A 72,089-nucleotide genomic window follows, 5' to 3' on the forward strand; every position below is an offset into this window, starting at 1 on the left:
AAGGTCGACAAAATCTTCCGCTTGCACAACTATGAAGAGGAGAAGAAGATTGCGATGGCATCCCTTGAGTTCCAAGACTGTGTCCTCATTTGGTGGGAACAAGTCATTGAGCGTCGAGAGGCAAAAGGTGAACCACCCATCACTACTTGGGCGCAAATGAACCATGTCCTGAGAGCACGTTTCATGCCTACCTACTACAACCGTGACCTCTTCAAGCAACTCCAACTACTCAAGCAAGGACCCAAGAGCATTGAAGAGTACTACAAGGAAATGGAGATTGCAATGATACGAGCCAATGTCACGGAAGATGATGAGCAAACTATGGCATGTTTCTTTAATGGACTCAATCATCCCATCAAGAAGATCGCCGACTTCCAACCATACTCGAACCTCATCGAGCTAGTGCATCAAGCTACCAAAACGGAACTTCAAGTGCAAGATGACTTCAAGTATGCCAAGTTCTCATCCAAGTACTATGGTTTCTCCAACACCCAAACTTCAACGACTCCAACACCTTCTACATCAACCAAGTCTTCTACAGGCAACGTCGATAAGTCGAGTAACAAGAAAGCTTCGACAACCTCAAGTCACCCTCCTACAATGAGCAACTTCAAGCCGAGAGCTTCATCATCATCTACCCCAACCGATGAGACCGTCAAGACAGGTTCCTTGAAATGCTTCACATGCGGAGGGCGAGGCCACAAGTCCTTTGAGTGTACCAACAAGCGGACCATGATCCATGAGTGAAGGACAAACGGAAGAGCTTGAGCAAGTCGCCATGCACGGGCAAGTGAACGATGAAGAGGAACAAGTCTTCTGTGACGAAGATTCAAGTCCTGCTCTCGTTGTCTCCAAGGTCTTGACTCTTCATCATCAACAAGAAGAAGACCTACGATGCCATATCTTTCATACCAAGGCCGACAACAATGGAAGGTCCGTAAAGGTCATCATAGATGGAGGGAGTTTTCATAACTTAGAAAGTGAAGAACTTTTCTCCAAGCACCAATTGCCCAAGACGAAGCACCCACATCCCTACAAAATTCAATGGCTAAGCAACTCCGTCACCATTCAAGTCGAGCATAGAGTGCAAGTTTCCTTCAAAATCAGAGCTTACGAAGACACTTTGGAGTGTGATGTCATTCCAATGACCATTTGCCACCTTCTTCTCGGACGACCATGGCAATTTGATAGAGGTGTCATCCACAACGGCCGAATGAACCACTACATCTTCAAGATGCAAGGAAATGAGTACGTACTTCGCCCTATGTCCCCAAGCCAAGTGATCACCGACAAGCAAGTCACCCATCGTGGAGAGAATAGTGAGAGAGGGAACCACCAAAAAGAGAGTGAGCGCCACAAGCCCAAATTGAGCGCCTCCACGATGAGCGAAAAGAAGAACCTAGTTCTATTTGCCACCAAACGTGAGATAAGAGAAGTGTGTGAGAATCCATCTAGTGTGATACACTATATCCTTTTGTGCAAGGATGAGGCACCAAAAGCTAACACCTCTCACACTCTACCTCTAGTGTTGTCTTCTATTTTGCTAGAATTCCAAGATGTTTTCCCCGACGAGCTACCTCCGGGACTACCTCCACTACGAGGGATCGAGCACCACATCGACCTTATCCCCGGAGCACCACTTCCAAACAAAGCTCCCTACCGCGTCAACGCCGAAGAAACCAAAGAAATACAAAGGCAAGTAAAACACCTCATAGACCATGGACATGTGTGCGGAAGTTTGAGTCCTTGTGCCGTCCCGGTTATTCCTGTGCCAAAAAGAGATGGTAGCTTTCGCATGTGTTCCGATTGTAGACCCATCAATGCTATCACCATTCGCTATAGGTATCCCATTACACTCCTTGATGATATGCTTGATGGACTTAGTGGTGCCACTATTTTCCAAAATTGATCTTAAAAGTGGTTACTATCAAATCCGCATACAAGAGGGTGATGAATGGGAAACCGCTTTCAAAACAAAATTTGGTTTGTATGAGTGGTTAGTCATGCCTATGGGTTTATCAGAAGCACCGGGTACTTTCATGTGTCTTATTAATTATGTGTTTTGCCCTTACATTGGTGTGTTTGTTGTGGTCTACTTCAACGATATCCTTGTTTATAGCAAATCTCTCAAAGATCGTCTCTATGCTAACATGGATAAGCTCGTTTTCTTGGGTTTTGTTCTGTCCACTAAGGGTGTTCATGTTGATGACTCTAAGATCAATGCTATTAAAACTTGGCCACAACCAACCAACTTGCAACAAGTTCGTAGCTTCCTTGGTTTAGCCGGGTGCTACCATAGATTTGTGAAGGACTTTGGCACCATTGCTTCACCTTTGCATGCTTTGAGCAAGAATAATGCGCCTTTTCTTTGGGGACCATCCTAAGATACCGCATTCAATGAGCTTAAGAATTTGCTTACTCATGCTCCCGTGCTTGCATTACCCAACTTTGACAAACCCTTTGAGATTCATTGCGATGCTAGTGGTAATGGCATAGGAGGTGTGTTAACGCAAGAGAAGCGCCCCATAGCTTACTTTAGTGAGAAACTTTCCGGAGCGCAACTCAATTACCCCATCCATGACAAAGAGTTATATGCTTTATTGCGAGTTTTGCATGAATGGGAACATTATCTTCGCCCTCATGAATTTATCTTTCATACTGATCATGAAACGCTTAAATACCTTAAGGGTCAAACCAAGTTGAACAAGCATGATGCTAAATGGAGTGAATTCATTGAGTCTTTTCCTTATGTCATCAAGTACATCAAAGGTTAGGAAAATGTTGTGGCGGACGCTCTTTCTCGCATATGCATGCTTGTTACTCAACTTCAATTGGATGTCATTGGCTTTGAGCACATAAAAGACTTGTATGTGGATGATCCTACTTTTGCTATTCCTTATGCGAAGTGTTCGACGCATACCTCTTGGGATCGTTATTACATCAAATATGGATATCTTATGAGAGCTAACAAACTTTGCATCCCCGAGTCTTCTCTTCGTTTGTTGCTTTTGCAGGAATCTCATGGAGGAGGACTAATGTGACATTTTGGATGTGACAAGACATTCGCTACACTCTTAAAGAACTATTATTGGCCCAAGATGTTTCGCGACATCAACCGCTTCACCAACGATGCTCTACATGTCGCAAAGCTAAGTCTAAAGCTCAATCCCATGGCCTTTACATGCCTCTCCCAATTCCTTATAAACCATGGGAAGATATTAGCATGGATTTTGTACTTGGATTGCCTAGAACTAGAAACGGAATGGATTCGGTATTTGTTGTTGTGGACCGATTCTCTAAGAAGGCACATGTTATTCCTTGTAACAAGATAGACGATGCTTCACATGTTGCCAATCTCTTTTGTAGGGAAACACTTCATCTACCTGGAGTGCCAAAGACGACAGTCTCGGACCGCGATGTCAAGTTCCTAAGCTACTTTTGGAAGACCCTATGCGCCAAGCTCGGAATCAAGCTACTATTCTCCACGGCGTACCATCCACAAACCGACGGCCAAACAGAGGTGACGAACCGCACACTCTCCGCTCTACTTTGCGTGCTAATCAAGAAGAACATGAAGGAGTGGGAGGAGTGTCTACCTATCACCGAGTTCACCTACAACCGCGCAAGACACTCAACTACCGGCAAGTCCCCCTTCGAGGTCGTCTACGGATTCAACCCATTGTCCCCTTTGGACATTCTCCCTCTACCACTACAAGAGCACATTAATATGGACGCAAGTGCACGTGTCAACCATCTCAAGAAGGTGCATGAGGATACAAGCCTCACCATCGAGCGCCAAGTACAACGACTTGCGACCAAGCTAGACATCAACAAGCACCCCATGGTGTTCAACATTGGAGATCTTGTGTGGCTACACCTTCGCAAGGACCGCTTCCCCCACGAACGCAAGTCCAAACTTCGACCATGAGCGGATGGACCCTTCAAGGTGCTTTAACGCTACAACAACAACGCCTACAAGATCGACATTCCACGCGACAAGTACTCCGTGAGCGACATCTTCAACGTCAAAGGTCTCTCACCCTACCATGGTGATGAGGATTTCGATCCGAGGTCGGATCTTCCCCAAGGGAGGGGAGATGATGCGGAGCATCCTACGGTCATCCCCATGGACCTACCATCGTCTCACAAAGTGCCAAGAGGACCTATGACTCGAGCTAGAGCTAGAGCTCTCGAGACCGAGGTGACTTCTATCCTTAGTGATATTACATATGATCCTCTCGAGACATGGCTTCTACCTAAGTCCGAGATGTTGTGCATGATTAGGTACCAAGAGGACCCTCCCAAAGATGCACGTGAAGACGGACAAGCCGCCAAGTCCACAGATGAAGAGGAACGCCGAAAGGAGAAGAAGGCAGCTCCAGGGCCTGGACATCCGGCTCCAGCCCTGGACATCCGGCCGCTGGAGACATCCACTACAGCAACGGTCCAGCAGCCGAAGCTATATGACCCAGACATCCGGCCCTGCTCTAGCCCGGACATCCGGCCACTACCCGGAAATCCGGCATCCGTCACAGAACATACCCGAAGCTGAACCACCCCAGCTCGGACATCCGGCTCCTCGTGAAAGCCCGGACATCCGGCCCGACGCCCGGACGTCCAGCCTCCCTTGTCTCCGCATAGTGTAAGGGCCTGAGGCCCGTGTACCCCTTCACCCACCTTGACTATATACTCTTCTCCTACCTACATTTTAGGGTTAGCAAAGTAGTAGCTCATTAGAGATAGAGCTTTGCTCATCCATTACAGATCTACTCCATGAGAGAGACCGCGGCCACTCTTCGGAGAAGATCCCATTGGATTCAAGACCCCCTTTTGGGTGGCCCCATCAAGACCTCCTTTGGAGAAGAACCAGTTACCGTGGATCATCCCTTGTTGATCGAGGATCATGTATCTCCTTTTGCGTTCATGGATCTAGCACATGTGTGATCATACTTGTTAGTTTGAGTGTTTCTCTTGTGTTCCCCTTTGTGATTTCCCATCATGTTTCCCCTCGTGTTCTTCGCGGGTCCACTCCTTTCGTGAAAGATCGGCCATCTAGGGTTCCACCCTACATCAACTTGGATGAGAACTTGGCATACTTGAAGTCATCTTGCACTTGACGTTCTGCTTTGGTAGCTTGATGCACTAGCTCGATGAGGTTCGAGTATGGTTGGAAGTCGGAGATCTTCTTGATAGGGTGATTGAGACCATTCAAGAAATGTGCCATAGTTTGCTCATCATCTTCCGTGACATTGGCTCGTATCATTGCAATCTCCATTTCTTTGTAGTATTCTTTAATGCTCTTGGTTCCTTGCTTGAGGAGTTGGAGTTTATTGAAGAGGTCGCGGTTGTAGTAGGTTGGCACGAAGCATACTCTCATGACATCCTTCATTTGCACCCAAGTAGTGATGGGTGGTTCACCTTTTTCCTCTCGACGCTCAATAACTTGTTCCCACCAAATGAGGACATAGTCTTGGAACTCAAGGGATGGCATCGCGATCTTCTTTTCTTCTTCATAGTTGTGCAAACGGAAGATTTTGTCGACCTTCAATGCCCATGAAAGGAACTCTTCGTGATCATTGCTTCCATTGAACTTGGGCATTGTGAACTTTAGCTTGCCGTATCATTGCTCTTCATTGTGTTTGGGATAGGGATGATGATGTCCTTGATGAGGAGGATCGACTCTCACAACTTGCTCTTGTCTTGGAGGATTTCCAATGTCTTGTTGCTCTTGTTGAACTTGGTGTTCTTGGCGAGCTTGTGGAGGAATTTGTTGAGCTTGACGTTGCACGTGAGCTTGATATATTCATTTGTGGACTTCATCACGAAGCGCATCTTGATGCACACGAGCTTGCCGGCCTCGTTTGGCTACGGCTCGACTTGATTCTCGGAGGGCTTGTTGTTCCTCAAGTGCTTGAGCTTCTTGCAATTGTTGTTCTTGACGTTGTGCTTCGGCCTCTTGTGCTTCTAGGTGTAGTCGTGCTCACTCTTCCTCTTCGTGTTGGCGTTGGCATTGCCATTCTCGTGCTTGCGCAAAGGTAGCTTGGTTTTGACGATGTCGTTGTTCTTGAGGGATGTTGTCATGTAGCGGGTTGCAGTTTTCTTGACGATCTTGGCACGCGACACGTCGAAGAGTATTGTATGTCGGTGTACTTGAGCCGGAGATGGTGTAGTCAGAGTGTCGACTTGAGTGGCTCCGTCTTCATGAGGACGAAGTGGAAGAAGAGCGGTTGAGCAACAAAGCATGAATCTCGTCCACCCTTGTGTCATTCTCTTGCTTCTGGTTGTTGAGCTTGTGGTCAAATTAGTCTCTTGTACGTTGCTCGAAGAGTCGCAAGTCGGTGGTGAGGTTGACGATGTGTTCGCTCATTCCTTGTTGCTGTTGATGCAAAGCAAGTTGTCCACCAAAGAGGTGGCTCGTTGTGACGTACGAGATCATGTCGTCATCTTGCCCAATGAAGAGTGGGTTGGTAGAAGTACTTGGTCTATCCATCATTCCCAGGGAAATATGTGAGTGGGAGAAAGAGAAAAATGTATACCAAATGCACCTTGACCGATGTTGAAGATGGATCAATGATCACTCAATGTGGAACAAGGAAATAGCACAATTGGTATCAATTCTTGTCGGTTTCTCACACCTGCACAAGTAAAAGCTTATGGTGGAGCTCGGTTAGGATGCTGGCACAAAATTTGATGCAATTGTTAGTGAGCTTCAATAATGTTGGAAAAGATTTGCAAGTTTGCAATGCGACAAGTAGACCAAGCAAAATATGGTACACAGAAACACACACGCAAAGAGATAAATGGGGTCGTGGAACCAAGGATGAGCCAAAATGTGGGATCCATGAAAATGCTCTTGTTGCACAACGCTAGAGAGATGCTAGCACGATTGCACAATAGGCAGATACGAAGACTTGTGCACAACCTACTAAGCAAAAATGCAACGACTTCTATCCCAAGTAAGCTCTATGTATGGTATGCCGATGATATGATCCAAGATGATCTAGTATGACAATCTTAATGTTGTATGATGCTACGATTCTTGCTCAAAAGCTCTTTGCTTATCTTTCCCTTTTGCTTAAAAGCTTGTTTAGCTCTTTGTGTTTAAGCTCTTTTCTCATGCAATGCTTCACGAACCAAGATAGCAATTGTGTATGCGATGACAACCTTGTGACATAAGAGATGATATGCACCAATGATATGTATGGATGCTATGGGAAGTATGATCACAAATGTGCACAAGTCACGTTGCCGGCAATACTCAAAGGCTAGTCTCGATGGGTAAGTGACGCAAAAGAGTAAGGCAAGGATGGCTATCAATGTAATGTCAAGAATGATGTATCACGATACCAAGATGAGGTTACCGTTCTTGCTTATGGTATGGTGTCAAAATGGTGTATAGGTTGTTGTTGATGACACGTCCATGGAGAAGATGAGCGGTGGTGATGTTGATGGCGAACCGTACCTAAATAGCCGAAAACAATAGGACACGAAACCGCAACTCAAATTCTCAAACCACAATGTGGCAAAGGCGTATCGGAGTGCGAAATGAGTAAGCAATGGTGGTTGCAAAAAGTGGTGGTCGTATGGGGATGTGTATGCGGAAGTGGGGCGGTGGATGAAATTTTCGGGGGGGGGGGGATTTAGTTTCATGAGGGTTTTATGGACGTCCGGGGGTTTACGGTCGTCCAATCGTCGGACGTCCGGTGCGTGGCGAATTTCGGGCACGGGCAGAACAGCTAGGGTTCGTGGTGGAGAGGTCAAAATCCGTCGAATTCAGGCGATTTTGTGGACGAAAAAGGTGGAGCGAAGGGGAAAAGCTAAATCCACTAAAGGCAAAGCAAATCCACGGATCAAATCCAACAAAATTTCATCACACCAACAAATCACAAAAAAAATTGGGGTTGTTTTTGAGAGGAATTTTCGAATTAGGGACAAAATCAACAAAACAAGGCTAGAAAACACAATGGGGAGTGATACGTCTCCGTCGTATCTACTTTTCCAAACACTTTTGCCCTTGCTTTGGACTCTACCTTGCATGATTTGAATGGAACTAACCCGGACTGACGTTGTTTTCAGCAGAATTACCATGGTGTTATTTATGTGCAGAAACAAAAGTTCTCGAAATGACCTGAAACTCCACGGAGCGTATTTTTGGAAATAATAAAAAATACTGGCAAAAGATCAAGGCCAGGGGGCCACACCCTAGCCACGAGGGTGGGGGGCGCGCCCCCTACCTCGTGGGCCCCCAGGAGCTCCTCCGACCTCAACTCCAACTCTATATATTCACTTTCGGGGAGAAAAAAATCAGAGAGAAGGATTCATCGCGTTTTACGATACGGAGCCGCCGCCAAGCCCTAAAACCTCTCGGGAGGACTGATCTAGAGTCCGTTCAGGGCTCCGGAGAGGGGAAGCCGTCGCCATCGTCATCATCAACCATCCTCCATCACCAATTTCATGATGCTCACCGCCGTGCGTGAGTAATTCCATCGTAGGCTTGCTGGACGGTGATGGGTTGGATGAGATCTATCATGCAATCAAGTTAGTTTTGTTAGGGTTTGATCCCTAGTATCCACTATGTTCTAAGATTGATGTTGCTATGACTTTGCTATGCTTAATGCTTGTCACTAGGGCCCGAGTGCCATGATTTCAGATCTGAACCTATTATGTTTTCGTCAATATATGAGTGTTCTTGATCCTATCTTGCAAGTCTATAGTCACCTACTATGTGTTATGATCCGGCAACCCCGAAGTGACAATAGTCGGGACCACTCCCGGTGATGACCGTAGTTTGAGGAGTTCATGTATTCACTTTGTGTTAATGCTTTGGTCCCGTACTCTATTAAAAGGAGGCCTTAATATCCCTTAGTTTCCTCTAGGACCCTGCTGCCACGGGAGGGTAGGACAAAAGATGTCATGCAAGTTCTTTTCCATAAGCACGTATGACTATATTCGGAATACATGCCTACATTACATTGATGAATTGGAGCTAGTTCTGTGTCACCCTAGGTTATGACTGTTACATGATGAACCGCATCTAGCATAATTCTCTATCACCGATCTATTGCCTATGAGCTTTCCATATATTGTTCTTCGCCTATTTACTTCTCCGTTGTTATTGTTACAATCACTACAAAATAGCAAAAACATTACTTTTGTTATCATTACCTTTTGCTACCGTTACTACTACTATCATATTACTTTGCTACTAAATACTTTGCTACAGAAATTAAGTTATCCAGGTGTGGTTGAATTGACAACTCAGCTGCTAATACTTGAGAATATTCTTTGGCTCCCCTTGTGGTGAATCAACAAATTTGGGTTAAATACTCTACCCTTGAAAACTGTTGCGATCCCCTATACTTGTGGGTTATCAAGACTATTTTCTGGCGTTGTTGCCGGGGAGCATAGCTCTATTCTTTGAGTCACTTGGGATTTATATCTGCTTATCATTATGAAGAACTTGAGAGATCCAAAAACCAAGATTTACACCTCAACTACGAGGGGAGGTAAGGAACTTCCATCTAGCTCTGCACTTGATTCACCTTCTATTTTGAGTAAGCTTGCGACACCTAAACCTGCTTCTGCTATTGATTCTGATATGTCGCATGTTATTGATGATGCCACTTCTGCTATGCATGATACTTATGATGAAACTACTTCTATGCTTGATACTACTATGCCACTTGGTGAATTTCTTGATGAACAACTTGCTAGGGCTAGAGAGAATGAAATCATTGAAACTGATAATATTGATGATAGTGATGATGAAGACTCTTCCCCTAATAAATATGAATTGCCTGTTGTGCCTGAGGGTTATGTTCTGGATGAAGAATCTGCTAGAGCTATTCTTGCTTGCAATGATAGATATGATCTAAAGAGGTTATTAGCTAAATGGAAGCAGCAATCTCTTAATGCTCGAATGAAACCTGACCCTACTTTTGCTACTTCACCTATCTGTGTTACTGATAAGGATTATGAATTCTCTGTTGATCCTGATATAATTACTTTGGTTGAATCTGATCCTTTTTTATGGCTATGAATCTGAAACTATTGTGGCACATCTTACTAAATTAAATGATATAGCCACCCTGTTCACTAATGATGAGATAACTCGCTACTTTTATATCCTTAAAATATTTCCGTTCTCATTAAAAGGTGATGCTAAGATATGGTTTAATTCTCTTGATCCTGGTTGTGTGCGTAGTCCCCAGAATATGATTTATTACTTCTCTGCTAAATATTTCCCTGCTCATAAGAAACAAGCTGCCTTGAGGGATATATATAATTTTGTGCAAATTGAAGAAGAGAGTCTCCCACAAGCTTGGGGGAGGCTTCTCCAATTACTTAATGCTTTGCCTGATCATCCTCTTAAGAAAAATGAAATACTTGATATCTTTTATAATGGACTAACCGATGCTTCCAGAGCTTACCTGGATAGTTGTGCTGGTTCTGTTTTCAGGGAAAGAACACCGGATGAAGCTGAAATTCTATTGAATAATATGTTGACTAATGAAAATAATTGTACACTTCCTGAGCCAGCTCCTGAGCCTATTCCTAAACCAACTCCGAAGAAAAGAGGTGTTCTATTTCTCAGTCCTGAAGATATGCAAGAGGCAAAGAAATCCATGAAAGAAAAGGGTATGAAAGCTGAAGATGTTAAGAATTTACCTCCTATTGAGGAAATTGATGGTCTTAATTTACCGTCTGTCGAAGAAATGCATAATTTTAATCCATCTCCTATTGAAGAAATACATGGTCTTTATAACCCGACACAGGTAGTAAAGGTAAATTCTCTCTATAGATATGATAAAGCTGAAATCCCATTTACTAAGTTTGCTAGCCCATGCTTAGATGAATTTGATAAATTTATGGTTAAGTAAGAAGACTTCAACGCTTATTTTGGTAGAGAATTGAAACGCAGTGCTGATATGCTTGAACACTTGGGTGATTATATGGCTAATGTCAAAGGTGAACTTAAACTTATTAGTAAACATGCTTCTATGGTTACCACTCAAGTAGAACAGGTACTTAAAGCTCAAAATGATTTGCTCAATGAATTGAATAGTAACAATAATGATTTTGCTGTTAGAGTGGCTACTAGAACTGGTAAGATGACTCAGGAACCTTTGTATCCTGAAGGCCACCCTAAGAGAATTGAGGAAGATTCTCAGAGAAATAATATAGATGCACCTAGTCCTTCTAAGAGGAAGAAAAAGAAAAATGACAGGACTTTGCATGTTTCTAGTGAACCTATTGCTGAAACACCTGAGAATCCAAATGATATTTCTATTTCTGATGCTGAAACACAATCTGGTTATGAACCTGAAACTAGTGATAATGTTAATGATAATGTTCATGTTGATTCTCACCCTAGCAATGATAATGATATAGAAATTGAACCTGCTGTTGATCTTGATAACCCACGATCAAAGAATCAACGTTATGATAAGAGAGACTTTGTTGCTAGGAAGCATGGTAAAGAAAGAGAACCATGGGTTTAGAAACCCATGCCTTTTTCCTCCCAAACCAACCAAGAAAAAGGATGATGAGGATTTTGAGCTCTTTGCTGAAATGATTAGACCTATCTTTTTGTGTATGCGATTAACTGATATGCTCAAAATTAATCCTTATGCTAAGTATATGAAAGAAATTGTTACTATTAAAAGAAAGATACTGAAAGCTGAAATTTCCACCATGCTTGCTAATTATACTTTTAAGGGTGGAATACCAAAGAAACTTGGAGATCCAGGAGTACCCACTATACCATGCTCCATTAAAAGAAACTATGTTAAAACTGCTTTATGTGATCTTGGAGCCAGTGTTAATGTTATGCCTCTCTCTTTATATCGTAGACTTGATTTGAATATGTTGACATCTACTGAAATATCTTTGCAAATGGCTGATAAATCAACTGCTATACCTGTCGGTATTTGTGAGGAAGTGCCTGTTGTGGTTGTAAATGTTACTATTTTAACGGACTTTGTTATTCTTGATATTCCCGAGGACGATAGTATGTCTATTATTCTTGGAACACCCTTTTTGAATACTGCAGGGGCTGTTATTGATTGCAACAAAGGCCATGTCACTTTTCATGTTAATGGTAATGAGCATACGGTACACTTTCCGAGGAAACAACCTCAAGTCCACAGTATCAATTCTATTGGAAAAATTCCATCAATTATTTTTGGAGGTTTTGAATTTCCTCTACCGGCTGTCAAGAAGAAATATGATATTCTTATTATTGGAGATGTGCATATCCCTGTTGAGGTAACCTAGTGTTATTCAAAAATTCTCCGGTTCCATGTTATTCGGAATGAGTTTGTTAACAAGACTTGATCAACCTTGTCAATGGATTCCTTTTGATGATCATGAGATGGATGAAGTTAGAAAGCACAACTCTCTATACCCTCCTTCTACTTTCTGTTATTCATATTAAATAAAGTAAAAATAATATTTTCTGTCTGTTATCTGAATTATCCATGCAATATAAAAATACCCTGAAAATAAAAGTTCTCCAAATGCCCTGAAATTTAAATATGATTTTTTCTGGAATATTTGAGAATATTTGGCACTGAGAACACAGCACGATGGGCATCCACCTGTCCACGAGGGTGGAGGGCGCGCCCTACCCCCCTCGGCGCGCCCCTTGCCTCGTGGGCCCATGGTGGCCCTCCTGCACTTATTCCTGCACCCACACACTCCTTCTTCCTCCCACAAACACCATTATCCAGCTCAAGCACGAGTTCTAACTCATTTTGCTACGATTTTCGATCTCCTTGCTCAAAGCACCTCTCACAAAACTGCTTTGGGGGATTGTTCCTTGGTATGTGACTCCTCCATTGGTCCAATTAGTTTTTGTTCTAGTGCTTTATTCATTGCATATTTTTGCTGCTTAGGTGACCCTGTTCTTGAGCTTGCATGTCAAATTTATGTGGTTCCAAGTAGTTTTGATGCATGATATAGGCTCTAGGCACTTGTAGGAGTAGTTGCTATCAATTTTGTTGAGTTTGGTTCACTTTTATTTGAAGTTACTAAAAATTTCAGAAATTTTTCAGAGGGAGAAATATGCTTAGGAAAATGTACCAAGGTGGTTCTTCAAGGAAACAAGGACCCAGGCTTGCAATGCGTGATGCTGATGATGAGCCACCAAGGGACGCTCCAGTGCGGCCTTGTGAATGGCCTTCAGAGGACTTCATGGATCGAGCGGGGATTAAGGAAGAATTTAACGCATATTTGTGTAACGCTGATCTTGTGAGCTTCGAGGAAGAAAAATGCCGTTAGTACCACTATCTCACTAGTTCCTTTGTGAGGAGGTTTGAATTTTCATCTTCACGTAATTCTCAAACTGTCCTGTTTGATCTTTATGAAAATTCTTACACTATGGACTTAGAGGACTTTACCACTGCTTGCAAACTTCCACAATGGGGTAGTACTAGTGAACCTCGCAAATCTGAATTTAGAGATTTTCTTGGTAGTATAACTGTGGGGGAATCTAGAGATATAGCACAAGCTACCATAGGGAGCATTCACTTTCCTGCTATACATTATTTTTCTCTCTTCATAGGTAGATGCATTAACGGTAAAGATGAAGCATGTCACATGTGTGTCCCTGACCTCAGTATTCTTAGGAGTGCTACGTTAGGAGATAAATCTTATAATTTGGGAGCCATTGTTGCACGTCGGTTGCATCTTAACAGATTTAATGGAGATTTCTTTGGTGGAATTTATGCAACCCACATAGCTATGGTATAACCATACGTGAGGATGATATTGAGTTGCCCCTGCTTATTTGGATTATGAGGCTATGGTTCATCATCAGTTTGTTGAGAGGAACGATCAGTTCCTCCAGTACCGACTAATCTTTGACAGACGACGCACCTATCACGTCGCTCTCCCTGTTTCTACTTTCTTTGATTTTCAGGCAAAGGGGAGATATTCTATAACCAGAGAGGAGGCAGAAGAATATAAGAGGAGGGCTGAGATAGCTCGCCTCCAAGCTGCAGCCCACGGTGCAATGACTGCTGCATCTCAGTACGACCCCAACTACAACTTTGGATATCTGCCAGGCCATCCGTGGCATTAGACCAACTTAGGCCAAAAGCCTAAGCTTGGGGGAGTACGTATTTCTCACTGACATTATATTCATGTTCACACACTCATTGCTAGATGTCGGTGCTCATACATTTTCATTGTAATATCCATGCTAGTTTATTTTCCTTTTTATGCTTTCTTCTTGTGTGTTTAATAAACCTTAAGAAAAAACAAAAAAAATTAGTTGTAGCTTTTAGCTAGTTTTAATTTCCATGCTTGTAGTAGTAATTAAAAAAGGAAAACCCAAAAAGATTTCATGTTCTTCTTTTGCTTGTTGGGAGCTTTCCCGTGTAAATAGTTTTACTTCTTTTATTTTCTTTGGGGGTCGATAGGAGAAGACCATAATTAAATTGTTGAAGTGGCTCTTATATGCATTATTGTTGATCTGACAGAAGAGCCCATCTTGCCTTGTCTTCTCCTGTTTATTGAATGCTTGCAGATTCTAGCTTAGTCCAATGCACGTACACTATTATTATTATTATCCACATCGTTCGGTCATGCAAGGGAATGGCAATAATGATGGTTATATGATGAACTTATTGAGATGAGAAAAGCTGGTACGAACTCGATCTCTCTTGTTTTTGTAAATATGATTAGTTTATCATGCCTAATTCAGCATATTATGAATAAACATGTTTGCAATGACAATTAGAGATCATAGTTCCTTATGCCATGCTTAATTAGCTAGGAGCTTGCAATGGTTTACCTTACGTGCCAACATGCTATTAAAATGATTGTGATGTGGTATGATATGGTGGTATCCTCTTTTGAACAATTCAAGTGGCTTGACTTGGCACATGTTCACGCATGTAGTTCAAACAAAATCAACATAGCCTCTACGATATTTATGTTCATGGTGCATTGTATCCTGCTCATGCTTGCATTCGGTGTTGATTAATTTTAATGCATGTTCATGACTGTTGTCGCTCTCTAGCTGGTCGTTTCCCAGTCTTTTTCTAGCCTTCATCTGTACTAAGCGGGAATACTGCTTGTGCATCCAATCCCATAAGCCCCAAAGTTATTCCATATGAGTCCACCATACCTACCTATATACGGTATCTACCTGTCGTTCCAAGTAAATTTGTATGTGCCAAACTCTAAACCTTCAAATAAAGTTTCTGTTTTGTATGCTCGAATAGCTCATGTATCAACTAGGGTTGTCCGTATCTTCCATGTTAGGCGGTTTATTCTCAAGAGGAGTATACTCCGCTCCTCACTCACGAGAAAATGGCTGGTCACCGGGATGCCCAGTCCCATGCTTTATGCAAACTAAATCAAAATAATTGCATACAAAACTCCCCCTGGGATTCTTGTTAGTTGGAGGCACTCGTTGTTTCGAGCAAGCCATGGATTGATGCTTGTTGGTGGAGAGGGAGTATAAACTTTACCATTCTGTTTGGGAACCGCCTATAATGTGTGTAACATGGAAGATATCACCATATCTTGGTTGTTATGTTGACAATGAAAGTATACCGTTCAAAATATTATTCATCTCTAATCTAAAACCGAGCTCTGGCACCTCTACAAATCTCTGCTCCCCTTTGCGAAGGGCCTATCTATTTACTTTCATGTTGAGTCATCATCCTCTTATTAAAAAGCACCAGTTGGAGAGCACCTCTATCATTTGCATTCATTACTGTTAGTTTACATTGAGTATGACTTGACTGGATCTCTTTTACCATGAATTACAATGTCTAGTCAGTCCTTGATCTTTAAAGGTGCTCTGCATTTATGTTTTGCGGTCTCAGAAAGGGCTAGTGAGATACCATCTTGTTATATCATATTATGATTGTTTTCAGAAAGTGTTGTCATCCGAGATTTATTATTATTGCTCGCTAGTTGATTATGCCATTGATATGAGTAAACATGAGACCTAAGAGTTATTGTGAATATGCTTATTTTATAATCTTTGCTGAAAACCTGAATGCTGGCTTTACATATTTACAACAAGAGCAAACAGAGTTTGTATTTTTTTATCACTTTTAGTTTGTCAACTGAATTGCTTGAGGACAAGCAAAGGTTTAAGCTTGGGGGAGTTGATATGTCCCCATCATATCTACTTTTCCAAACACTTTTTCCCTTGTTTTGGACTCTAACTTGCATGATTTGAATGGAACTAACCCAGACTGACGTTGTTTTCAGCAGAATTGCCATGGTGTTATTTATGTGCAGAAACAAAAGTTTTCGGAATGACCTGAAACTCCACGGAGCGTATTTTTGGAAATAATAAAAAATACTGGCAAAAGATCAAGGCCAGGGGGCCCACACCCAAGCCAAGGGTGGGCGGCGCGCCTGCCCCCCTGGGCGCGCCCCCTACCTCGTGGGCCCCCTGGAGCTCCTCTGACCTCAACTCCAACTCTACATAGTCATTTTCGGGGAGAAAAAATTAGAGGGAAGGATTCATCACGTTTTACGATACGGAGCCACCGCCAAGCCCTAAAACCTCTCGGGAGGGCTGATCTAGAGTCCGTTCGGGGCTCCGGAGAGGGGAATCCGTCGCCATCGTCATCATCAACCATCCTCCATCACCAATTTCATGATGCTCACTGCCGTGCGTGAGTAATTCCATCGTAGGCTTGCTGGACGGTGATGGGTTGGATGAGATCTATCATGTAATCGAGTTAGTTTTGTTAGGGTTTGATCCCTAGTATCCACTATGTTCTAAGATTGATGTTGCTATGACTTTGCTATGCTTAATGCTTTTTAGTAGGGCCCGAGTGACATGATTTTAGATCTGAACCTATTATGTTTTCATCAATATATGAGTGTTCTTGATCCTATCTTGCAAGTCTATAGTCACCTACTATGTGTTATGATCTGGCAACCCTGAAGTGACAATAGTCGGGACCACTCCCGGTGATGACCGTAGTTTGAGGAGTTCATGTATTCAATATGTGTTAATGCTTTGGTCCGGTACTCTATTAAAAGGAGGCCTTAATATCCCTTAGTTTCTGCTAGGACCCCGCTGCCACGGGAGGGTAGGACAAAAGATGTCATGCAAGTTCTTTTCCGTAAGCATGTATGACTATATTCAGAATACATGCTTACATTGCATTGATGAATTGGAGCTGGTTCTGTGTCACCTTAGGTTATGATTGTTACATGATGAACCGCATCCGGCATAATTCTCTATCATCGATCTATTGCCTACGAGCTTTCCATATATTGTTCTTTGCTTATTTACTTTTCCGTTGCTATTGTTTTAATCACTATAAAATACCAAAAACATTAATTTTGTTATCATTACCTTTTTCTACCGTTACCACTACTATCATATTACTTTGCTACTAAATACTTCGCTGCAGATATTAAGTTATCCAGGTGTGGTTGAATTGACAACTCAGCTGCTAATACTCGAGAATATTCTTTGGCTCCCCTTGTGTCGAATCAATAAATTTGGGTTGAATACTCTACCCTTGAAAACTATTGCGATCCCCTATACTTGTCGGTTATCAGGGAAGCTCCGAAATCATGATCAACCTGGCTCTAATACCAAGAAGATGTAGGGTGGAACCCTAGATGGCCGATCTTTGATGAAAGGAGCGGATCCCGCGAGGAACACGAGGAACACGAGGGGAAACACGAGGAGAAATCACAAAAGGGGAACACAAGAGAAACACTCAAACCAACAAGTATGATCACACATGTGCTAGATCCATGAACACAAAAGGAAATACACGATCCATGATCAACAAGGGACGATACACAGTAACCAGTTCTTCTCCAAAGGAGGTTTTGATGGGGCCACCCAAAAGGTGTTCTTAAACCCAAGGGGATCTTCTCCGTAGAGGGGCCGCGGTCTCTCTCGTGGAGTAGATCCGATGTGGATGAGCGAGGTTCTATCTCTAATATGAGCTATCACAACACTAACCCTAACTAGGATGAGGAGGAGGTCTATTTATAGTCTTAGTGCAGATGGGGGGAGAAGTGAAGGGGTACATGGGCCTCAGCCCGCAACTGGACACAGCCAGTGGTCGGACGTCCGGTCGGCATCGGACGTCCGGAGGCTCAGGACGGTTCGGACGTCCATAGATCTTCGGACTTCCGTATATTAGGTTCTGTCATCGTGGCATCGGACGTCTGGTCTTCCTTGGATTTCCGCTGTTTCCGCTCGGGTGGTGTGGTGACGGTCGTCCGGAGAGGCTCGGTCGTCCGGGGCCTGGGAGGTGTCGGTCGTCCGGACCCGGTGGGATGTCCGGCCGATGTAGCCTTCGATGGCCTGGATTCGTTGGACTGATGTGGCCTTCAGGAGCCGGACGTCCGGGCTGGGCCGGTCATCCGGTGGATGTAGCTTCCGTGGCAGCTCTTCTTCTTGCCCTTCGCGCTCGGTGTCCTCATCGTCTTGTCCATAGGATGTAAATGTTCCGTGGCTTTCCTCCAAGTACCTGAGCACACATAGTGTTTCTGTTTGAGGTAGTAGCCATGTCTCATGTGCCGAAGGTGGTAGTTCGGAAAGGAGCGAGTTCACCTTATCTTCGATAGCCTTTGCTCGTGCTCTTGTCATTGGTCCAAGTGGTGTCATGGGAGACATAAGTAGGTCCATGGGGATGATCTTGGGATGCTCCGCATCAAAACGTGCTCTCATGACGTCCTTCATTTGTGCCCAAGTAGTGATGGGTGGTTCACCTCTTGCCTCTTGATGCTCAATGACTTGTTCCCACCAAATGAGGACATAATCTTGGAACTCAAGGGATGCCATCACGATCTTCTTCTCTTCCTCATAGTTGTGCAAGCGGAAGAGTTGGTCAACCTTCAATGCCCACGAAAGGTACTCTTCGGGATAATTGCTTCAATTGAATTTGGGTATGGTGAACTTTAGCTTGCTGTAGCGTTGCTACTCATTGTGATGGGGGCGGGGATGATGATGTCCTTGACTAGGAGGATTGTATCCCTCAACTTGCTCTTGTCTTGGAGGATCTCCATTGTCTTCTTGCTCTTGGTGAACTTGAGGTGCTTGTCAAGCTTGTGGATGAGCTTGAGGAACTTGACAATGCACTCTTGATTGATAAATCCTCTCTTGAACTTCTTCGCGTAGCGCTTCTTGATGCTCATGATTTTTCCGGTTGCGTGTGGCTACGGCTCGACTTGAATCTCAAAGGGCACGTTGTGCCTCAAGTGCTTGAGCTTCTCGCAATTGTTGTTGTTCATGTTGTGCCTCGGCATCTTGTGCATCTTGGTGTAGTCACGCTTGTTCTTCCTCTTCTTGTTGGCATTGGTGTTTCCGTTCTCGTGCTTGTGCAAAAGTATCTTGGTTTTGACGATGTCGTTGTTCCTGAGAGTCGTTGTCATATAGAGGATTGCGGTTTGCTTGATGATCTTGCCGCACGGCATGTCGAAGAGTGTTTTATGTCGGTGTACTTGAGCCAGATATTGTGTCATCGGAGTGACGACTCGAGTGGCTCCGTCTTGTGTAGGACGAAGTGGAAGAAGAGCGGTTGAGCAACAAAGCACGAATCTCATCCATTCTTGCGTCATTCTCTTGTTTGTGGTCATCGAGCTTGTGGTCGAAGTAGTCTCTTGTACGTTGCTCGGAGAGTCGCAAGTCGGTGGCGAGGTTGTCGATGCGTTCGTTCATTGCTTGTTGCTCTTGATGCAAAGCTCGTTGTGCACCAAAGAGGTGGCTCTTTGTGACGTAGGATGACATGTCATCATCTTGCTCGGCGAAGAGTGGGTTGGTAAAAGTACTTGGCCTATCCATCATTCAAGTAAATATGTGAGTGTGAGAAACAGAAGAACTTATACCAAATGTACCTTGACTGATGTTGAAGATGGATCAATGATCACTCAAATGTGGAACAAGGAAATAGCACAATTGGTACCAATTCTTGTCAGTTTCTCATACCTACACAAGTAAAAGCTTATGGTGGAGCTCGGTTAGGATGGTGGCACAAAATTTGATGCAATTGTTAGTGAGCTTCAATAATGTTGGAAAAGATTCACAAATTTGCAAATGCAACAAGTAGACCAATAGCAAAATGTGGTACACGGAAACTCACACGCAAATAGATAAGTGGGGTCGTGCAACCAAGGAATGAGCCAAAATGTGGAATCCATGAAAGTGCTCTTGTTGCACAACACTAGAGAGACGCTAGCATGATTGCACAATAGGCGGATACGAAGACTTATGCACAACCTACTAAGGAAAATGCAACGACTTCTATCCCAAGTATGCTATATGTATGGTATTCAGATGATATGATCCAAAATGATTGAGTATGACAATCTTAATGTAGTATGATGCTATGGTTCTTTCTTAAAAGCTCTTTGCTTATCTTTTCCTTTTGCTTAAAAGCTTGTTTGCCTCTTTCTCTTTTGAGCTCTTTTCTCATGCAATTCTTCACGAACCAAGATAGCAATTGTGTATGCAATGACAACTTTGTGACACAAAAGACGATACCAAGATATATACCAAGATGATATGTTAAGTATGCAATGTGAAGTATGAACACTAATTTGCACAAGTGACATTGTCGGCAATACTCAAAGGCTAGTTTCGATGGGTAAGATATGCAAAATTGGGCTATGGTGGTTATCAATGTAATGGCAGGAATGTATAATGATGAGATATCACGATACCAAGATGGGGTTACCGATTCTTGCTTACAGTATGGTGTCAAAATGGTGAAGTGGTTGTTGTCGATGACGCGTCCCTGGCTAAGATGAGCTGCAGTGATGTCGATGTCGAACCTTACTGATGTTGGGTGGAACCCTAGATGGCCGATCTTTCATGAAAGGAGCGGATCCCGCAAAGAACACGAGGAGAAACACAAGAGAATCACTCAAACCAACAAGAATGATCACACATATGCTAGATCCTCGAAACACAAAGAGAGATACAAGATCCATGATCAACAAAGGACGATACAAAGGGAACCGGTTCTTCTCCGTGAGGAGGTCTTGAGGGGTCTTACCATAAGGGGTCTTGAATCCAAGGTGGATCTTCTCCGAAGAGGTAATGGTCCCTCGCAATGGAGTAGATCCGGACGGATGAGCGAAGCTCTATCTCACATATGAGCTAACACAACGCTAACCCTAGAAAGAGGGAGGAAGAGGAGTATATATAGTCTAGGTGGGTGAAGGGGTACATGGGCTTTGGCCCTTTAGTGTGCAAAGACAGGCAGAGCCGGATGTCCGGGCGTCGGGCCGGATGTCCGGGCCTTCGTGAGGAGCCGGATGTCCGGGCTTGTGGGCCGGATGTCTGGGCTGGCGGGGCTGGTCTCGATGCTCTCTGGATAGCCTGCACCAGATTTCCGGGAAGGTGCCGGATGTCCGGCCCTTGGAGGGGCGCCGGATGTCTGGGGGTTGGCTGGACGTCCGGCCGCCTGGAGTTGCCTAGCGTCCTCTCTCTCTGGTCTTCCTCTGGTTGGTGGCGCCGGATGTCCGGGCTGCTGCCGGATGTCCGGCCGCTGTAGCTCCGCGGCGAATCTACTTGAGGCGCTTCTTGATCCGCTTCCGTGTGGACTTGTCCTATGCTTCGAGCATCTCCATGATTGTCTCCTCGGTTCCTGAGCACACGTAGTGTCTTTGCATTAGGTAGCAACCATGTCTCACATGAGTGGAAGGGGAATCATTTAGGAATGGGTTCACCTTATGTCCAATGGCGTATGTTTGAGGTCTCGTCCTATGTCCACTTGGGGCTTGGGGAGTAGTCGTAGTGTACACGGGGATGATCGTAGGATGCTCCCCATAAATTTTGAGTATTTGTGGGTCCGAAACGGACTCCGAATGACAAAGTTATGACCGTTTTAGTGAACGTCGGTCCATTATATGGCAGTCCTTGAAAGAATTTCACTTTCCCGTGACGCTTTTCGCCGAACCACCCCGAAATTTTGTGTCCTCGATGCTGGAGATACTGTTTGCACGTATATATTGACTGATGGAAGGAATGCCCTTTGGTTCTTGGCTGTCACATACATAAGTTATAGCATGCCACACGGCGAAAATAAGGAGTATAAGGCTTGTAGCCGCTGGATTTTCTTGAATTTACGAACAAATAGGAATTTCTAGATCATAAATCATGTGCACAAAGCTACGTTTGTCCTTGTCAGGGGAACTAATGTCTACAATCAACATAATGTCTCAAATTTCCTTCAAAAGGAAAGGCCAATGGGTTCAGAAACTTGTCCGAAAAGAAGTGGCGAATGATGTAATTTGACTTTCAGGGCCAAAAACTCCTCCTTAAGGCCAAATTTAAAGGCACCCTGGGCCTCCTAGCGCAGGAGAGCAGTATTTTCTGGATTCGCGCGCTTGCCGCGAACGTTCTGAGTATTTGTGGGTCCGAAACGGACTTCGAATGACAAAGTTATGACCGTTTTAGTGAACACCGGTCCATTATATGGCAGTCCTTGAAAGAATTTCACTTTCCCGTGACGCTTTTCACCGAATTGCCCCGAAATTTTGTGTCCTTGATGCTGGAGATATTGTATCCACGTATATATTCACCGATGCCAGGAATGCCCTTTGGTTCTTAGCTTTCACACACATAAATTACAGCATGCCACAGGGCGAAAACAAGGAGTATAAGGCTTGTAGCCGCTGGATTTTCTTGAATTTACGAAGAAATAGGAATTCCCGGACCATAAATCATGTGCACAAAGCTACGTTTGTCTGTGCCAGGGGGACTAATGTCTACAATCAACATACGTGAAATTTAAGGAGCGGCAAATGATGTTATTTGCCTTTCAGGGCCAAAAAGTCCTCCTTAAGGCTGAATTTAAGGCACCACAGGCCTCCTGGCGCAAGATGGAGTATTTTCTAGATTCGCACGCTCGCCGCGAGCATTTTGTGTATTTGTGGGTCCGAAACGGACTCCCGATGACAAATTTATGACCGTTTTAGTGAACACCGGTCCATTATATGGCAGTCCTTGAAAGAATTTCAGTTTCCTGTGACGCTTTTCGTTGAACCGTCCCGAAATTTTGTGTCCTCATGTTGAGGACATCAATACCATTGTTACACCCACAGCCCCTACTGCTATAAATACTGGACCAATTACTAGAGCTCGCGCACGCCAATTGAATTATCAGGTACCTTCGTTTCTTGGTAACGATTCTAATGTTCATGAGAATATGATGCTGCCTAAATTGGATACATTTGTTTTGCTTACAAATGAAGGGTCTAACTTGGACAAGAAAGATGAACCTTGGAGCAAGTTCAAGCATGGAGATGATGGCATGCGCAAGGGGAACAAGAACGGAGTTACAAGTGATGATTCCAGGACTTTGAAGCCACCATAATGAGTGCATGAAGCCTTGGAAGAAATATACAAGATGCCACTTCATAAATTTCGTCCGGAGGCTATTCTAGGTGCTGTGTCACCTTATTTTTGGGCCAGGCCCATGTAATTTCAAAATACTTGATTATAGACAGTTTTTAGAGTCCGTATGTGTGGGGAAAGAAGAGTTAGGGTTGGTTTTGGACCCCCTCCTCCAAGGGCCACGAAATTCCCCCTCTCTCCTCCATATATATAGTCCTTAGGGAATCGTTTAGACTTTGGGTTTTGTTTAGATTAAAAGTTCGCCATAGCTACAACTTCGCGTACTTCGTTTGTGTTCAACGACCAGACCAAGACGTCACAGGACCCCACCTTGATCAATAAAGTTTTCCTCTCATATTCACAATATCCAGATTGCAATCTTAGTTTCTTGCTTGTTCTTTGTTTGCCTGCAGGAAACAGACCTTCGTGCTCAGGTTGATCATGCTCCGGCGTGGTCAATAACCTCTCGGAGTTGGTTTAGCGATTGGTAAGGCGCGACGTCCTCGCACGTTCATAGTCGGATCATCAAAGTCGACTTCCTCCAAAACGATAGCCATCATCTCATCGAAAGACGGGACACCTTTGCCTCTATCAACTGGTATCAGATTTCTAGGTTGCTCGATGAGATTTTACAGTTTTTCGTAGTTTAGATCGAGTTTGTTCTTCATACCTATAGTCCACGAAAAAGCCAAAATAAATTTGGGTTAGTTCATCATATTCGAACCAGTCCGAGCCTTTGCATAGTCGTGTCTAGTTGCTGGTCTTAGAGTCTAGTATTTTAGAGTTTCGAGTTCTGGTCATAAGTTGTCACGCCGCCGCCATACCATCATAATCGCCCCTGCCATCTACCACCACCGCTTATCCGCCACCGATCCGTCTCCATATACCATCACCATCTGTGTCCATATACCACCACCTATCCGTATCCATATACCACCACCACTCCGTATCCATACACTACACCACAACATCGATGCAAGGATAGAAAAACTGCCGGGAATGATTTTCTGGTCACAAGTCACTTTCAAGTGTGTTGAGTTCTGTTCACAAGTCACTTACAAGGGCAGTCAAACTGTCGGGAATGATTTTCTCCCGACAGATAGAACTGCCACAAGAACGGCTGCTGGGGATTACAATTCCCGGCAGATGGAGATGTGCTCGGCAAACATTTTCTGCTAGCAATCAACAACTTTCCTGGCAGATGATCTGCCGGTGGTGCCAAGTAACCCAATTAATAAGGCTATTTATACTATAGTATTGCATTCACTTCACATTTACATACACACTGACGAATCACATGATGCTGCATCCATTCAAATAAAGCAAGAGGATTCTACATATGCACTTCACATATATATTATAAAATCTCATCATCAAATATTTTACAATGTATACAATTAATTGAGTACACCTGAAGACTTCCTCATAATTTAGCATTCGCAGTTCCTAGACATCCGAGCAGTACAAAATGTAACAAACACAAAGAGTAAAGCTTGTCAGGTCTTCTGTGTGAGCTCAACACATATGGTTACAGCAAGGTGTCTTAACCAGTCTTGCAGGAACATTTTCAACCTAGACAGGAAGTGACCAAATAACAAGTACATGTATTAGAAAACATAATCTCCATTACATTTATTATGATACTCAAAGAATTTACAGAGGGCTCCACCTCCATTTTTTATAAGAAAAACATCTACATAATCAAGAGATTTTCTCAACAAATTTCCTTTCAAGGCATCAAATGAACATTCGATTTAATAAGAAACTAACAAATGTCAATAGTTTCAAGTTTGGGTGCACGAATTAAGCACATCAAGTTACACTTCCTGGAAAGCATGACAACAGTTTCAGGTCTGGACAGATAATGAAACCCATATGGCATGGTGTGATTACCTCTGGTATTAAGTTTACTTTCCAGAAAGTGAAGAATCACCAAATTTGTCTGTACATAGGACAAAATAGGGACAACGTTCAAGAAAAAGGAAGTGACATCCACAACCTATATGAATTTTTTACATCACAGGATCTTATCTTTTTGTATAAGCACACAAAGGCAAGTAGGCTTAACTCAAAAGAACATATAGAACTTCTTCAGAAGCATATATAATGATATTCAGGTGTGATCCTCTGAGAGGAAATACAAGAACATTTTCGAATAATGCTACTATATATAGAGGGAAAAAAGACATGTAGGATATAAATGAATCGTGCAAAATACCTCTTTCACCACTCATATCACAAATTAGTACCCTGATTCTTGAAGAACACTAACCAACATGCAAATTAGATTTCAAGTAAAGATGAACCTGTAACCATTGCAATGAAAGATATAGAAAATTAATCAAGACATTCGAAGTTTACTATATACAACTCTACTTCAAATTAGAACTTTACTTTTCAAATAATATTACATGTGTGGACTGAAGTGTAGTATCTTGAACCTTCAACCTTACAACACTGTAAGTGCTCATACAAGAAGAATTAAGAGCGGCATGAACCAAAATGAGTAGAATATCAACACATACATTTTAACTAGTACAGAATGAGCAAATATCTCAATTCCCTTCCATGCACAAGACTTCAAGTTGTAGTGAACTCGGTTCATAAAGCTTTTTATAGAAATATACATGGGATGGGATGAGATAATATCAAGAAATAACTATTCCAAAGCAAGTAGTCAGATATACTAGAACACCTATTTCTACTAGCATAATTTTCAACTTTTAGTGTGAATCTACAGCAAGACCAACAACTTTTTACACACGGAAATATGTACTGGACTATGCATAGGAATACATGAGAAGGCAACTCCTATGATCTTCATAAATGGTTCTATGGCAGGCAGACCAACAACTCTGTTTCAATTACTGCCCAATAAAAAAAGACTAAGCTTCAGAATACACAGGGCATGCAAAAGCTAGTTCTAGTACATGTAAAAGCTTCCGGTAACTGTATGCATACAAAGGCAAAGCACATTCAGGACATGCATACACAGGGCAAGCAAAACCTCAGTTTGTATGTTTACTTTAGTTTCATTTGCATGAAGCATATAAGAAATGAAATGCTAAATAAGATCATCGCACATGAGATAATTGAAGTGAAATATATTCATCGCACATGCTTTACAATTAATGCTTTTTAAGGAAGGTATTTCTTAGACAGAGATCTCCTGTTAAGCAATTGGTCATGTCCAACATTGTAATGCTTACCAGATCATCAATATGCAAACAACATACAATATATCATATCAGCTCCGAATTTTGGACACTTCTTGGGGCCAAGGACATAGATGAGGCACTACCTGGGGGGAGATGGCGTAGTCGACGCTGCTTGGTGGAGAGGACAAAGAAGATCCACGCTGCTCATAGGACAAACAAACTGAAAATTTTATTTCAGTGAAAGCACCAAGTGAAAATTAGAGAACTGTTTGTCAGGATTACATATAGAACAAAAGAGCACAATACTCAGCTAGCCTCATGACCCATTTTTCCAAAAAAACAATCCTACCTAGGAGCATAGCTCCAATTTCCATTACTAAAAACTAATAGAACACAACCACATGTCTCAGGTTAGTCCCCCTTTAGGGGTACCCTCTAAACATCAGAAACTAAGCCACAGAGACCAGCACTACCACCAAACCTGTATGTAGAAAATAAACAACGAGCATCCAAAACGTTATAATTATCAGCAACAAAACAACAGCCTTATTGTAGAGCAAAATTATTGCACCTGTATATTCCAAAATGTAACTAAACTACAGGGGAAAAGTAAAACAGCGTGACTAGAATTTTGCACATTATATATTGCATCCAAGCTAATATGACACATTTTGACATAGCCCTACAGATGAAAGTACAATTTTTTTGGCGAACTGGCCCAATCCAGCCCTGCTTTTTTATTAATTCAAGATACAAGAATCTTGGAATACCAGTTTTTGCAGATCCATAAGCAAAAGATAAACCATACGACTAAGTACAAAGTACTCCCCAATAAGTAAATGTACAGATAGACTGCCAATAGATAGAAGAAACCATCAGCTCCTCATATATTCACTGCAAGCATGAACGTAACAATTTGGTGGAGGACTGGTTCGTAGGGGAGGCTCCTAGAGGAGGAGGTGCTGCTGACGGGAGGAGCTCCTGGATGAGTCGGCGCCGCTTGAGGAAGCGAGCAAGTAGACGATGGCGGGGGAGCTGGTCGTGGTGCTGCCCGGAGAGAAAGTTTCGGGAGGCAGCATTGAGGCGCGGCGGAGGTTGTCTGGGAGCGGCGACTTGGGTCGGGGAAGGAAGCCGACGCTTGATGTGGCAGAGGTCAAGGAGGAAGCGGCGAAGGGTGCTCGCCGGTGGATGAGGAGGTTGCTAGGGCACTCCGGTGAGGTGGCTGGGCGGCGACAGCGCCGGTGAAGGGGAAGGGGGCCTCGGGGTGAGATTCGATTTGCTTAGGGTTTGCTTTGGGGAGCAATTTGGAAGGGTCAAGACGAGCAGTAGTGGGGATTCTTGTTTTTTTGTTCAGCGTGCCAATATTTTCCATCGCCCGTGGGCCGTTTAGGCCCAATATGTTCTACTTTTTGGCTCGCACCACGTACCGGCAGTTTATGGGCCGGAACTTAGTTCTCCCAGCAGAAAACATGTCATTAATCATTCACGGCAGTCCGTATGCCCCAGTACCTTAACTTCTCCCAGCAGTTTCTCTGCCCATACCTACTTGTGCCGGCAGAAATGTAATCCCCGGCAGATTTTTTGCCCTTGATAAGGTATTTCTCCCGGCAGTTAACTGCCCCTAATTAAGTGTTATGGTGTAGTGATATACCACCACCGCTGCCATATCCTACCATTATATATCCACCACCAATCTGAGTTCCTTTCATATTAGGTTTGTTTTCGAGATCCGTCTAATTTCTGATTCATGTTTCCTTGCCTGAGTAGGTTTCGAAAAAAGAAGTCTGGAGACCCCCGAGCAGTTTTTAGGCCAAAATTTTCGCAGGCAAAAATATTTTTTCCTATCCTATTTTTAGGCTTTTCCAAGTCTTTTGAGCCAGGTGCCATCATAGTGATTTTTTGTCGCACTTTTTCATCGTCCCTGCCCTGATTTCTGAAAAGAGTCAAAAAAATTTATGCCCATCATGTCAGTTTGACCTGGGAAGAGTTTTGAGACACTCGTCATTATAGTGATTTTTCGCAAAAAAAAAGAGGAGCGCAAAAGAAAAGAGGAGTGGCAAAAAAACAAAGCGAAAAAATTCCAGAGTGTGCATTTCCCTTGTTTACGTGCAGCGCCGTGATTTTGTTAGTGTTCTAGGTTCGCGTCTCTAGCACAGTCTAGCCTAGGACCAGCACAGTACCGTCATTGAGCGGTTATTCAACTTTGCATCTCTGAATTAATTATTGCTAATCTTTTTGCTACCATATTATAAGCCTTCCTAGCTCCACATAAATCTACGTCGCGCTTTTGACTCTCCCTGGTAATCGCTCTATCCAAGCTTTGAGAGTTTTGACTACATCGGTTGCCGATCACCGCCTGCTGCTGGGTAAGAACTGGTAAGAATTTGAGATTTGCTTGACGGATTTGTGACACCCACCACCACCACTTGTTCGTAGTCTGTAGGATCATATTTTTGTGTGTTCTATTGCTGCTAACCATGGCAGGATCACAAGTCGACGAGATTGACTGGGAGAACTTGACGAACAAGGAACTTCATGATAAGTTTCAGCAAATGATGAGTGGACATGTGCAAGATGTGATAAACAGATTTGAAGACGCCATGGAGAAGATAGATGGCATGGAGAAGATGTTCGAAACAAAGATCGATAACAAGTTTACTGAATTGCTTTCGCATTTTCCACCACCACCGCCGGCTGCACCTGTCGCACCTCTACCACAACAACAACAACGTCGCCTTCCAAATCAAGTGGGACGAGCATAGCGCATTCCCATTGAGCTTGGGCAAAATTCTGGTGCGCTGTTGATGCTTCTATAGTTCCTGCTGCTACTGCAGAGGTGGAGGACCATTACGAGGATGAGGTTGATCAAAATCAAAACTACATGCAACCACCAGCACCACCACCACCAGGTCATCCTCAGGTATATCATCGCAACGGTAGGGCTGCACCACCACCTGAGGTACGAGATCATGACCTTTTTCCTAAACTGAAATTGAATATTCCACCATCTGAGGGTATATATGTTCCTGATATATATCTTACTTGGGAGTTAGAAACTGAACAACATTTTACATGTTTACAATATCCCGAGGAGAGACGTGTTCCTGCTGCTGTTTGTGCTTTCACTAGTTTTGCATGTGTTTGGTGGTCTGAACATTGTAGATTATATCCTATTCCAACTACTTGGACTGCTTTGAAAACTGCAATGCATACTCATTGGGTTCCACCATATTATCAACATGAATTACTTCAAAAATTGCAACGCTTAAGACAAGGAAAAAAAATTATGTAGAAGAATATTATCAGGAATTACAAACCGGCATGATTAGATGTGGTATTGTTGAGGAGAATGAAGCTATGTTTGCACATTTTATGGGTGGATTAAATAGGGAGATTCATACCATTCTAGAGTATAAGGAGTATAATAATATCACTCGTTTATTCCATCTTGCTTGTAAAGCTGAACGTGAAGTGCAGGATCGACAGGCATTGGCGCGGACTAACTTTTCTGCAGGTCGACCTTCATCATGGACACCGCGTGCATCCTCTACTTCCACACATTCTAATGCACCGACACCTCCATCAGCTGTTACCTCCAGCCGTGATACAAGGAAGCAGGCACAACCACCATTATCTGCCAAGAGCACACCTATGGGGCCTGCACAGCATTCTTCTTCTTCCATGGCATCAACAGGGCACACAAGTGATATTATTTGTCGTTGTTGTAACAGAAGAGGAAATTTGGCGAGAGAATGCAAATCTCAGTGTGTGATGATTGCTACTAAGGATGGTGGGTATGAGTCCATTAGTGACTATGATGAGGAGACTTTGGCTCTTATTACATGTGAAGAACACGGTGGAGATGATTCTGATCATGAGACACAATACATGGCTCCTGAAGATGCTGACAGGTATGAATGTTCAGTTGCTCAACGTGTTTTGAGTGTGCAGGTCACACAAGCTGAGCAAAATCAGAGGCATAATTTGTTCCATACAAAGGGAGTTGTGAAGGAACGTTTTGTTCGCGTCATCATAGATGGAGGGAGTTGCAACAAGTTGGCTAGCATGGAGATGGTGGAGAAGCTATCTCTGACCACAAGACCACATCCTCTTTGCCCCCTACTGTCACTAACATTTTGCAGGAGTTCGCTGACGTATTCCCACAAGACGTGTCACCGGGATTACCATCTATTCGAGGGATTGAGCATCAAATTGACTTAATTCCCGGTGCATCGCTACCCAACCGTGCACCATACCGTACCAATCAAGAGGAGACGAAAGAGATTATGCGTCAAGTACAGGAGCTGCTTGACAAATGTTACATACGCGAATCTCTTAGTCGTTGTGTTGTTCCTATTATACTAGTGCCTAAAAAGGATGGTACGTCGCGTATGTGTGTTGATTGTAGAGGCATTAATAATATTACTATTCGTTATCGTCATCCTATTCTTAGGCTAGATGATATGCTTTATGAATTGAGTGGCTCTATGATTTTCTCCAAAGTTGATTTGTTTAGTGGATACCTTCAAATTCGCGTGAAATTGGGAGATGAATGGAAAACAACATTTAAAACTAAGTTTTGTTTATATGAGTGGTTAGTCATTCCTTTTGGGTTAACTAATGCACCTAGTACTTTCATGAGACTAATGAACGAAGTCTTACGTGGTTTCACTGGACGATTTGTGGTAGTCTATGTTGATGATATACTAATTTATAGCAGATATTTGGAGGTACACTTGTAACATTTACGTGCTGTTTTTATTGCTCTACGTGATGCACGTTTGTTTGGTAACCTTGGGAAGTGCACCTTCTACACCGAATGAGTATCTTTTCTTGACTATGTTGTTACTCCACAGGGAATTGAAGTTGATAAAGCCAAGACTGAAGCTATTGAGAGTTGGACACAGCCCAAAACGGTCACACAAGTGAGGAGTTTCCTTGGCCTCGCTGGATTCTATAGGCGTTTTGTGAGAGATTTCAGCACCATTGCTGCACCTCTCAATGAGCTTACAAAGAAGGATGCACCTTTTGTTTTGGGTACCGCATAGGAAGAAGCCTTCACGGTATTGAAAGATAAGTTGACACAGGCTCCTTTACTCTAACTTCCTGATTTTAATAAGACTTTTGAGCTTGAATGTGATGCTAGTGAAATTGGATTAGGAGGTGTGTTATTACAAGATGGCAAACCTGTTGCATATTTTTCTGAAAAATTGAGTGGGCCTAATCTGAATTATTCTACTTATGATAAAAAATTATATGCTCTTGTTCAGACTTTAGAAACATGGCAACATTATTTATGGCGCAAAGAATTTGTTATACATTACGATCGTGAATTTTGAAACATATTAAAAGTCAAGCTAAACTGAATCATAGACATGCTAAATGGGTTGAATTCATTGAGAATTTCCCTTATGTCATTAAACACAAGAAGGGTAAAGAAAATGTTATTGCTGATGCATTGTCTCGTCGCTATACTATGATTTCACAACTTGACTTCGAAATATTTGATTTGGATACCATCAAAGATCAATATGTGCATGATGCTGATTTTAAAGATGTAATGCAGAATTGTAAAGAAGGAAGAACGTGGAACAAGTTCATCATTAATGATGGATTTGTGTTTCGTGCTAACAAGCTATGCATTCCAACTAGCTCCGTTCGTCTTATGCTGTTGCAGGAGGCGCATGGAGGAGGATTAATGGGACACTTTGGCGTGAAGAAGACATAGGATATACTTGCTACACATTTCTTTTGGCCAAAGATGAGACGCGATGTTGAGCATTTTGTTGCTCGCTGCACTACATGTCAAAAAACTAAGTCACGACTAAATCCTCATGGTTTATATATGACTTTGCCTGTACCTAGTGTTCCTTGGGAGGATATATCTATGGACTTTGTTTTAGGTTTACCTCGAACAAAGAAGGGGAGGGATAGCATATTTGTTGTTGTGAATAGGTTCTCTAAAATGGCACACTTTATACCATGTCATAAAAGCGATGATGCTGTTAATGTTGCTGATTTGTTCTTTCATGAAATTATTCGCTTGCATGGTGTGCCAAATACTATTGTTTCAGATCATGATACTAAATTTCTTAGCCACTTTTGGAGATGTTTATGGGCTAAGTTGGGGATTAAACTGCTTTTTAGTACTACTTGTCACCCCCAAACTGATGGACAAACTGAAGTAGTCAATAGAACATTGTCTACTATGCTTAGGGCTGTTTTGAAGAATAATAAGAAAATGTGGGAAGAATGCTTGCCTCACATTGAATTTTCTTATAACCGTTCGTTGCATTCTACTACTAAGATGTCCCCTTTTGAAATTGTGTATGGTTTCCAACCTCGTGCACCTATTGATTTATTGCCTCTTCCATCTTGGGAGAAGGTTATTTTGATGCTAAAGAACGTGCTGAATTGATTTTTAAAATGCATGAGTTAACTAAGGAAAACATTGACCGTATGAATGCTAAATATAAACTTGCTGGAGATAAGGGTAGAAAACATGTTGTGTTTGCACCTAGAGATCTTATTTGGTTACATTTGCGTAAGGATAGATTTCCTAATTTGCGCAAATCAAAGCTAAAGCCATGTGCTGATGGTCCTTTTAAAGTGTTAGATAAAATAAATGATAATCCATATAAACTTGAGCTGCCTGCGGATTTTGGGGTTAGTCCCACTTTTAACATTGCATATTTGAAGCCTTATTTGGCCGAGGAAGATGAACTTTCGTCGAGGACGACTTCATTTCAAGAAGGGGAGGATGATGAGGACATCAATACCATTTTTACACCCACATCCCCTGCTGCTATACACACTGGACCAATTACTAGAGCTCGCACACGCCAATTGAATTATCAGGTACTTTTGTTTCTTGGTAACAATTCTAATGTTCATGAGAATATGATGCTGCCTAAATTGGATACATTTGTTTTGCTTACAAATGAAGGGCCTAGCTTGGACAAGAAATATAAACCTTGGAGCAAGTTCAAGCATGGAGATGATGGCATACACAAGGGGAACAGGAACAGAGTTACAAGTGATGATTCCAGGACTTTGAAGCCACCATAATGAGTGCATGAAGCCTTGGACGAAATATACAAGATGCAACTTCATAAAGTTCGTCCAAAGGCTATTCTAGGTGCTGCGTCACCTTATTTTTGGGCCAGGCCCATGTAATTTCGAAATACTTGATTATAGACAGTTTTTAGAGTCTGTATGTGTGCCGAAACAAGAGTTAGGGTTGGTTTCGGACCCCTCCTCCAAGGGCCATGAAATTCCCCCTCTCTCCTCCATATATACAGCCCGTAGGGCATCGTTTAGACTTTGGTTTTGTTCAGATTAAAAGTTCGCCATAGCTACAACTTCGCGTACTTCGTTTGTGTTCAACGACCAGACTAAGACGTCACAGAACCCCACCTTGATCAATAAAGTTTTCCTCTTATATTCGCAATATCCATATTGCAATCTTAGTTTCTTGCTTGGTCAAGTTGATCGTGCTCCGGCGTGGTCAATAACCTCTCGGAGTTGGTTTAGCAATTGCTAAGGCGCTACGTCCTCGCACGTTCGTAGTCGGATCGTCAAAGTCGACTTCCTCCAAAACGATAGCCACCATCTCATCGAAAGACGGGACACCTTTGCCTCTATCACCTTGATGCTGGAGATATTGTTTCCACGTATATATTGACCGATGCCAGGAATGCCCTTTGGTTCTTGACTGTCACACACGTAAGTTACAACATGCCACACGGAGAAAACAAGGAGTTATAAGGCTTGTAGCCGCAGGATTATCTTGAATTTACGAAGAAATAGGAATTCCCGGATCATAAATCATGTGCACAAAGCTACGTTTGTCCTTGCCAGGGGGACTAATGTCTACAATCAACGTAATCTCTTGAATTTCCTTCAGAAGGAAGGGCCAATGGATTCAGAAACATATCCGAAAAGGAGCGGCGAATGATGTTATTTGACTTTCAGGGCCAAAAAGTCATCCTTAAGGCCGAATTTGAAGGCACCTCGGGCCTCCTGGTGCAAGCGAGGAGAATTTTCTGTATTTGCATGTTCACCGCAAGCATTTTGAGTATTTGTGGGTCCGAAACGGACTCCGAATGACAAAGTTATGACCGTTTTAGTGAACACCGGTCCATTATATGGCACTCCTTGAAAGAATTTCACTTTCCCGTGACGCTTTTCGCGAAACCTCCCCAAAATTGTGTGTCCTCGATGCTGGAGATATTGTTTCCACGTATATATTGACCGATGCCAGGAATACCCTTTGGTTCTTTGTTGTCACACACGTAAGTTACAGCATGCCACACGGTGAAAACAAGGAGTATAAGGCTTGTAGCCACTGGATTTTCTTGAATTTACGAAGAAATAGGAATTTCTGGATCATAAATCATGTGCACAAAGCTATGTTTGTCCTTGTTAGGGGGACTAATTTCAATAATCAACGTAATCTCTCGAATTTCATTCAAAAGGAAGGGCCAATGGGTTCAGAAACTTGTCTGGAAAGAAGCGGTGAATGATGTTATTTGAATTTCAGGGCCAAAAAGTCCTCCTTAAGGCTAAATTTGAAGGCACCCTAGGCTTCCTGGCGCAAGCGGGGAGTATTTTCTGGATTTTCACGCTCGCCACGAGCATTTTGAGTACTTGTGGGTTAAAACGAACTCCAAATGACAAAGTTATGACCGTTTTAGTGAACACCGGTCCATTATATGGCAGTCCTCGAAAGAATTTTACTTTCCCGTGACGCTTTTTGCTGAACCGCCCTGAATTTTTGTGTCCTCGATGTTGGAGATATTGCTTCCACGTATATATTGACCGATGCCAGGAATGCCCTTTGGTTCTTTGCTATCACACACGTAAGTTACAGCATGCCACACGGCGAAACACGAGGAGTATAAGGCTTGTAGCCGCTGGATTTTGTTGAATTTACGGAGAAATAGAAATTCCCGGATCATAAATCATGTGCACAAAGCTACGTTTGTCCTTGCCAGGGGACTAATGTCTACCATCAAACTAATCTCTCGAATTTCCTTCAAAAGAAAGGGCCAATGGGTTCAAAAACTTGTCCGAAAAGGAGCGGCGAATGATGTTATTTGACTTTCAGGGCCAAAAAGGTCACCCTAAGGCCGAATTTGATGGCACCCTGGGCCTCCTAGTGGAAGCGGGGAGCATTTTCTGGATTCGCACGCTCGCCGCGAGCATTTTGAGTACTTGTGGGTCCGAAACGGACTCCGAATGACAAAGTTATGCCCGTTTTAGTGAACACCGGTCCATTATATGGCAGTGCTTGAAAGAATTTCACTTTCCCGTGATGCTTTTCGCTGAACCGCCATGAAATTTTGTGTCCTCGATGCTGGAGATATTGTTTCCACATATATATTGACCGATGCCAGGAATGCCCTTTCATTCTTGGCTGTCACACACGTAAGTTACATCATGCCACACGGCGAAAACAAGGAGTATATGATGCGGAGCATCCCACGTTCATCCCGATGTACACTCCTACTACTCTCCAAGCCCCAAGGATACATAATATGAGACCTCGGCTATACACCATTGGACACAAGGTGAACTCGCTCCTCTTCGAACCATCACTTTTCATATGTGAGACATGTCTACTACCTCAAATATATGTGCTATGCATGACCAGGAACAAAGAGGAGGACGACAAGACGGCGAGGACACCAAGTACAAGGAGCTGCCAAAGAAGCTCCAGCGAGCGGACATCCGGCCTCCACCGGACGACCGGCGCCTGAAGCACAATCAACACCAGCTACAGCACCTCCCAGCGAGCGGACGCCCGGACCCCACTCGGACGACCGGTAATATTAACGGAAGTCCAAAGACACCGCACGTCCGGTGCCTCTTCATAGAATGTCTTCAGCGGATGTCCGGCGACTGGCGGATGACCGGTCCCTCTTGAGCCACCGGATGACCGCTACCTACCTGTGCGTAGCCGGGCCTTTGGCCTTGTATCCCTCTCCCACTTACCCCTTTGTGGCTCTAGACTATATATACTCCTCTACCCCCGCCATTTGAGGGTTAGAGTTATGATAGCTCATATTAGAGATAGAGCCTTGCTCATGCACCTCAAATCTACTCCACGAGAGAGACCACGGCCCCTCGACGGAGAAGATCCCCTTGGATTCAAGACCCCTGATGCGGAGCATCCCAAGATCATCCCCACGGACCTACCGACATCTCCCACGACACCACTTGGACTAATGACAAGGGCACGAGCAAAGGCTATCGAAGATAAGGTGAACTCGCTCCTCTCTGAACTACCATTTCCTATACATGAGACATGGCTACTACCTCAAGCGGAAACACTATGTGTTATCAGGTACTTGGAGGAGAGCCACAGAGCGACTACACCCAATGGACAAGACAGCAAGAACACCAACCATGAAGGACAAGAAAGAGAGCTGTGGAAGAAGCCCCAGCCACTGGACGACCGATCGGGACCGGATGTCCGGCGCGTGAAGTCCCAGCCGAGCTACAGCGAGTGGACGTACGGCCCGGACCAGATGACCGGCGACCCCGCACCCAAGCCAAACGAGTGGAAGTCCGACACCACCGGACGTCCAGCGACCGGACGACCCGCCACTTCCGGAAATCCGCTACTTCAGCATCTGAGCCAGAACGAGCGGACGACCGGCGACTACCGGATGCCCGGCCGCCCATGAGCCACCGGACGACCGGTCCCTAGCAGACGTCCGGTACCTATCTACGCATAGGATTCGGGCCCGAGGCCCATGTACCCCCTCAGTTCCTCCGCATTTGCACTAAGACTATGAATAGACCTCCTACTCCTCTTAGTTAAGGTTAGCAAAGTAGTAGCTCATATAGAGATAGAGCTTTGCTCATCCATTACGGATCTACTCCACGAGAGAGACCGCGTCTCTCTGTAAGGCCATAATTATCCCTAAGGTGTTTTGGTGATTGATGACAATGCTTTTGCGGACTAATCGTGTGCCTTGAGTATTTCAGACATTTAATTACTAGGCACAAGTCGGTTTGGTGCCCCTCGAAGATGATTGAAGACGGCGTTTTTCTACGTTGTTTTTTGGTGGTTTTGAGTCGTAGGAAAGCCGTACTATTAAGAGGGGGTCCGCATTGGAAAGGTTTGGGTGGAATCATCACGTACACGTTTACTCCTTTTTGCACCGCCTTTCCCTTAGCACTATGGAGCATCCTCTGTTTCTTTGTTTTTATGCAAAAAGAAGGATTCCTAGTGTTGTTGTTCTGGGGCATGCGGTAGTACTGCTCGTCGGAGCAGTAGTACCACAGGCCCCTGCGGTAGTACCGCAGGTGGTCACGGTAGTACTGCTCCTTGGGAGCCGTAGTACCATGAGTCCTGGCCCGGCACAACACCATAAGCGGAAGTAGGGGCGGATGTAATTTTTTACATCCGCTCCCTGCGCGGTAGTACAACATGCCTTGTGTGGTAGTACCGTGTCAGATTTTTGCACTGTTTGAAAGTCAGCGGAAGTTTCCACGGACGTTTTTTTATTTGTCCGCGCCCTTCCCAGGCTAGTCCAATCCTGCCTTGTGGTAGTACCGCAAGGGGCTGCGGTAGTACCGCACGAACGGCAGTACCACCCCCAACTTCTTTGCTATAGGCCTGGGCTAGCTCTTGTCGTGGCCACGGTAGTACCGCGGCTCGCTGCGGTAGTACCGTGAGCCCTTGCGGTAGTACCGTTGGTTTGGTGCGGTAGTACCGTAGGTCACGGGCTGGTTAAGTGGATAACGGTTGGATTTGTCTCCCCACTATATAGGGGTGTCTTCTTCTCTGATTTGACCACCTCTTCCAACCCTAAGCTCTATTTTTGCTCCAACCTCCATTTTCGCCTGATCTCACTCCCTGGCCAATCAAACTTGTTGATTTTGTAGGGATTGGTTGAGAAGACCTCGATCTACACTTCCACCCTGAGAAATTTGATTCCCCCCACTAATACCTTACAGATCTTGTTACTCTTGGGTGTTTGAGCACCCTAGATAGTTGAGCTCACCGCGGAGCCATATTCCATTGTGGTGAAGCTTTGTGTGTTGTTGGGAGCCTCCAATTAAGTTGTGGAGATTGCCCCAACCTTGTTTGTAAAGGTCCGATCGCTGCCACCAAGGGCACCAATAGTGGAATCACGACATCTCACATTGTGTGAGGGCGTGAGGAGAATACAGTGGCCCTAGTGGCTTCTTGGGGAGCATTGTGCCTCCACATGGCTCCAACGGAGACGTATTTCCCCTCAAAAGGAAGGAACTTTGGTAACACATCCTCGTCTTCACCAGCTCCACTCTTGATTATCTCGTACCTTTACTTGTGCAAGCTTATTTGTGTTATTTCCCTTGCTTGCTTGTGTGCTTGTTGTTGTTGCATCATATAGGTTGCTCACCTAGTTGCATATCTAGACAACCTACTTTGATGCAAATTTTATTTGGTAAAGAAAAGCTAAAACTTGTTAGTTGCCTATTCACCCCCCTCTAGTCCACTATATCGATCCTTTCAATTGGTATCAGAGCCTCGTCTATTTACTATGACTTTGCCGTCCGAAGAGTATGATTGACACCATAGACGGTGTGCAGGAGCACTCCGGTGTGAATCCGATCTCGTCTACGGGCGATGGGGGAACCGCGGTCTCTCGTGAGGAATTCAATGTGGCTTTGGACACATTGAAAACCTCCATGACGACCAAGGTTGAAAGCATGTTTAATAAATTCCTAGAAGGGCTTAAACTATCCACCTTACCGTTGAAAGTGGGTGATCCCACTAACAAGGTGACGAATGCTAACTCCAACAAGGGGGAAGCTACTAGTGAAAAGGCTCCTTCTTCTAGTGGTAAAAATGGCACCGGCATCTTTGCCCATGTGGAACCTCCACTTGTTTATGGTGGACCGATTCCTTCCACTCATTTGAATCATGCCGGTCCTCCCCCTAAGATTGTGAAAAATGAGGACTTTGATTCTTGGGTCTATCGTTTTAAGCGTCATTTAAATCATGTGAATACTAATCTTTGGAGAATCATTGAAGAAGGTTTCTATCCACATGACTAAAGCAACTTCACTCCTAGAGAAGCCGCGGATAATCAATTCAATGAGAATGCCCTCTTCATCATCTAAGATGCAATTCCACCCGAAGATCTTCCTCACCTCTGGTCCTTCGCCATGGCCAAATATGCATGGCTCCAAGTTGTTTCCCTCTACAAGGGGAGCACAAGCATTCAATGCTCAACTATGAAGTGGTGCAAGATGAAGCCAATGAGTTTGCAATGAAAGATGATGAAGAACCTCGTGAGCTTTATCGGAGAGTAACCAAACTCGCGGAGCAAGGCCACGGATGAAAATTGGATCAAGCGCAAATTCCTCAAGGCAATGATGCCTTACCACAAGGCCATGTCCTCTGTCATTCGTCAAAGGCCGGACTTCCACACAAGGGGAGTAAGGAAATAGCACAATTGGTACCAATTCTTGTCGGTTTCTCATACCTACACAAGTAAAAGCTTATGGTGGAGCTCGGTTAGGATGGTGGCACAAAATTTGATACAATTGTTAGTGAGCTTCAATAATGTTGGAAAAGATTCACAAATTTGCAAATGCAACAAGTAGACCAATAGCAAAATGTGGTACACGGGAACTCACACGTAAATAGATAAGTGGGGTCGTGCAACCAAGGAATGAGCCAAAATGTGGAATCCATGAAAGTGCTCTTGTTGCACAGCACTAGAGAGACGCTAGCATGATTGCACAATAGGCGGATACGAAGACTTGTGCACAACCTACTAAGCAAAAATGCAATGACTTCTATCCCAAGTATGCTATATGTGAGTGGGAGAAACAGAAGAACTTATACCAAATGTACCTTGACTGATGTTGAAGATGGATCAATGATCACTCAAATGTGGAACAAGGAAATAGCACAATTGGTACCAATTCTTTTCGGTTTCTCATACCTACACAAGTAAAAGCTTATGGTGGAGGACTTTCCTCAAGTGAAGTCTTGGATGAGTTTGTGGCTATGAGCATCTTGGACAAGACGGCCGACAATGCGGTGCTACGTTCTCAAAGAGCAAAGAAGCCCAACCTTGCATTAAAAGCCAATGTTAGTGTGCAAGAAGAGGACGAAGAGGAAGAGGAGGAGAGCAACCCCGAAGATACAAAGGATGCCTATCATGAACACATGGCTCTTGCTTCAAGGCAATTTTGGAGCAAGAAGAACCCAAGGCCCAACTTCAACAAGAACAACTCAAGTGGCGTGAAGGTCAAGCAACGTGTGAGGACTTTCTATAATTGTGGCAATGTAAGTCATTTTGTTGCGGAATACCCTTATGAGAAGAGGGAAGACAATGGTGGCAAGCTCATCCGAAAGGACAAAGCCAAGTCTTTCCCCAACAAGAGCAACTTCACCAAGAAGACTCCTCCCAAGGTGTTGGTGGTACAAGAAGAGTACAATGACGATGATGATGATGGTGAAGATGGTGAGTTGGTTGCCATGGCCTCTGTTGCCATTGTGACAACTCCACGGGTGTCACTCTTTGACTCACCCAATGAGAGCATCACCGCCAAGTGCCTCGTGGCTAAAGCCACCGACAAGGTAACCCCCAACATCAAAACTACCATCAGTAATAATCCTTCCTTGACGGATTGCATTGATGAATATGAGGGATCTAATGTGGAGGAGAATGAGTTTGAGTCCTTTATGGGTAAACTCAAGGGTAAATCCAAGAAGCACTTCGTTGCTCTCTTGGCACAACTTGGTGAAGCCAATGATATGATCGAGGCTCACGAAGATACTATCTCTAAGATGGAGGGGCATAGTCGTAACTATGCCGATGAGATTTCAGATCTTTCCAATGCCCTTGAGGAAGAGTGTGGTCTTCGTTTGGCTCTTGAGGAGTCACACAACGTTGATCATGCTAAGTTAAAGAAAGATCTTGATCATGCTCTTGTTGATTCTCATGTGCTAAACTCCGAGAAGGCCAAGCTTGGGGTTGATCTTGCTAGACTCAAAGCGGAGTTTGACTTATCTGACAAGGCTCACAAGGTCTTGAAGGGTGTTCATGCTAGCCTCAAAGAGTCTCATGATCAACTTAAAGTAAAGCTAACCAAGGGGAAAGTCACTTTTCCTCATATGATGTTAATTGATAATGAAAATGCTACTAACCCATGTTGTGAGCATGTGCATCTTGTTGAGGAGAATGCTAAGTTGAAGGAGCAACTTGAGAAAGGTCTTGTGTCTTGCATACAAGGCGAGAAGAACCTCAACGACCTTTTGAGCAACCAAAAGGATGTTGTGGCCAAGGAAGGGATTGGGTACGCGCCCATGTCCAAGAACAAGAAGAAGAATGACAAGGCCACACGACCTCCCCGTCTCAAGCAAACCTTTGTGAAGGAGGGAGAGGGTGCAACTAAGGAGAAGAACAAGAACACCGTGAAGGGTAGTGATGCCAAGAAGGGCAACACTTCCCTTCCCAACAAAGCCGGCGACTTTAACCCTTCTTATGTGTTGTGCCGTGCTAGTGATGGGCATGTTTATGCCAAATTTGTTGGTTCTCCTTATGAGTACATTGAATGGTCTATTTGGGTTCCTAAGACCCTTGTTACTAACATCAAAGGACCCATTACAAAATGGGTACCTAAAACCAAGCATTGTTCTCCTGTAGGTGTCTGCTTCCGATGGGGATCATGGTTGCTCGATAGTGGAACTACTAATCATATGACCGGAAGCAAGGACTTGGTGGTGGACGTGCAAAAGATTCCATCCATGCCCACCAACCTAGAGTGGGGTGACGCCTCATCCTCTAAGGTATTGGGACTCGGCAAGGTTGTCATTTCTCATGATCTCACGATCGAGAAGGTCGTGCTTGTTGAGTCCCTTGCATACAATTTACTTTCCATTCGTCAACTTGCACTCATGGGTTGTGCCACCTTCTTTGATCTTGATACCGTGGCCCTCTTGTGGAGCAAGACTCTTAAATTAGCCTTTGTTGGGCATGTCGAAAATGGTCTCTATGTGATTAACTTTTCGGAGCAACTCACAAAGACTGCGACATGCCTAATGGCTAAAGTTGCCGTGGAATGGCTTTGGCATCGCCGTTTAGCCCATGTCAATATGAGATGTTTGCAAAGTCTTCTCAAGGGGGACCATGTCCGTGGACTAACAAATGTTAGTTTTGCCAAAGATCGTGCTTGCAGTGCTTGTATTGAAGGAAAGCTACATGAAAAGGCTCACCCTCCCACGACTATCATTTACTCAAAGAGGCCTTTGAAACTCCTTCACATGGATCTCTTTGGGCCTCCATATTTTGATAGTCTTGGGGGTAGGAAGTATTGATTGGTGATTGTGGATGATTATTCAAGATACACTTGGGTATATTTCTTAAAGAGGAAGAGTGAGACCCAACAAACCGTCATTGACTTTGCAAATGAAGCTCAACGTCAACACAATGCAAAGATCTTGACAATAAGAAGTGACAACAGCACCGAGTTCAAGAACTACACCTTGGATGAGTTTCTTAGTGATGAGGGGGTCAAGCATCAATATTCCACACCTTACACCCTCAACAAAATGGTGTAGCGGAGAGGAAGAAGCGAACGTTGATGGATGCGGCAAGGACCATGATGGCGGAGTTCAAGTCTCCATACAACTTTTGGGCCGAAGCCATCAACACCGCGTGTCATGCATCCAATCGGCTCTACCTCCGCAAAGGCTTGAACAAGACTTCATATGAGATACTCACCAGTAACCAGCCCAACCTCAAGTACTTCCGGGTGTTTGGGTGAAAGTGTTTCATTCTCAAGAAAGGTGTTTGTTTGTCTAAATTTGAGGCTAGAGCTCATGAGGGCATATTTGTTGGTTATGCTACAAACTCCCATGCTTACCGTGTCCTCAATAATTCCACAAGACTTATTGAGGAGACATGTAACATGGAGTTTGATGAGAATAATGGCTCCCAAGTGGAGCAAAGTGGCACTTGTGATGTAGGTGATGAAATTCCTCCCCAAGCCATAAGAAGAATGGGTGTTGGTTTTATCCTACCCATTGAGGATCCCCTTGTGGCCGAAGGAGAAGGACAATGTTCCACTCACGTGGAGCCATCACCAACTCAAGGCCCACACGCTTCCGAAGAACAAAGTGAAGGCCCTCAACCTCATGAACAAGACCAAGGGCAAGATCAACCTCAAGATGGTGTTGAATCACCAAGCGATGCCCAAGGTCAAGTTCTATCATCCAAGCAAGTTCAAGATCAAGAGCAAGCTCAAGATCAAGAACAAGCTCAAGACGACGCTCAAGATGATCAAGATCAAGTGACCGCTCCTCAACTCTCTACAGAGGAGGAATTAGAGTGTCGTGCCGCCAAGATCGCATCCACCAAAGATCATCTCATGACAAATGTGCTTGGAAGCATCCGAAAGGGGGTGAGCACTCATAGACAATTGGCAAACTATTGTGAACATCACGTGTTTGTCTCTTGTGTTGAACCCCAAAAGGTCTATGAGGCGCTCAAGGATCCGGATTGGCTCAATGCCATGCATGAAGAACTCAACAACTTCGAGCACAACAAGGTGTGGAGATTGGTGCCAAGTCCAACGGGGAACCATAATGTAATTGGAACCAAGTGGATATTCAAGAACAAGCAAGATGCTCATGGGATTATCATTCGCAACAAGGCTCGTTTGGTGGCCCAAGGCTACTCCCAAGTCGAGGGTATCGACTACGGTGAAACCTTTTCTCTCGTTTCTCGCCTTGCATCCATTCGCATGTTGATTGCATATGCTTGTCATCATAACTTTAAGTTACAACAAATGGATGTGAAGAGTGCTTTTCTTAATGGTCCTATTGATGAGTTGGTATATGTAAACTTGCACTCATGGGCTTTGCCACTTTCTTTGATGTTGATACCGTGGCCCTCTTGTGGAGCAAGACTCTTAAAGTAGCCTTTGTTGGGCATGTCGAGAACGGTCTCTATGTGATTAACTTTTCGGAGCGACCCACTAAGACCGCGACATGCCTAATGGTAAAGTTGACGTGGGATGGCTTTGGCATCGCCGTTTAGCCCATGTCAATATGCGACTTTGCATAGTCTTCTCAAGGGGGACCATATCCGTGGACTAACAAATGTTAGTTTTGCTAAAGATCATGCTTGCAGTGCTTGTATCGAAGGAAAGCTTCATGAAAAGGTTCACCCTCCCACGACTATCATCTACTCGAAGAGGCCTTTGGAGCTCCTTCACTTGGATCTCTTTGGGCCTCCATCCTTTGATAATCTTGGGGGTAGAAAGTATTGCTTGGTGATTGTGGATGATTATTCAAGATACACTCGGGGTACACTTCTTTAAGAGGAAGAGCGAGACCCAACAAACCGTCATTGAATTTGCAAATGAAACCCAATGACAACACAATGCAAAGATCTTGACAATTAGAAGCGACAACGGCACCGAGTTCAAGAACTACACCTTGGATAAGTTCCTTAGTGATGAGGGGATCAAGCATCAATATTCCACACCATACACCCCTCAACAAAATGGCGTAGCGGAGAGGAAGAACCGGACATTGATGGATGCGGCAAGGACCATGATGGTGGAGTTCAAGTCTCCATACAACTTTCGGCTCTACCTCCGCAAGGGCTTGAGCAAGACTCCTTATGAGATACTCACCGGTAACAAGCCCAACCTCAAGTACTTCCGGGTGTTCGGGTGTAAGTGTTTCATTCTGAAGAAAGGTGTTCGTTTGTCTAAATTTGAGGCTAGAGCTTATGAGGGCATATTTGTTGGTTATGCTACCAACTCTCATGCTTACCGTGTCCTCAGTAAGTCCACGGGACTCATTGAGGAGACGTGTAACGTGGAGTTTGATGAGAATAACGGCTGCCATGTGGAGCAAAGTGGCACTTGTGATGTAGGTGATGAAATTCCTCCCCAAGACATAAGAAGAATGGGAGTTGGATTTATCCTACCCATTGAGGAACCCCTTGTGGCCGAAGGATAAGGACAATGCTCCACTCAAGTGGAGCCATCACCAACCCAAGGCCCACACGCTTCCGAAGATCAAAGTGAAGGCCCTCAACATCATGAACAAGACCAAGGGCAAGATCAATCTCAAGACTGTGTTGAATCACCAAGTGATGCCCAAGGTTAAGTTCTCTCCTCCGAGCATGTTCAAGATCAGGAGCAAGCTCAAGATCAAGAACAAGCTCAAGATGGCGCCCAAGATGATCAAGTCACCGCTCCTCAACTCACCCCTGAGGAGGAATTGGAGCGTCGTGCCACCAAGATTGCTTCCAAGCTCACAACCAAGGGCCATATCATGACAAATGTGCTTGTAAGCATCCGAAAGGGGGTAAGCACTCGTAGAAAATTGGCAAACTATTGTGAACATCACGCGTTTGTCTCTTGTGTTGAACCCCAAAAGGTCTATGAGGCACTCGAAGATCTGGATTGGCTCAATATCATGCATGAAGAACTTAACAACTTCCAGTACAACAAGGTTTGGAGGTTGGTGCCAAGGCCAACGGGTGACCACAATGTCATTGGAACCAAGTGGATATTCAAGAACAAGCAAGACGCTCATGGAATTATCATTCGCAACAAGGCCCGGTTGGTAGCACAAGGCTACTCCCAAGTCGAGGGTATCGACTAGGGTGAAACCTTTGCTCCCGTTGCTTGTCTTGAATCCATTCGCATGTTGATTGCTTATGCTTCTCATCATAAATTTAAGTTGCAACAAATGGATGTGAAGAGTGCATTTCTTAATGGTCCCATTAATGAGTTGGTGTATTGTGACGCCCCGAGACCGTTGCGCCAGGTGTCTTCCAGTAATTCACTGTTGTTGCTTTGTCATTTGCTTGTGTGTCGCATCTTGTCATGTCATCATGTGCATTGCATCATCATGTTTTCGAAACTTGCATTCGCCCGGGTTCTCTCAGTCCCTTCCGTTGTTCGTTCTGCGCCCAAACACACTTGCACGCGCCCGCGGCATGTCCGAACTAGTATTTTATAAGTGGCTGGAAAATGTTCTCGGATTGGGTTGAGAGTTGGTGTGCGGTCTTATTATAGTGTAGGTAGGCCACCTGCCAAGTTTCATCACATTCGGAGTTCGTTTGATGCCCCAACAGATAACTATAGCGGCATTATAGTCGGTCAAATCGTCGGACGTTTTCGGTCTCCGGAAACAGTCGCCGGGCCTCTCTCTCTTCTCTTCTCTCAGCCCGAGGACTTCTGCACAGCCCACTACTCACCGCCAGGCCCTACCTAACCTCTCTCGTCAGCCCGTGACCCTCCTCGCGTGCGCCCGAAAGCTGCCCCGGACCCGACCCGGACAGTTGTCACCGTTAGATCCGGATCATCCCCAAACATCTACAAAACGTCACCGTTTTCTCATTTGGACTTCCTAGTCTATTTTTCACGACCGCTCGATTTTATTTGGAGGGACGGATTAGCCCCTAAACTCCCCCTCTTTCCTTATATATATACTCCCTAGTCTAAATCAAGCCAACCCTAAAATCTAGGGGATTTGTCCCTGCCGCCGCCGCCGCACTATCTCCCACCCCGGGGTCCTCCCCAAATCCAAAAATCCCTCCTCGTTTTTCCAACCGGACCAACCCCCTCATCGCCTCCGAATTCGACCCACAGGCAGCCAGCCACAACCTCCTCCCGATCCATCCAGCAAGGCCCCTCCCCGCGCTCCTCCACCTCACCACACGGAGCCCAGCCGCCGGACCAGCAGCGCCGCCTCGGCGCACCTTGACGCCGAGTACCAGCAGGGAGACGAGCGAAGCCGCCTTGGACCTCCACTGAACCGCGAGCAGTCGCCGTCCTCGCCTCCAGGACCCCATCTCTGTCTCGATTTCGCCATGGCCGTCCGTCCATGGAGATGAGCTGCGCCGTCCTGTTCACCTGCGACATCGGGTCGCCTCTGCGTCGTCCTCATCGGTTCGCCGCGACACCTCCAGTTCCGCCGGATCCGCCGCCTCCAGACCCTTCCTGGTCGGATTCCGGCGCCGTGCTACCGCTTCTCGCCCACAGCTCCGCCCAGTCGCCGCCATCTTCTTCCCGGAGGTCCACCGACGCTGCAAGTCTTACTGCGCCTGCTGCTGTTCCTATTTCTTCAGAATCGAGTGAGCAGAACGCGCCCGTTGACCCCGCCCCTCCCCGCCTCGATCCAGTGGGATCGGCAGGGGCGATCCATCCAGCGCCCGAGTGGGCCGGCCTGCCAGCGCCTGAGGCCCAGATGCGTGCCCTGCCGGCCTACCCCTCCTCCTCAAACGGGCCGAAGCCCATGGGTGAGGCCACCCCAAGCGCCCCCTCCTTTTTTTCTTACTGCTGGGCCGGTTCAGTTTCGGCCCAGTGGATGTTTTTTTGGTTCTGCGAATTTAGCTAATTTCCAGGGATTTGCAGATTTACAAAAAACCCCTTAGCCTTCATGCATTTAATATCTCACAAACTAAGCATCACATGTAAAAACTTTGTATATGGAACTTGCTTAGATTTTCATCTAGTTTAATAATATGCAACTTTCATCTATGTTTAAAATGTTTAAAATGCTGTTTGTTTTAATTTGCTTAAATAACTTGCTAAAACGGTTTAAATCATAACTAAATAACCGTAGCTCGGTTTCTAATAAACTTTATATGTAAATGGGGTAGAATTTTGCCTAGTTTAACATGGTGGCATCACTTTGCATGTTTAACAACTATAAAATTTGGTTTAGGGCAGAACAGCACCAAACCTAATATATGCATATGGGGATTTACCGGAATTGTTGTTCGTTGCTTCCGGCCTCATTTAAACTTGACTAGATAGGTAGTTTTACTTTGCTTCACCCTCTTGCCATGCTAACAACATTTAATCTTGTTGGGTACATAAACGAGATTGAACTAAGTAACTCGAATGTGGTGTTCCGTCAATATGCATCCCGTTGCATATTGAGCTCCACTTAATTTGTAGGATTGCTTGTGCATTTTGCCATGCCATGCCTCTTTAAACCGGACATGCATCATACTTGATTGTGCATCATGCCATGATTATGTGGTGGTTGTTTACTATGTTGTTTGCTTCTTTCCGGTGTTGCTTCTTTGGGTTGGTTCCGATAACGTCGCGTTTGTGAGGAACCGTTCGACTACGTCCGTTTGTCTTCTTCCTGGACTCGTTCTTCCTCCTTGCGGGATCTCAGGCAAGATGACCATACCCTCGAAATCACTTCTATCTTTGCTTGCTAGTTGCTCGCTCTTTTGCTATGCCTATGCCGCGATACCTACCACTTGCTTTTCATGCCTCCCATATTGTTGAGCCAAGCCTCTAACCCACCTTATCCTAGCAAACCGTTGTTTGGCTATGTTACCGCTTTGCTCAGCCCCTCTTATAGCGTTGTTAGTTGCAGGTGAAGATTGGAGTTTGTTCCTTGTTGGAACATGGATATTTTGTTGGGATATCACAATATCTCTTATTTAATTAATGCATCTATATACTTGGTAAAGGCTGGACGGCTCGGCCTTATGCCTGGTGTTTTGTTCCACTCTTGCCGCCCTAGTTTCCATCATATCGGTGTTATGTTTCCGGATTTTGCGTTCCTTACGCGGTTGGGTTATAATGGGAACCCCTTGACAGTTCGCCTTGAATAAAACTCCTCCAGCAAGGCCCAACCTTGGTTTTACCATTTGCCACCTAGCCTTTTATTTCCCTTAGGTTCTGCAGACTCAAGGGTCATCTTTATTTAAACCCCCGGGCCAGTGCTCCTCTGAGTGTTGGTCCAACCTGTCAGCCGTCGGTGGCCACCAGGGGAAACTCTGGGCTGCCTACCGGAAGTTTGGACAATCTGGTGTGCCCTGAGAATGAGATATGTGCAGATCCTATCGGGATTCGTCGGCACATTCAGGTGGCTTTGCTGGTCTTGTTTTACCATTGTCGAAATGTCTTGTAACCGGGATTCTGAGTCTGATCGGGTCTTCCTGGGAGAAGGAATATCCTTCGTTGACCATGAGAGCTTGTGATGGGCTAAGTTGGGACACCCCTGCAGGGATTTGAACTTTCGAAAGTCGTGCCCGCGGTTATGGGCAGATGGGAATTTGTTAGTATCTGGTTGTAGAAAACCTGAAGTTGATCTTAATTAAAATACATCCACCGCGTGTGTAACCGTGATGGTCTCTTCTCGGCGGGGTCTGGGAAGTGAACACGGTGTTGGAGTAATGCTTGACGTAGGTTGTTCTAGGATCACTTCTTGATCATAGTTGTTCGACCATGCTTTTGCCTTCTCTTCTCGCTCTCATTTGCATATGTTAGCCACCATATATGCTAGTCGCTTGCTGCAGCTCCACCTCATACCTTTTACCTTACCTATGAGCGTAAATAGTCTTGATCGCGAGGGTGTGAGATTGCTGAGTCCCCATGACTCACAGATACTTCCAAAACTAGTTTGCAGGTGTCGTTGAACTGTGCAGGTGACGCAACCAAGTTCAAGGAGGAGCTCGATGAAGATCTTGTCCTTTGTGTTGTTTCGTTCTAGTTGATCAGTAGTGGAGCCCAGTTGGGGTCGATCGGGGATCTGTGTAGCATTTGGGGTAGTCATCTTTTATTTTGGTTCCGTAGTTGGACCTTGATTGTATCTGGATGAGGTAATGCTTTATTCATGTATTGTGTGAAGTGGCGATTGTAAGCAAACTATGTATCTCTTTCCCTTATGTATTACATGGGTTGTGTGAAGATTACCTCACTTGCGACATTGCTTTCAATGCGGTTATGCCTCTTAGTCGTGCTTCGACACGTGGGAGATATAGCCACATCGAGGGTGTTACATGTATGTCAAGCAACCCCCCGGGTTCGAGGATCCCTATTTTCCCGATCATGTGTACCAACTCGATAAGGCACTCTATGGCCATAAGCAAGCCCCACGTGCATGGTGTGACCACCTTACCGAGTTGTTGCAAGATTGCAGTTTTGAAATTGGGAAAATTGACCCCATTCTTTTTACCAAGAAGTTCAAAGGGGAGTTGTTTGTGTGCCAACTATATGTTGATGATATTATCTTTGGTTCCCCTAACAAAGCTTTCAATGAGGAATTTTCCGCACTCATGACCTCCAAGTTCAAGATGTCCATGATCGGAGAGTTGAAGTTCTTTCTCGGGTTCGAAGTCAAGCAACGAAGAGAAGGGACCTTCATCAACCAAGCCAAATACACTCAAGACATGCTTAAGAGATCCAAGCTAAGTGATGTCAAGCCGACGTCCACTCCTATGCCCGTCAAATGCCAACTTGACATAGATCCCAATGGTAAAGCGGTGGATCAAAAGGTATATCACTCCATGATTGGCTCCTTGCTTTACCTTTGTGCATCTAGACTGGATATCATGTTGAGTGTGGGAATTTGTGCCCGATTTCAAGCCGCCCCTAAGGAAAGCCACTATGTGGCGGTCAAGAGAATCTTTCGATATTTGGCTCCTACCCCAAACTTTGTCTTATGGTATCCAAGAGGATCTAACTTCAATCTTGTGGGCTATTCAGACTCTGATTGGGCGGGAGACAAGGTGGATAGGAAGTCAACTTCCCGAGGGTGCCAATTTCTTGGTTTATCTTTGGTGAGTTGGTGTTCCGAGAAGCAAAGTTGCGTGTCTCTCTCGTCCACGGAAGCGGAGTATGTCGCTGCCGGTAGTTGTTGTGCACAACTCTTATGGATGAGGCAAACTTTAAAGGATCACGGTGTCATTTGTGAGAAAGTGCCTCTTTGGTGTGACAATGAAAGTGCCATCAAGATCTCTCTCAACCCAGTGCAACACTTCAAGACCAAGCATATTGAGATTCGGTATCACTTCATCCGGGATCATATTAGGCGAGGGGAGATCGAGCTCAACTATGTCAACACTCTTGATAACCTTGGAGATATCTTCACGAAGCCCCTCGATGAAGCAAGATTTCGCGAGTTAAGGCATGAGCTAAATATCATTGATTCAAGCAATGTCGATTGAACCCGTGCATACCCCACCATACTCAACTTGTTATCTTGTTTAGGTGTAGGCATGGACATAGGGGGGGTGTTGTTCTCTCAATGAACTCTCCCTCCCCCCATTACGCATAAATCGATCAACTCTTCCACATTAGCCATTTTTATGGTACTTGTGCTTCAAAGACAAGTTTTGGTCATGAGCCCAAGGATAATTCATCGCGGTGCCATACCAATTGACTCAAACATAGGTGGCTCCGGCCACCGCCCTCTCTTTAGAGAGGTTGTGTTGAGTGTCTGCCACGATACTACCGCATGAGGAGCGCACGGTACTTCCGCACCCAGCGCGACAGTAATTTTTTACTGCCGCCTGGGGAAGTGGTACTACTGTACCTAGTGCGCTACTTCCGCCCGGGCAGTACTACCGCGATGACGTGCGGTACTACCGCGCTGCCGAGGGCGCATGGGGGTTAAGAGCGAGCAGGGGGAGTTTCAACTCCCCCATACCCATTCGTCCTTTTCTCTCCCCGTGGTCTCTCTCTCTCTCTCTCACACACACTCAAGAACGGCACCGGGGACCCTCGTCGGATCTCCATCTCTGGCCGCTCTCCACGGATTCCGACCGGTGGGATCGTTCCCCACCACTTCCTCTTGCCATGGAACAAGGTTTCTCCCCATATCCATCTCTCTTTTGTTCATCCTTTCGCTTCTAGGTTTTTGGGGAGATGCATGTTGTTCTTGAGATTTTAGGCCAAATCTTTGCAAGAGTAGGTTGTAGGAGAGTAGTGATGCATAGAAATTGTACTTGATATGTTGCCCCGTGGTAGATTTGATCAACCGTAGTACCGCCTCGTTGTCACGGTTGTTCTTAGATTCAGTTGGTCCGGATCTAACATCGTGCGGTACTACCGCATCTCAGGTGTGGTACTACCGCTCGTACAGTACTACCGCTCCTCAGGCGCGGTACTACCGCGTGAGCCGCGGTACTAAAGTTCTACTGCCTCTCCGAGCACCGGTACTACCGTGCCACCGCGCGGTACTACCGCAACTAGGAGCGACACTAAAATTTTAGTACCGCGCGAACAAGCAGTGCTACCGCTGCTGTCAAATCTTCTTCATGGCAATTACGAAGTGCGCATTCTACTTGTTTCTCCTGTTTTGCTGTGGTCTTTGCATTGATCCTTCTCTCTTCTCATGTGTTTTTGTATTTTGTGTGTGTCTTAGGTGGTGGCTCCGGTGTCCCTGCTCGTCGTTCCAACCCAAGCCGTGACATGGGCTCCAAACGTCTGCGCAACCAAGATGAAGTTCTAGAGGGGTCCAATGCCCCCAAGTGCAATTTCAAGACCACTTCTAGCAAGTACAAGGAACCCTCAAAGGGCATGGATGAGATACGTCCTGCTGAGTTTGTTTCTCGTAGGAAGATCAACCCCTATGCAAATACTCTTGCAAACTTCAGAGGGAATGACCTGTTCTGGACCAAGCAGCAGAATCTTATTGACCTAGATGTGATCAAGGCCAAACAGAACATGTATGTGGATGTGCACTGGATTGACATGAATCACATGAGGGATGATAAGCATCGTGCCTACTTTGGTGAGGCCTTGGATCTCATGGAGCAGTTTGCCATTGAGGATGTGATCTCTTTCCACCTGGACTTTGACCCCGAGCTGGTGGCCTAGTTCTTTGCTTGGGTCCACTTCCATACTGGTGAGGATCGGAGGATGACCTCGATGACCAATGGACGTCAGTTGACTGCTACTTGGAAGGAGTTCATGGATTTTCTCCGAGTACCTTATGAGGAGCTCCACGCGCCTGTTGGTGTTCGCCCTCATGCCAACGCCGAGTCAGCTAGCAAGGGCAAGCTTCGGCCGTACTATGTTGAGAAGAAACTGGCCAATGAAAAGACGACGTGGGTGCTCAACCCGTTCCTTGACATCGTGCATCAGATCTTCTGCCACTCCCTCTTTCCACGCATTGGGGACAAGGACAAGGTGCATGCCGATCTTGTGGACATGTTGCTCATTTTGTGAGGAGGCGCGCATTTCTCAGACACAACCACTTGATGTCTCACATATCATGTGGTGCGAGCTTTGGTTTGCGGTGTTCACCTGCAAGGTACCCATCTATGGTCCATATCTGTCCCTCCTGATATCGAAGACTTCGAAGAAGCTCTATCCCACTAAGGAGTTTTTGGCCCCTGACTGGATCCGTCATGACCCCATCAGACTCCGCATCAAGCCCCAATGGTCTAACACTACTACTCGTGCCGAGGCTGAGGCTGCTAAGATGGCTGTTGATGAGTAGGAGATTGAGGAGGAGAATGTCGATGAGGATAGCTCTGCTGGATATGCACCTCCCTCCACTGAGCCCTCATGGGCTAAGAAGCTGAAGGCCAAGATGAAGGCTTTGTTCTGCATGCAGGCCAAGGAGCAGTACCGGACTAACGTTGCCTCCAAGGAGAGTCGCCGCCATGACAAGAAGATCATGAGGGTTTTTGGAGAGGATGTTTCTGGCGGTTCCGAAGAGAACATCACTCCAGAGGCCGAATGGATGGCAAAACAAGGCTACAGGTGGACTAATTCTGAGGAGGAGCCCATCCCCGCTGCCGAGTTCGATGAAGAGCGTGCGAGTGACTACTCCGCTTGAGCCACCCTTGTGTTGTAGGTGTCCTATCTGCCTTTTTGGCGTCTCGGTGCCAAAGGGGGAGAGAGTGTAGGGATTTGCGAATCGTGTGTTGTGTTTGTGTTTGCTTTGCGAGTCGTTTGGTCCGTTGAACCTTGTTTGCTTTGGTTTGGTTTGAGCTTGTTTGAGCTTGTGAGACTTGTCTATCATATGGTGTAAGACATATGCACTCTATCTATCACACCTTTTTGAGCTTATGATATCTTGTGCTATTTATATATTGCTCATATTTACTATCTTGCTTAGTGTTAGCCTTATTGTTGCAAGATATGCCTTGTCTATAAAATGTAAGGGGAGTGTTGATCCTAGTATGTGTGCCGTGTAGTCCAAAGCACTTATCTAGATAGCACACATCTAGGGGGAGCCCGTCCATATTTTAGAGATGTGTGGTTTTCTCATGTTCTATATTTCCTCCCTTGTGCAAATCCTGTATTGTCATCAATCCACCAAAAAGGGGGAGATTGTAAGGGCATAATTATCCCTAAGGTGTTTTGGTGATTGATGACAATGTTTTTGCGGACTAATCGTGTGCCTTGAGTATTTCAAACATTTCATTACTATTCACAAGATGGTTTGGTGCCCCTTGAAGATGATTGAAGACGGTGTTTCTCTACGTTTCTTTTTCGATGGATTTGAGTCGCAGGAAGCCGTACTATTAAGAGGTGGTCCGCATTGGAAAGGTATGGGTGGAATCATCATGTACACGTTTACTCCTTTTTGCACCGCCTTTCCCTTAGCACTATGGAGCATCCTCCGTTTCTTCGTGTTTATGCAAAAAGAAGGATTCATAGTGTTGCTCTTCTCGGGCATGCAGTAGTACTGCTCTTCGGAGCAGTAGTACCGTAGGCCCCTGCGGTAGTACCACAGGTTATGACGGTAGTACCGCAGGTGGTCACGGTAGTACCGCTCCTTGGGAGCCGTAGTACCATGAGTCCTGGCCTGGCACAACACCATAAGCGGAAGTAGGGGCGGATGTAATTTTTTACATCCACTCCCTACGCGGTAGTACCGCGTGCCTTGTGCGGTAGTACCGTCTCTGATTTTTGCACTGTTTGAAAGTCAGCGGATATTGCCACAGAGGTTTTTTTATTTTTTCGTGCCCTTAGCAGGCTAGTCCAATCCTGCCTTGTGGTAGTACCGCGAGGGGCTGTGGTAGTACCGCGCGAGCGGCAGTACCACCCCCAGCTTCTTTGCTACAGGCCTGGGCTAGCTCCTGCCGTGGCCACGGTAGTACCGCGGCTCGCTGCGGTAGTACCGTGAGCCCTTGCGGTAGTACCGCTGATTTGATGTGGTAGTACCACAGGTCGCGGGCAGGTTAAGTGGATAACGGCTGGATTTGTCTCCCCACTATATAAAAGGGTGTCTTCTTCTCCGAGTTGACCACCTCTTCCAACCCTAAGATCCATTGTTGGTCCAAACTCCATTTTTGCCCGATCTCTCTCCCTAGCCAATCAAACATGTTGATTTTCTAGGGATTCGTTGAGAAGGCCTCGGTCTACACTTTGACCAAGATAAATTCGATTCCCCCCACTAATCCCTTGCGGATCATGTTACTCTTGGGTGTTTGAGCACCCTAGACGGTTGAGGTCACCGCGGAGCCATATTCCATTGTGGTGAAGCTTCGTGTGTTGTTGGGAGCCTCCAATTAAGTTGTGGAGATTGCCCCAACCTTGTTTGTAAAGGTCCGGTCGCCGCCTCCAAGGGCACCAATAGTGGAATCACGTCATCTCGCATTGTGTGAGGGCATGAGGAGAATACGGTGGCCCTAGTGGCTTCTTGGGGAGCATTGTGCCTCCGCACCGCTCCAACGGAGACGTACTTCCCCTCAAAAGGAAGGAACTTCGGTAGCACATCCTCGTCTTCACCGGCTCCACTCTTGGTTATCTCGTACCTTTACTTGTGCAAGTTTATTTGTGTTATTTCCCTTGCTTGCTTGTGTGCTTGTTGTTGTTGGATCATATAGGTTGCTCACCTAGTTGCATATCTAGACAACCTACTTTGATGCAAAGTTTATTTTGGTAAAGAAAAGCTAAAAATTATTAGTTGCCTATTCACCCCCCCTCAAGTCAACTATATCGATCCTTTCACCCTCTTCGGAGAAGATCCCCTTGGATTCAAGACCCCCTTTTTGGTTGCCCCATCAAGACCTCATTTGGAGAAGAACCGGTTACCATGTAACATCCCTTGTTGATCGTGGATCATGTATCTTCATTTGTGTTCATGGATCTAGCATATGTGTGATCGTTCTTGTTGGTTTGAGTGATTCTCTCGTGTTTCCCCTCATTTTTCCCCTTGTGTTCTTCGTGTTCTTCGCGGGATCCACTCCTTTCATGAAAGATCGGCCAGCTAGGGTTCCACCCTACATCATCTTGGTATCTAGAGCCACGTTGATCATGATTTCGGAGCCTCCCCGTTGTGTTTCTAGTCTAGTTTTTGTTGATTTTGTCCCTAATTCGAAAATTCCCCTCAAAAATAGCCCCAATTTTTTTTTGTGATTTTTTGGTGTGGTGAAATTTTGTTGGATTTGATCAGTGGATTTGCTTTGCCTTGAGTGGATCTAGCGTTTCCCGTTCGTCTCCACCTTTTTCATACACGAAATCGCCCGGATTTGACGAATTTCGACGTCTCCATCACGAACCCTTGTTGTTCATGCCGTGCCCAAAGTTGCCCAGGCACCGGACATCCGCTAGCCACCGGACGTCCGACGTCTGGACGACCGCAACCACCGGACGTCTGCAAAAACCTGACGAAACTGATTTCCCCCCCGAAAATTTCATCCACCGCCCCATTTCCACATACACATACCCATACCTCCACCACTTTCTGCAACCACCATTGCTTACTCATTTCGCACTCCGATACGTTTTGCAACTTTGTGCTTTGAGAATTTGAGTTGCGGTTCCATGTCCTATTGTGTTTCGTCTATTTGGGTACGGTTCGACATCAACATCACCGCCGCTCATCTTCGCCATGGACGCGCCATCAACAATGACCTTCTCGGTAACCTCATCTTGGTTTCGTGACACCATCAACCGTAAGCAAGGATGGTAAATTCGATGACATGTTTGTCCACTCCTTGCCATTACATTGATAGCCATCATAGCCTTACTCTTTTGCGTTGCTTACCCATCGAGACTAGCCTTTGAGTATTGCCGGCAATGTGACATGTGCACATTAGTGATCATACTTCCCATAGCATACAAACATGACATTGGTGCATATCATCTCTTGTGTCACAAAGTTTCGTCGCATACTCAATTGCTATCTTGGTTTGTGAAGCATTGCATGAGAAAAGATCTCAAACACAAAGAGCCAAACAAGCTTTTAAGAAAAAGGGAAAGATAAGCAAAGAGCTTTTAAGCAAGAACCATGGCATCATACAAAATTAAGATTGTCATACTAGATCATCTTGGATCATATCATCGGAATACCATACATAGAGCATACTTGGGATAGAAGTCGTTGCATTTTTTCTTAGTAGGTTGTGCGCAAGTCTTCGTATCCGCCTATTGTGCAATCGTGATAGCATCTCTCTAGTGTTGTGCAACAAGAGCATTTTTGTGGATCCCACATTTTGGCTCATCCTTGGTTGCACGACCCCATTCATCTCTTTGCATGTGTGTTTCCGTGTACCTCATTTCGCTTGGTCTACTAGTTGCATTGCAAACTTGCAAATCTTTTCCAACATTATTGAAGCTCACTAACAATTGCATCAAATTTTGTGCCACCATCCTAACCGAGCTCCACCATAAGCTTTTACTTGTTTAGGTGTGAGAAACCGATAAGAATTTGTACCAATTATGCTATTTCCTTGTTCCACATTGGAGTGATCTTTGATCCACCTTCAACATCGGTCAAGGTACGTTTGGTATATGTTCTTCTCTTTCTCCCACTCACATATTTTCCTTGGACTGATGGATAGGCCAAATACTTCTACCAACCCACTCTTCATCGGGCAAGATGACGACATGAACTCCTACGTCACAAAGAGCCACCTCTTTGGTGCACAATGTGCTTTGCATCAAGAGCAACAAGCAATGAGCAACGCACAAGAGATTAGTTCGACCACAAGCTCTATGACCACAAGCAAGAGAATGACACAAGAATGGACGAGATTCGTGCTTTGTTGCTCAACCGTTTTTCTTCCACTTCATCCTCATCAAGACGGAGCCGCTCAAGTCGACACTCCGACTACACCATCTCCGGCTCAAGTACACCGACATCGAACACTCGTCGTCGTGCCGCGCGTCAAGATCGTCAAGCCAATCGCAACACTCTACTCGACAACAACTCTCAAGAACAACGACATCGTCAAAACTAAGCTACCTTTGCGCAAGCACGAGAATGGCAACGGCAACGCCAACACGAAGAGGAAGAGCAAGCGCGTCTAGACCAAGAAGCACAAGATGCCGAGGCACAACACCAAGAGCAACAATTGCGAGAAGCTCAAGCACTTGAGGCGCAACGTGCCCTCCGACAATCAAGTCGAGTCGTTTCTAACCGAGGCCGACAAGCTCGTGAACATGAAGAAGCACTTCGTGAAGAAGTTCACGAACGAATATATCAAGCTCGCGTGCAACATCAAGCTTGATAAGTTCCTCCACAAGCTCGATAAGAACAACAAGTTCAACAAGAGAAAGAAGACAATGGAAATCCTCCGCGGCAAGAGGAAGTTGTGAGAGACGATCCTCCTCGTCAAGGACGTCATCATCCCCGACCTGAACAAAATGTAGAGCAACGCTACGGCAAGCTAAAGTTCACCATGCCCAAGTTCAATGGAAGCAATGACCCCGAAGAGTACCTTTCATGGGCATTGAAGGTCGACAAAATATTCCGCTTGCACAACTATGAAGAAGAGAAGAAGATCGCGATGGCGTCCCTTGAGTTCCAAGACTATGTCCTCATTTGGTGGGAACAAGTCATTGGGCGCCGAGAGGCAAAAGGTGAACTACCCATCACTACTTGGGCACAAATGAAGGATGTCATGAGAGCATGCTTCGTGCCTACCGACTACAACCGCGACCTTTTCAAGAAACTCCAACTCCTCAAGCAAGGATCCAAGAGCGTTGATGAGTACTACAAGGAAATGGAGATTGCAATGATATGAGCCATTTGTCACGGAAGATGATGAGCAAACTATGGCACGTTTCTTGAATGGACTCAATCACCCTATCAAGAAGATCGCTGAGTTCCAACCATACTCAAACCTCATCGAGCTAGTGCATCAAGCTACCAAAGCGGAACGTCAAGTGCAAGATGACTTCAAGTATGCCAAGTTCTCATCCAAGTCACACGGCTTCTACAACACCCAAGCTTCAACGACTCCAACACCGTCTACATCAACAAAGCCTTCTACAAGCAACGTCGACAAGTCGAGTTACAAGAAAGCTTCGACAACCCCAAGTCATCCTCCTACAACGAGCAACTTCAAGCCAAGAGCTTCAGCATCATCTACCCCAACCGACGAGACCATCAAGACAAGTTCCTTCAAATGCTTCACATGCGGAGGCCGAGGCCATAAGTCCTTTGAGTGTACCAACAAGCGAACCTTGATCCTCAATGATGATGGTACATACGACTCCATGAGTGAAGGAGAAACAGAAGCACTTGAGCAAGTCGCCATGCACCGACAAGTGAATGATGAAGAGGAACAAGTCTTTTGTGATGAAGATTCAAGTCCCGCTCTTGTTATCTCCAAGGTCTTGACCCTTCAACATCACCAAAAAGAAGACCAAAGATGCCACATCTTTCATACCAAGGACGACATCAATGGAAGATCCGTCAAGGTCATCATCGATGGAGGGAGTTGGCATAACTTAGCAAGTGAAGAACTTTGCTCCAAGATCCAATTGCCCAAGACGAAGCACCCACATCCATACAAAGTTCAATGGCTAAGCGATTCCGGCACTATCCAAGTCGAGCATAGAGTGCAAGTCTCCTTCAAAATCGGAGCTTACGAAGACACTTTGGAGTGTGATGTTGTTCCAATGACCGTTTGCCAGCTTCTTCTTGGTCGACCATGGCAATTTGATAGAGGTGTCATCCACAACGGCCAAAGGAACCACTACATCTTCAAGATGAATGCAAAGGAGTACGTACTTCGCCCTATGTCTCCAAGACAAGTGATCGCCAACAATCAAGCCAACCATCGTGGATAGAATAGTGAGAGAGCGAACCACCAAAAAGAGAGTGAGCGCCACAAGCCCAAATTGAGTGCCTCTACGATGAGCGAAAAGAAGAACTTAGTTCTATTTGCCACCAAAAGTGCGATAAGAGAAGTGTGTGAGAACCCATCTAGTGTCATGCACTATGTCCTTTTGTGCAAGGATAACGCACCACAAGCTAACACCTCTCACACTCTACCTTCAGTGTTGTCTTCTCTTTTGCAGGAATTCCAAGATGTTTTCCCCGACAAGCTACCTCCGGGACTACCTCCACTACGAGGTATCGAGCACCGCATCGACCTCATCCCCGAAGCACCACTTCTGAACAAATCTCGCTACCGCGTCAACCCCGAAGAAACCAAAGAAAAACAAAGGAAAGTAAAACATCTCATAGACCATGGACATGTGCATGAAAGTTTGAGTCCTTGTGCCGTTCCGGTTATTCTGGTGCCAAAAAGAGACGGTAGCTTTCGCATGTGTTCCTATTGTTGACCTATCAATGCTATCACCATTCTCTATAGGTATCCCGTTCCACGTCTTGATGGTATGCTTGATGAACTTAGTGGTGCCACTATCTTTTCCAAAATTGATCTTAAAAGTGGTTACTATCAAATCTGCATACAAGAGGGCGATGAATGGAAAACTGCTTTCAAAACAAAGTTTGGCTTGTATGAGTGGTTAGTCATGCCTATGGGTTTATCAGAAGCACCGGGTACTTTCATGCGTCTTATAAATTATTAGTTTCGCCCTTACATTGGTGAGTTTGTTGTGGTTTACTTCGATGATATCCTTGTTTATAGCAAATCTCTCAAAGGTCATGTCACCCATGTTTGAACCATTTTGCAAACTCTTCGAAAAGATCGTCTCTATGCTAAAATGGAAAAGTGCCTTTTTGGCGTTGATAAGCTCATTTTCTTGGGTTTTGTTGTTTCCTTTAAGGGTGTTCATGTTGATGACTCTAAGATCAATGCTATTAAAACTTGGCCACAACCAACCAACTTGCATCAAGTGCGTAGTTTCCTTGGTTTAGCCGGTTTCTACCGTAGATTTGTGAAGGACTTTAGCACCATTGCTTCACCTTTGCATGCTTTGAGCAAGAAAAATGTGCCTTTTGTTTGGGGACCATCCCAAGATACCGCTTTCAATGAGCTTAGGAATTTGCTTACTCATGCTCTCGTGCTTTCTTTACCAAACTTCAAAAAACCCTTTGAGATTCATTGCGACGCTAGTGGTAATGGCATCGAAGGTGTGTTAACACAAGAGAGGTGGCACATAGCTTACTTTAGTGAGAAACTTTCTGGAGCGCAACTCAATTACCCCATCTATGACAAAGAGTTATATGCTTTAGTGTGAGTTTTGCATGAATGGGAACATTATCTTCGCCCTCATGAATTTATCATTCAGACCGATCATGAAACACTTAAATACCTTAAGGTTCAAACTAAGTTAAACAAGCGTCATGCTAAGTGGAGTGAATTCATTGAGTCATTTCCTTATATCATCAAGTACATCAAAGGTAAGGAAAATGTTGTGGCGGACGCTCTTTCCCGCATATGCATGCTTGTTACTCAACTTGAATTGGATGTCATTAGCTTTGAGCACATAAAAGACTTGTATGAGCATGGTCCTACTTTTTCTATTCCTTATGCCAAATGTTTGACGCGTACCTCTTGGGAACGCTATTACATCAAAGATAGATATCTTATGAGAGCTAGCAAACTTTGCATCCCCGAGTCTTCTCTTCGTTTGTTGCTTTTGCAGGAATCTCATGGAGGAGGACTAATGGTACATTTTGGACGCGACAAGACATTCGCTATGCTCTCCAAGAACTACTATTGGCCCAAGATGTTCCGCAACGTCAAGCGCTTCACCAACCGATGCTCTACCTATCGCAAAGCTAAGTCTAAAGATCAATCCCACGGCCTTTATATGCCTCTCCCAATTTGATATCAACCATGGGAAGATATTAGCATGGATTTTGTACTTGGATTGCCTAGAACTAGAAATTGAAAGGATTCGGTATTTGTTGTTGTGGACTGATTCTCTAAGATGGCACATTTCATTCCTAGAAACAAGATAGATGATGCTTCACATGTTGCCAATCTCTTTTGTAGGGAAATACTTCGTCTACATCGAGTGCCAAAGACGATTGTCTCGGACCGCGATGTCAAGTTCCTAAGCTACTTTTGGAAGACCTTATGCGCCAAGCTCGGAATCAATCTACTCTTCTCCACGGCTTACCACCCACAAACCGACGGCCAAACAGAGGTGACCAACCGCACACTCTCCGCTCTACTTCGTGTGATAATCGAGAAGAACATCAAGGAGTGGGAGGAGTGTCTACCTATCGCTGTGTTCACCTACAACCACGAAAGACACTCAACTACCGGCAAGTCCCCTTTCGAGGTCGTCTACGGATTCAACCCATTGTCACCATTGGACATTCTTCCTTACCACTCCAAGAGCGCATCAATATGGACGCAAGTGCACGTGTGAACCATATCAAGAAGGTGCATGAATATACAAGGCACACCATCAAGCGCCAAGTACAACGACTTGCGACCAAGCTCAAATTCAACAATCACCCCACGATATTCAACATTGGTGATATTGTGTGGCTACACCTTCGCAAGGGCCACTTTCCCAACGAACACAAGTCCAAACTTCTACCACGAGTGGATGGACCCTTCAAGGTGCTTGCACGCTACAACAGCAACGCTTAAAAGATCGACCTCCCGCGTGACAAGTACAACGTGAGCGACATCTTCAATCTCAAGGACCTATCACCCTACCATGGTGATGAAGAATTCGATCCGAGGTTGGATCTTTCCCAAGGGAGGGGAGATGATGCGGAGCATCCCAAGATCATCCCCATGGACCTACCTACGTCGCCCACGACACCATTTGGACCAATGGCATGGGCACAAGCAAAGGCTATCGAAGATAAGGTGAACTCACTCCTCTCCGAACTACTATTTCCTATACATGAGACATGGCTACTACCTCAAGCGGAAACACTATGTGTGATCAGGTACTTGGAGGAGAGCCACGGAGCGACTACACCCAACGGGCAAGACGGCGAGAACATCAACCGTGAAGGACAAGAAAGAGAGTTTCCGAAGAAGCCCCAGCCATCGGACGACCGGTCGGGACCAGACATCCGGCGCCTGAAGTCCCAGCCGAGCTACAGCGAGCGGACGTCCGGCCCGGACCATACAAGCAGCGACCCCGCACCCGAGCCAAACGAGTGGAAGTCCGACGCCACTGGACGTCCCGCGACTACCAGACGTCAGGCCGCCCATGAGACACCAGACGACCGGTGCCCAGCGGATGTCCGGTACCTGTCTGCGCACAGGATTCGGGCCAGAGGCCCATGTACCCCCTCACTTCGTCCCTTTTTGCACTAAGACTATAAATAGACCTCCTACTCCTTCTAGCTAGGGTTAGCAAAGTAGTAGCTCATTTAGAGATAGAGCTTTGGTCATCCATTACGGATCTACTCCACGAGAGAGACCGCAGCCCCTCTTCGGAGAAGATCCCCTTGGATTCGAGACCCCCTTTTGGGTGGCCCCATCATGACCTCCTTTGGAGAAGAACCGGTTACCGTGTATCGTCCCTTGTTGACCGTGGATCATGTATCTTCATTTGTGTTCATGGATCTAGCATATGTGTGATCGTTCTTGTTGGTTTGAGTGATTCTCTCATGTTTCCCCTGGCGTTCTTCGTGTTCTTCGCGGGATCCACTCCTTTCGTGAAAGATCGGCCATCTAGGGTTCCACCCTACATCAACCCCCTTTTGGGTGACCCCCATCAAGACCTCCTTTGGAGAAGAACCTGTTACCGTGTATCGTCCCTTGTTGATCGTAGATCATGTATCTCCCTTTGTGTTCATGGATCTAGCACATGTGTGATCATGCTTGTTGGTTTTAGTGTTTCTCTCGTGTGTTCCCCTCGTGTTTCCCCTCGTGTTCGTCGTGTTCATTGCGGGATCCACTCCTTTCGTGAAAGATCGGCCATATAGGCTTCCACCCTACATCATCTTGGTATCTAGAGCCACGTTGATCACGATTTTGGAGCCTCCCCTCTTCGTTATCTAGCTTGATTTTGTTGTGTTCTTCCCCAAATTCGAAAATCCCCACCAAAACTAGCCCCAATTTTTTTTGTGATTTGTTGGTGTGATGATGTTTTTGTTGGATTTGATCCATGGATTTGCTTGGTTTCAAGTGGATCTAGCATTTATCCAAGTTTCCCCATCTTTCCATCCACTAAATCTCATCAATTTTGACCCCCAAATCATCAATTTCCTCCCAAAATCGTGTCCCAAAACTCGCATCTCGTGTTGAACCCGATACACCGGACGACCGTCACTTTACCGGACGTCCGGAGCCCCAGGAACCACCGGACGGCCGGACCCCCCCCCCCCCCCCCGAGCTGAAATTAGCGGTTTTCCGACCCGACCGGATGTCCAACGACCGGACATATGTCCATTTACGGATGTCAGATACCTGTAAAAACTGACTTCGGCTGATTCTTGTTTCGGCCCTAACTAATTCATCCGAACTCCGATTTTGACGTTCTTTAGCTCGTTTTGAAGCTATTGACGTCCCCCTTCCCACAAAAACACTTGCAACATCATTTGACTCCATCAAATTTTGACAACTTTGGCATTTTTGCCTAGGGCTTCCACCACATCATCCGCTACACCACCACCGACTTCCGCGACCTAACCCATTGTGATCCATATAGCATTAGTGGTTGCTTGAGTAGTGATTTGAGTCTCCTAAGGTGTTTCGGCTACTTAGGGATGGTTGCTTCTTCATCAACCACCACCACCACTTCCGCATAGGCTTGCCCACCATACACTTCCGCCACCCCACTTAACCCAATTTTGTTTGAGTTGTGAGTTGTCTCTGCTAAGGTGTTTCGGCTACTTAGGGACGGTGACCTTCAACTCTGACTCTCATGACCCCATAACATCCACTTCCGCATTTCCTACTCACATAACCCATCATTGCACTTCTGCAATCCCATTGAGCTTCTACAACACCACCACCGCATTCCGCTACCACCATTTGACATTTGTCATTTGAGATTTTGATTTCGCGGTTTTTTTCCGTTTCCTAGGTGTTTCGGCTACTTAGGGACGAGTCTCCATCATCCTGGTATCTCCATCAAGATCACTGCTACTCATCATTGCCACGAGGTCGTCATCGACATTGACCACTGAGGGAGTCCAATCACTCTCGTCAGTGATCCAGACATAGCACTCCGCGCTGAAAACAAAACCACATCCCTGGCCCTGGAGGAGCTATCCGAAGCCCTCGCGACCAACGAATAAACCGCACTATGCTCCACGGTGGACAGGGAAGGCGTGATCCTCGAGAAACGCCCTAAATCCACATCCTTCAAACCAGCAGAAGAAATAGTCAAATTCCAGGTCCGCCCAACGGACCCCAAGAAGACAGCATGTATCGGAGCTCAACTGAACCCAACAGTTGACACCGCACTACGGGAATTCCTGTGCGAAAACTGGGACATATTCGCCTGGCACCCTTCAGATATGCCAGGGATCTCATGCGAGCTGGCCGAGCATAGCCTCAATACATTAAAGGGGTTTAAACCGGTCAAGCAATCATTGCGGCGCTTTTCCAAACCCAAGCGACAAGCCATGGGGGAGGAGCTGGCCAAACTCATCGAGGCCGGATTCATTAGAGAAATCAAACACCCGGACTAGCTGGCAAACCTCGTGATGGTACCAAAGAAGGACAAATCCTGGCGCCTGTGCGTCGATTTTAAAGACCTCAACAAGGCTAGCCCTAAGGATCCCTTCCCGCTTCCCCGCATTGATCAAATCATCGACGCCACCACAGGACATGACTCACTGTGTTTCCTCAATGCATATTCCGGATACCATCAAATCAAAATGAAGGAGTCCGATCAAGCCGCAACAGCATTTATCACCCATACGGGCCATTCTGCTTCAATACCATGCCCTCTGGGCTCAAGAACGCCGGCACCACATACCAACGCATGATTCAAGCATGCCTGGAGAAAAAGATCGGCAAAACAGTAGAAGCTTACGTCGATGACGTCGTCATCAAAACCAGGCACGTTGAAACACTAATAGACGATTTACGTCTTACATTCGACAACCTCCGGGCGTATGACATTAAGCTCAACCCGAAAAAGTGTGTCTTCGGCATCCCCGCTAGAAAATTGCCGGGCTTCATCGTTTGCAATAGAGGAATCGAAGCAAACCCAGCCAAAATCCTAGTTTTGTCACAATTGGCTAAGCCAATAGACCTTAAAAAAGTTCAAAAGCTTGCGGGTTGCGTAGCAGCTCTAAGCCGCTTTATCTCCAGATTGGGAGAAAAGGCACTTCCACTCTATCGCCTTCTACGGCGAGCCGACCACTTCGAGTGGACGGACGCGGCAACAGCCGTACTGGAGGAAATAAAAACCCTTCTTGCGAGCAATCCAATCCTGGCCACACCAAACACCGGTGAACCGATGTTACTATACATATCGGCAACATACCAGGTGGTGAGCGCCGTACTCGTCGTTGAACGAGAACAGGACGGACATAAATTCCCGCTTCAGATGCCAGTATACTACATATCTACTGTCCTTACACCATGCAAATCCCGGTACCCTCATTATCAAAAAATAGCATATGCGGTCTTCATGGCATCCCGAAAGCTCCGTCACTACTTCTAGGAGTGTTCGATCACGGTGGCCTCCGAAGTACCACTCAATGACATCATAAACAACCGCGATGCTACGGGCCAGATTGCCAAATGGGCCATTGAACTCCTCCCATTTGACATTACATATAAACCACGCCGAGCTATCAAATCCCCAGTACTGTCCGACTTCGTCGCTGAACGGACAGAGGCTGAACTCCCTAAAGAGTACGTCACATACTCCAATTGGGTCATGTACTTCGACGGCTCCAAAATGCTGGCAGGGTTAGGTGCGGGTGTCGTTTTAACGTCCCCTACTGGAGACATCGTCAGTACGTTCTCCAAATACTATACACAGACTCCAATAATGCAGCCGAATACGAGGCCTTATTACATGGTCTCCGGATGGCTGTCTCCATGGGCATACAACGCCTAGAAGTACGTGGGGACTCCAACCTTGCAATATCAGAAATAAACGGAGATTTCGACGCTAAAGATCCGAAGAGGCAGCGTATCGTAACGCAGTGACAAAATGTCGGCCCGGTTCGAGGGACTCGAGTTCCATCATGTGGCTCGAGAAAGTAATCAAGCGGCAGATGTTCTTGCTCGTATCGGTGCTAAGCGTGACCCCGTCCCACCTAATATTTTCCTGGAAAGGCTCTTTAAGCCATCCGTGGTGTGGTAGGGGGAAAACGGCAATACTAGTCCGGAACCAAACATAACCCAAGATCCTGGAAACACCAACGTCGTCAGGGGCTCAACCATCGAAATAACACCATTGGCACATCTCATCATGGGAGTCATTGCCCCATGGACCGAACCCTTCCTGTCCTACCTCAACAGGAAAGAGCTTCCTAAGGACCAGAATGAGGCCCACTGCATTGGCCGGCGTTCAAAGGCCTACAAGGTTCATGATGGAGAGCTCTACAAGAAGAGCGCCACCGGAGTCCTTCAACGATGTATATCCGAGGAAGAGGGGTGACAGCTCTTGGCTAATATTCATGCCGGACTTGGCGGTCACCATGCCACAGCTCGGGCCCTTGTTAGCAAGGCCTTCCGTACAGTGTTTTATTGGCCGACGGCCCGAGCAGATGAATAGGACCTTGTCCAACGTTGCGTCGGATGTCAACTCTTTGCCAATCAAAGCCATATGCACCCACCACCTTACAAACAATCCCCATCACTTGGCCCTATGCGGTCTGGGGACTCGATATGGTTGGACCCCTTAAAGGGGGAAGCCATAAGAAAAAAATATCTGCTGGTTATGGTGGACAAATTCACTAAGTGGATAGAGGCTAAGCCGGTCAAAACGATTGAGTCCGGCCCGGTGATAGACTTCATATCCGGTGTTGTGCACCGTTATGGTGTCCCACACAGCATCATCACTCACAACGGCTCCAATTTCACAACCGACGAGGTAAAAACCAGGTGTACTAATCTGGGTATAAACTCGATTACGCCTCCGTCTACCACCCACAAACCAACGGTCAAGTCGAACGAGCCAATGGTCTTATTATGAGCGGCATCAAGCCCAGACTAGTGCGGTCTTTGAAAGAATCAGACAAGCACTGGGTTGAGGAGCTTGACTCCGTACTCTGGGGGCTGCAGACCACACCCAACCGCACTACCGGATACACACCTTTCTTCATGGTGTATGGCGCAGAGGCCGTATTGCCCTACGATATTATTCACGACTCACCTCGAGTGCGTATGTACGAAGAGAGAGAAGCCGAGCTTGATTGGCAGGATGACCTAGATGCCCTGGAGGAGGAACACGATGTCGTAAAAGCCCGTTCAGCATTTTACCAACAGTAGGCTCGAAGATATCAATGCAGAGAACTACGGGCCAAGACTTACAATGTTGGCGAACTCTTCTACGCCTGTCGGAGAAGAAAAGGACAAACTCAAGCCCAAATGTGAGGGTCCCTTCATAATTGACAAAGTTCTCACCGGAGGAGCGTACCGTCTTCGTGATGCATCAGACAATCGCCAGACTCCGGAGATTCTATGCCTAGCGCCAAACCCCTTGTTCGTCTCCTCCTCCCCTGTAGTTTCCATTATTTTTTCTCTCTTTTCCGATTATTTTCTTCTTTCTTGCTTTAACGCTTTGGTACGGCTAGACCGCACACAATTGACCCATACATGTCTAAATATGTATGTCACTTGTAATTGGGGGCTTCTCGGACAGAAGTTCTTGTCATTCCTTGAGCATTAAGCTCCTCACATACGAGTTTTTCCATACGTACCTTTTCTTTGCCACTATATGCATAGATATGACTTAAGTTTTGGCCAAGCTGGGTTGCCTGGCTCATGTTCTTATGCCCTACGTTCCCGTTAGTTTAGCTAGGGAATAAAGGGAGCAACTCTGCAATTATTATTGCCGGGTCATCCGGATGTGTACCTCAGACTGGGTGAAGCCGAAAGCTAGCGTTCTTAAGGGAATATTCGATCGGTAAATTGAAGATGTTTTCTAAACTCACTCCACTGTGCACCCCCAGAAGTTATATAAACTGTGGTGCTCGTATCACAATTCGTACATGTACATTAAATGCATGCACACCCAGGGAAAGCAACCCTTAACGGAACTATTATCTTTGGAAGATGTTTCTTACGATATAAATGTAATATAACATAGCTAGCCGGATACAACTTGTCTGTTCAAGAAACTATGACCCCTATGCCTAGTTTTCCAGGCATACCCCGGCCTATTTGGCTGCCACAGTATTCGGAAACACTCCGCACCTTCGGGTCTAGAGGTTGAAGCGAAAAGGTCTGCCATGATAAATGATATACAATTCAGCTATATGAGGAAAGTACATAGTCACTTGGACTCAAACACCTCTTCCTCTACACCTTCCAACAGGCAGTCTAACTTACAATCCTGTTGGGATTATTTGGCGGCCACCTCTACTTAGTCATATACTATACTAACGGGAATTTCTTCCCCATTCGGCCCTACCGGTCCAACACGAGCCATGTGATTAGGATCCAGCTTGGTATACTGCGTCTTCACCATGGCCCAGGCCTCTCGCGCACCCTCTCGGCAGGCAGATATCTTCCACTGCCGGATACGCCGCCGCGCTCCCTTGAACAGCTCTACCAGCTTCTCCATGCTTCCTGGAGGGGAGTCGGATGGCCATAAAGCCTTGGCTACACTCTGCATAGCCTGCCAGGCTTGCTCGTGCAACTGCGACAGCCCTCGCAGAAGATCATTTGATGATCCGGACACTTCCTCTTCGGGGCGGTTCATCAATACACCTGCAATTATAGCTATATCAGCTACCTCTACCTCCAAACTGCTATAAGATAAAAGCGGCCATGTACTGAATATGCCGCCTTGCAGCTTCTTGTTCTCTTTCACAGAGATGGCTAGCTGCGCTCGCACATCTTTCAGTTCTTCGCCCAGTTTGGTGTTTGAATCCTGGAGTTTCTTTTTCTCTTCGACGACTTTTGTCAATACACGCTCTCCCGCGGCTAGTAGCTTTTTGGCTCTGTGTTCTTCGCTTCGAGCGGCGTCCAGCTGCTCTCGTACTTGGTCTAATGACCCAACACAAATATTAGAACCCAGATTCACACTATCAGTGTATCATTGTGAATTTTCGATAGAGGAAAATATTACCGGGAGATGCCTTGTATTTCTCCAGTTCGGCATTGGCAGCAAGCAGCTGGCGCTGCCACTTTTCTAGTTCCTGAGCTAGCCGGGTATTCTTCTCCTTAAGCACCTGGTCATGCATTGATCCTTAAATCAGTTGTTTCAACTCCTTTAAGTCTCGGGGGTTACTGGCATATGGTTATCATAGTCAGACAAAGCGAATTTACCTGCACATCTTTCAAATGTTGCTTTGTGTCCCTGTTAATCCCATCTCGAGAAGCCCGGCTGTATGCATCGGCTGAGTTGAAGGCGTTAAACGACTCTTCTGAAAAGCCAGGGTCTTGTAAAATGGCCCGGCGGCGCCGATGATTCATAGCACTCTCCACTTCCGAGTTGGTAACGGATACATCATCCGAGTCCTCGGCTAGAAGATAGTCCGGCGTCTCCCCTGCATCTGCCCCCGTCTTCTCGGCAGGATTTGAATCCTGGTTGTGGGAAGTACGGCCGCTCGAACCTCCGGTTATAGTCCGGCGCATCTTCCTCCCGACAGATGGAAAACGGGAAGGTCACGGTTGGACGTGACTGCTTAGGTGCAGGTTGGCGAAGTTATACCTCTTCGATGAAGGCATGGCCATGTCTTCGTTTGCTTTCCTCTTGGAAGGCTTGCCCGGCGTGGGAGCCGATCTCTTCGTAATCGCCGAATGTCTCCCCTGTGAAGCATGATAAAGTGCGGTGGGTGAGGCAGAATAAGAGCACTCTTTTAGAGAAGGTGTTTTTTAATTATTTACATGTGAAGCAGGAAGAAGGCTAGGGTAGTCGGCGGTGATGGCCACTTATGTGCCGTCATAGCTTTTCTGGTAGAACACCCCCCCCCGCAAGCACCACGAATATATCCGGATCCTCTTCAAACCCAGGATCTAGTTCATGGTTGTGGATCTCCGGCTGTGGGGCAGGACTATGAATTCCTTCGGTGACCTTCCGCCAGTGCTGTCATGACTAACAGACTTGAAATTTATCAAAAGTAATCCGGAAGGGGAATGAGTGGAATAGAGGGGTCGAAGCTTAACCAACCGGGAGGATCATACATAGAATATCCATCTCTGTGATTAATGCAAAGAAACTCCTCTTCCTCCCCTTTAAACAGCTCGGCCAATATTTTGGCCAGAGCGGCGGGGGTATCCGGACCCTTCCGGCCATAGTGGGAGGCATCATCCTCTCCATTATAGTGCCACATGGGCATCCCTCTGTATTGTAGTGGCTGAACCCCATGCATTATGGAGATCGCCATTACCTCGATTATTGTGAGTCCGGACTGAGCGAGCGTCTTTATCTTGCTCATAAGCTGGCAAACTTCTGCGCTGTCATCCTATTCAAGACTCTGAGGATGCCAACTGTGGCGTTTCTTCAGCGGAACGCTCGTAAATTCGGGAAGACCCTTTCGAACTGGGTTGGGAAGCACGATGTCCTTAATATAGAACCATTCGGAAGTCCATTCTTCGGATGCCTTCCTTGGTGTGCGAGACAGATATCCG

The 72,089-nt window shown here is 45.5% G+C and overlaps 1 long non-coding RNA gene across 2 annotated transcripts; it reads right to left on the bottom strand.

The window, feature by feature from the left end:
• Positions 1 to 24,687: 24,687 nt before the first annotated feature.
• On the bottom strand, positions 24,688 to 27,846 carry LOC125521348. 2 transcript variants are annotated; one of them, XR_007289211.1, is made up of 2 exons: positions 26,649 to 27,846; positions 24,688 to 25,653 (listed from the first exon to the last, which is right to left on the bottom strand). It is a non-coding gene; the product is annotated as an uncharacterized LOC125521348 (long non-coding RNA). The 2 variants fall into 2 exon arrangements; XR_007289210.1 differs by having other exon boundaries at positions 25,759 to 27,846.
• Positions 27,847 to 72,089: the final 44,243 nt, after the last annotated feature.

This window comes from Triticum urartu, chromosome 7, assembly GCF_003073215.2.
Source record: "Triticum urartu cultivar G1812 chromosome 7, Tu2.1, whole genome shotgun sequence".
Taxonomy (NCBI): domain Eukaryota; kingdom Viridiplantae; phylum Streptophyta; class Magnoliopsida; order Poales; family Poaceae; genus Triticum; species Triticum urartu.